General features: G+C 37.5%; 2 protein-coding genes across 2 annotated transcripts; one reads left to right on the top strand and one right to left on the bottom strand.

The window, feature by feature from the left end:
• Positions 1 to 36,313: 36,313 nt before the first annotated feature.
• Positions 36,314 to 43,230, top strand: LOC107823725 (respiratory burst oxidase homolog protein C-like). Its single transcript, NM_001326123.1, is given in 12 exon segments — positions 36,314 to 37,009; positions 37,137 to 37,299; positions 37,403 to 37,451; positions 37,600 to 37,713; positions 38,081 to 38,509; positions 38,936 to 39,319; positions 39,424 to 39,519; positions 39,826 to 39,941; positions 40,067 to 40,169; positions 40,941 to 41,014; positions 41,884 to 42,458; positions 42,979 to 43,230. Coding segments are annotated over 12 exon segments (2,817 nt in total). The 5' UTR covers positions 36,314 to 36,405; the 3' UTR covers positions 43,089 to 43,230.
• A 3,416-nt stretch (positions 43,231 to 46,646) lies between these two features.
• On the bottom strand, positions 46,647 to 49,283 carry LOC107823726 (multiple organellar RNA editing factor 1, mitochondrial). Its single transcript, XM_016650415.2, has 4 exons — positions 48,744 to 49,283; positions 47,813 to 47,910; positions 47,661 to 47,726; positions 46,647 to 47,543 (listed from the first exon to the last, which is right to left on the bottom strand). The coding sequence occupies exons 1-4, from the start codon at positions 49,112 to 49,114 to the stop codon at positions 46,813 to 46,815; spliced, it is 1,266 nt and encodes a 421-aa protein (XP_016505901.1). The 5' UTR covers positions 49,115 to 49,283; the 3' UTR covers positions 46,647 to 46,812.
• Positions 49,284 to 72,089: the final 22,806 nt, after the last annotated feature.

The following is a 72,089-nucleotide window of genomic DNA, read 5'->3' as shown; positions in this document are numbered from 1 at the left end:
ATCAAAACTAACACTATATATACAAAGGTCGAGCAGGAAACTATCATCGATGAATATGTAGGATGAAATTTTATGGATAATCACTCAATTGCGACTTTATAGCATCAAAATGACATTTTTATAGTACTTGGGCAAAGTGTTTCCGCTATAAAAAAAAAATACTAAACTTTAATAAAATAAAGTAAAAGTTGAATGATTATACGCAAATATATTGTGATTTGGGATATACAGTAAGACTTATCTACAACAACATTGTCATATAACAGTTATTCAATATAAAAGTCAAGTTTTTTCGGAATCGATTTTTATGTTGTGTTATAATATATGTTATATGTCATGTTTACAACACTTTACTATAACAGCTAAAAAATATCGGAACAAACAAGACTGTAATAAAGAAGTTTGACCGTAGTTGGACAGACACTATCTTTTAGGCATAGGATTCTCACAAGTTCCTTTAGTTCTAAGTTCTAACTTTAAAATTTCCCATATTTGGAATACAGACTTTTCAATAACAAAAAAGCCGCGTTTTAGCGAGTATTTTAGGCCTTGTAATGTGCAGCAGCCCAAAGTCAATGTCTGTCCGTTGACGACTCTATCTTTTCATACTTGGTCAACCTTTAAACCCAACAAAGGTAGAGGAAAAATGGTAAGGTATACAAGTAATTTTTCCTTTGGTTCTTTTATAGTTAAAGAAAGGGATCCTTGTTAAAATTTTATTTTCCCTGATACTTATTATTGCAAAGTCTTTTAATTGTTAGTAATTGTTAAGTTTTTAATTAATCTTTAAAAGAGTTTACAAAAAGCCATTTTTCATACGTTCAAAGTTGCACAACAAAATTATCCTTCCTGGTTATTTTAATAAATAGTGGCCGAGGATCAAGGTCAATATATAGCACCTTTATAATGTGATTTTTTTTTATAAAAAAAAGACTATAAAGTAAAGACAAATATAGAGAGAAACTGATATATTATTCGAATTTAAACTGATGCACATAATGAACTGAAATCTCTTCTATTTATAGAAGAAAAGAAGCTGTTGTGTAAGCTGCTACTATACCAGATATGGATAATCTTCTACTGAGAGCAATGTTTATCCATAACGGAGTACTGAAAGGATAAGCTTATTATACCCGGTATGGATAATTTTCTATCGGGGATAATATTTATCCATAACTGGGTACTGAAAGGATAAGCTTATTATACCCGGTATGGATAATCTTCTACCGGGGGTAATATTTATCCATAACTGGGAACTGAAAGGATAAGCTTATTATACCCGGTATGGATAATCTTCTACCGGGGGTAATGTTTATCCATAACCGAGTATCGAAGTGATAAGCTTCTTCAGGAAGCTTATTTCCAATAGAGTACTTAAATAGATAAACATATTTACGGTGGAGTCCCATATGGATAAGCTTCTTCAGGAAGCTTATTTACAACGGAGTACTAAATGAACATCCATAATATAATATATTTATAACACTCCCCCTTGGATGTTCATTAAAAAATAATGTGCCTCATTAAAACCTTACTAAGAAAAACCACGTGGGAAAAAATCCTAGTGAAAGAAAAAGAGTACACATATTTAGTAATACGCATTGCTCGCTACCTCATTAAAAACCTTATAAGGAAAACCCTGTGGGAAAAACCTTAGTAAGGGAAAAAGAGTACATCGCGCATTTTACTCCCCCTGAAGAAAATCTTATTTCAAATATTTGAGTCTCCGCATTCCAATCTTGTATACCATATTCTCAAAAATTGATGTTGGTAAAGACAATCTGTTGGATTGTCACTTGAACTAATTTGATGCACATCAATGTCACAATTTTCCTAAAGATCATGTATGTAGAATAATTCTGGTGAAATGTTCTTTGTTCTATCTCCTTTTATAAATCCTCCCTTTAATAGTGTTATGCATGAAACATTGTTTCCGTATAATATTGTGGGTCTTTTATCACATTCCAACCCACATGTTTCTCGAATGAATCACTGATCTCAATCATATGCACTCTCTGCTTGCCGGTTTAAAATCGAGCTTTATGGGTATCGGATAAATAACCTGCATCTGCATTACCAATACGATCTGCACCACTTTTGTTAGCATTAGCAAGATAAATAAGTGCACCATCTACACCGAGATAGAGTATTTCAGGACCAAGGAGCTCCTCATCCTCTTCAAGAGGTTGGAACGGATCCTTATTCACTTCAAGTGATTGAATATTCATTGGTGTACTTAATGGGTACACTTTGTCTATGTAAAAGTATTTTTAAGACCCTCTTGGAGCTCTTCCGGAGTTCCAATAAGATTTATGTCACCAACATAAACAGCAAGTGTAACAAATTTTGATGACATTTTCTTTATAAAAATACATGGACAAATAACATAATTTATGTAACTTTCTTTCAGCAAATATTTACTGAGGCGATTATACCACACGCGCACAGATTGCTTTAAACCGTACAAAGATCTTTATAATTTGATCGAGTACATTTCTCAAGACTTTAAATTATATTCTTCGGGCATTTTCAATCCTTCAAGGATCTTCATATAGATTTAGCCAAATAAGTCATATATAGGTTAAGACTTGTATCTAAATGGTATGACATCTTCAAGTGTCTGGACTGCTAGTCCGATCCTTACAATCTTTTACAATATTGCGCACTATATTGTATTAAATATATCGTCGACGATCATTTTGTGTCAGTTCCGAAGCGACATAACTTGTGGAGATCTCATCACTTTCTTTATTTTCAGGTACCTGAACTTTTTCGGGAATTTCATGAAATGTTATGTCGTGGGCTCTTCTAAAGCTTATTTATGATCATTTTGATCATTAGCTCCTACTATTTTTCAAGGATTGTTACCTTTGGAACCGATTGGTCTACCACGCTTCATGCGTACAGTAAACTCTATCCTTCAGGGACTTTAATTTTAATAGGAGCATTTGTAGCTGAAATATGATATTTAATTTTGGATCAGCAAATGCTTCTGGCATTCGACTTGAATTATCTTCTAAGTGAGGATCATAATAATTCGATTCATATAGCATATTTTTCAACTGTTTATTCCATCCCCCAAATGTTAGAAAAACTAACATATATCCCCAATCATCTTTGGGAAACATATCGTTGTGTATTATGGTAGAGAAATTAATCATATACCACGCAACAAAAGATAGTAAAAATATTTGGTTTCTGATCCTAAACCAATTGTGAAGGGAAGACTTATCATATATTGTTGATCTGATGCATACAAGTGCTGCTATATGCAATTTAGAAAATCTTAGACCAACACATGAAGCTTTGTTCTCATAAGCAATGGTTTAGCCATTAATATGAGGTATTCAATGCTAAACCAGCTTGGATATAAGCCAACATTATCAAGATGAACTGTCTTGATTTCATAATCTGAAAATTATGCTCTTAATCGAGAAAAGCAATTCCAAATGCCAAACTGCAGGTTGACAATAATTACACATGTAACCATCTCATATATGCACCTATAAGTGGTTCACATGATAGGTGAACGGGCCCATATTCACCTTTTATATATTTCAGAATCAGGGGTCTTAGTCCCAACTTTAGCTGGTATAATCAATTCATTATGAGAACAAGCAACACATGAGAATTCCTGAAGAATCTTCTAGTTCTTTAGTATATGCTTATCTGAATTTTCAAATAGCTCATTTAAAAATGGCAAATGAAAATTTCAAGTTTATCATGTCATGTGCTATCTCTTAGTAAACTTCTGATTTACTATGTCATAAACTTTTGCTTTAGTAAACTTCTGGTTTATTTTGATACATGATATAGTACAAATTAAAGAATAAGGCGGGTAACTTCTCACATACATATTATTTTACCTCCTATGATTGTGGAAACATGAAGATTATCAATCTTCCAATCATTTGTAGTCTCAGTATGATAGCCATTTGTATTAGTAAACTTCAGGTTTACTACAACATATGTTTTGACCATAATCATATAATATAAATGACATATTTGTATATAAGCTCTTCGAGAGCCTTCATTTATTATCCACAATCTAATATTTATCTGGCACTACTGGTGTCATGTATTCTTTAGGCAAACATTTAGCTCTTCAGGATTTGTTGATACATTTTGTACTATCAAATATTGCCCAGACACTGCTGGTGTCATGAGAGAAAATCACAATCAAATAAACAATGTAAAACAATTGTTTAAGCACACGAAAACTCCTCTTCATAATATTTTTCCACTTCAGGAGGCAATTTCAATTGTGTTACTTCTTCAGGAGCAAATTTAAAATACGAAATATTGAGTATATATTCTCTCAATTATATTAACTCTTCTGGAGGTGAATTGTAAAGTATTCACATCAAGAGCGCGTTCATATTTACCCGACTTATTAGTATTGTCACATTCACTTCAGGGAATGGATTAATATTATCAAAAGTTCTCATCCTTCAGGAAATCGAACATAATTATCTGAATGCGCATTAATCACATCAAATTGTGATGCCTCAACTTCTTTTAAAATATTTACTACTTCAGGAGCAAATCGAGGCGTGCATTTAATATAGAGAATATTTATGTAGCTTATCTTCAATTGTAACCATAGAAAGCCTAAATTATCACTTCTAGTGATCATAGGCATATATCACTTCTGGTAGTTAACAAAATATAATTACAATGAGATATACGAAATATAACCACTTCTTGTGGTTGTATATTTCTTGCAAACTCTGCTAGAGTTTAAGTTGATCTAATAATGTTATCCATATTCTTCAAAATGACATAAACAAAATATATTATAGTAAACATCATTATCAAATCATAATTTTTCTTTATGTACAACAATTACATAACCATACTATCTATTACAAATAACAAAAATTAAAATATTTACATTTCTACAGATTCACCACCGATTACATGACTTGTTTCTCCTTCTGTGAGTGCAAGGTAATCAGTTACATCCAAATGCATGAAGTCTAAATTATCTTCAGAAATAAAATTTGTTTTAGCATTTTTCTCTGTCTTCTTTAGGGAGGCTTAATAAAGCTCAACCAGGTGCTTTTGTTTCTTCCTTTTCCACTGCTGGTGGTGAGGAGTGTTCTTTGATGCATTATTATTACCATGATTAGAGTTTCTTTCCCGACCACGACCATGACCACGACTGGGGCCACGACCTTTTCCACGTTTAGCCTGGTGGAAGTTCGTCTCATTCACTTTAAGGAATGGACAAGAACCAGTAGGTCGGTTTTCATGATTTTTCATTAATAGCCCATTATATTGCTCGGCTATAAGAAGATGTGAGATAAGTTCGGAATACTTTTTAAATCCCATCTCTCGATATTGCTGCTACAGGAGCATATTCGAGGCATGAAAAGTGGTGAAAGTTTTCTCCAACATATCATGATCAGTAATATTATCACCATATAACTTCAATTGGGAAATAATTCTGAACATAGCAGAATTATACTCACTAATAGATTTAAAATCTTGTAGCCTTAGATGAGTCCAATCATATCGTGCCTGTGGAATAACGACCATCTTCAGGTGGTCACATCTATCTTTCAAATTATTCCACAGTATGACTGGATCTTTAACAGTAAGATATTCTATTTCAGGCCCTCATCAAGGTGATGGCGTAGGAATATCGTTGCTTTGGCACGGTCTTGGTTTGATGCCTGATTTTTGTCTTTGATGGTTGTCACACCTCCTTTTTCCGTCCCCGCAAGGGGTGAAGGAGTTTTTCCAATTAAAGGACAATCAAAATGGGATTTATTTATTTATTTCAGAGTCGCCACTTGGGAGATTTAGGGTGTCCCAAGTCACCAATTTAATCCCATTCCGATTTTCTTTTATATTCTTGCTCTCTTTTCTTTTACTTCCTAATTAATAAAAACTAAAATTCTAAATTAACTTATAAACTAAATTAACTTATAAAAAATACTAATTAATTCCAAATAACTATTATCGCACATTTAAATAGCAATTAACGATAAAATCGCACAATTTAGACGTTAAATGCTAAAAATGCAACGCACATTATTTTTTTCTGATTTTCTCATTTTTGTAAAACAAACTTAAATAAATACTAAATGAAAATGCGACATATTTTATATTTTTATTAATTTAAACAAATAAACATGCACAGACAAAAATACAAATAATTATACAAAATACCACAAAAATACAAACATTGTACACAAAGGGAAATTATTTTATTTTGAATTTTTGGGAGTGATTCTCATATAGGGCGAAAATCACGTGCTCACAATGGTGTCTGCCAGACCCATCACATCAAGATGAATTTCAGCATCAAGCACCCAAGACATGTAGCTTTTGCCCGATATACCTATGGCTACAAATTCAAGTTTAGAAAGATTTGACATTATTTATGAAAAGAAAGTTCTTACCTCAGATACTCTCAAAATATTTGCTCGAGATGGCAGAGTCTCGTGCTGATAACGTGTTATAAAATAAAGACTATAAAGTAAAGACAAGTATAGAGAGAAACTGATATATTATTCGAATTCAAATTGATGCACACAATGAACTAAAATATCTTCTATTTATAGAAGAAAGGAAGCTGCTGTGTAAGTTGCTACTATACCAGATATGGATAATCTTCTACTGAGAGCAATTTTTATCCATAACGGAGTACTGAAAGGATAAGCTTATTATACCCGGTATGGATAATCTTCTACCGGGAATAATATAAATCCATAACTGGTTACTGAAAGGATAATTTTATTATACCCGGTATGGATAATCTTCTACCGGGGTAATGTTTATCCATAACTGGGAACTGAAAGGATAAGCTTATTATACCCGGTATGGATAATCTTCTACCGGGGGTAATGTTTATTCATAACTGGGTATCGAAGTGATAAACTTCTTCAGGAAGCTTATTTCCAATAGAGTACTTAAATAGATAAACATATTTACGGTGGAGTCCCATATGAATAAGCTTCTTCAGGAAACTTATTTACAACGGAGTGCTAAATGAACATCCATAATATAATATATTTATAACAATTTTTAACTTTTAATAACTTTATCACTAAGTTACTACACGATTAGAAAAAAGTCACCACTCAATTCCCACTGCAATCTCTAGTAAAAGAACTGACTTTACACTTTTTGCTTTAAATTGTACTCCTAATGAACAACTTATTCTTGATTAATTCCTTTTCTTTCCGCTAAAACTCTACAAATGCTCACACATTATAATAGTTACTTCGGTCCATAATAAATGGTTTTTTAATCTATTTATTTTAGTCTACACCAAGTGATCTTTTATATAATCAAGAAGGAGTTAACTTTATTTTTTCAAACTTTGGCCTTGTTTACAAATCTCAATATGCCAAGTTAACAATATGTTAATTTTAATTAAGTGTAAATTAGTCAAAATATCTTTTTTTCCTTAGTGTAGTGGTCAAAATCTGACCGTCACGCCTGAGCTGACCAACGTCCCACCCAAGTGACACGGCAGTAATAGACGACATGGCCCACTCTATATCCGACACTCTCGACACCCGTCGAGTCAGAAGGAGCAATGTCTAAAGGATGACCAAGGCATACTTGGTGCGAGAGAGCGTCGGACCAAGTAAATGACAAAGGTGACTTGACTAAATATAGTAGGGGAAAACCCTCGATAGGAGGGGGTTCTCCTTCCCATTCTCTACCCTAAGCTCTCTTCTTGTAATCTTCATAGGAAAGAAGTAATCTGCAGAAAAGCATGTAAACTACCTCTCCCATCGATTTATGGGAGCCACAATAAAGAATTTCAATAAGATCGATTGTATCTATTTCATCTTATATACTATCTATTCTGTTAGCTCTTTGATCTGGAATTTATTATGTCTGACTAAGATTTACCCCTTCATTTTCTTTGATTGATTTATTCAAAAAGGTTCTGATATCTTTTGAGTCAAACAATTGGCGCCATCTGTGGGAATTTCTTAGTGAAATTTCCTAGTCTCTCCCCGATCAAAGACAAGAAACACGATTACCCATCGAAAAGAGAGATAAGGCAAAACCCAACCCACGCAGGACAAAGGCGCAACATAGAAAGGGAAGAAGAACCGAGTGGAGTCACCGAATTTAGAAATCCTCGTCCAATCAACTATCGAAATGCCAAACAAAACGAGCAATGTTACAAACCTTCTCTCCTTCACCGGATCATCGGATGGTGGTAAAGAAATTATCATTTTAACTCACCTTCTGCTCTTTCCTCAAGCAGGAACACAAACGCTGCGCAGGCGAGCAAGCAGTCAAACATCTTAATTAAAGAATGAGAAGCTACTACAAAACAACCGAAATACCGCCCGCCAGTGAAACCTCCAAGCCGGAAGGTAGAAGTCAGGCAAGGAAACTACAATGTATGCGTAGAATGAACCTAAGCAAAACAGCAACGCTTCGTACTCTCCGACATTGCACTCTATGATGCAAACAATGTCACACGAACTGGGACTCCCTTAGAGGATGTCTGATTCTCCAAAAACTGGAACGACGACGGGTTACTATTTCAATAAGTTCGAAATATCACCCTTTAAGGCCAAGGGCCTTCGCCAAAAAGAAGAGTTCGACCTCGATCGAATGACGACGGGTTATTATTTTGATAAATTCGAAATAACACCCTTTAAGGCCAAGAGCCTTCGCCAAAAAGAAGAGTTCGACCTCGATCGAACGACGACGGGTTACTATTTTGATAAGTTCGAAATAACACCCTTTAAGGCCAAGGGCCTTCGCCAAAAAGAAGAGTTCGACCACGATCGAATGACGACGGGTTACTATTTCAATAAGTTCGAAATAACACCCTTTAAGTCAAAGGGCCTTCGCTAAAAAGAAGAGTTTGACCTCGATCGAACGACTATAGGTTACTATTTCGATAAGTTCGAAATAACACCCTTTAAGGCCAAGGGCCTTCCCCAAAAAGAAGAGTTCGACCTCTATCGAATGATGATGGGTTACTATTTCGATAAGTTCGAAATAACACCCTTTAAGGCCAAAGGCCTTCTCCAAAAAGAAGAGTTCGACCTCGATCGAATGACGACGGATTACTATTTTGATAAGTTCGAAATAACACCCTTTAAGGCCAAGGGCCTTCGCCAAAAAAGAAGAGTTCGACCTCGATCGAACGACAATGAGTTACTATTTCGATATCGAAATAACATCCTTTAAGGCCAATGACCTTCGCCAAAAAGAAGAGTTCGACCTCGATCGAATGACAACAAGTTACTATTTCTATAAGTTAGAAATAACACCCTTTAAGGTTAAGGGCCTTCGCCAAAAAGAAGAGTTCGACCTTGATCAAACGACGACGGGTTACTATTTCAATAAGTTCGAAATAACACACTTTAAGGCTAAGGGCCTTCGCCAAAAAGAAGAGTTCGACCTCGATTAAACGACGACGGGTTACTATTTCGATAAGTTCGAAATAACATCCTTTAAGGACAAGGGCCTTTGCCAAAAAGAAGAGTTCAACCTCGATCGAATGACGATGGGTTACCATTTCGATAAGTTTGAAATAACACACTTTAAGGCCAAGGACCTTCGCCAAACAGAAAAGTTCGAACTCGATCGAACGACGACGGGTTACTATTTCGATAAGTTCAGAATAACACCCTTTAAGGCCAATGACCTTCACCAGAAAGAAGAATTCTACCTTAATCAAACAACGACGGGTCGGTTTTTCGACAAAAAATCGAAATCATACCCTTAAGGCCACAAGCCATTACCAAAGGGAAAAGTTCGAAATATATCTAAGGCCAAGGGCCGTCAATAAACAAAAAGGGAAGAAAAGACCGCGACTCGCCATATGGGAATCCATCCCGCGCCAAAGTCACAGAGAAGTGAAAAGAACAATAAAGCACGAGGTAGATAACAACGAAAAAATTCTTCTTTATACAAGGTCACTGCGCTAATGGTCGCAGATTACATACGGCCCAAGCCAACAATAAAAAAAGAGAAGAAAGGAACAACAACAATCGATGATGAATAAAAAAGAAAACAGAAAACAGACTAAGACACCATTCTTTCACTCGGCGTCATCACCGCCACCATCATCTCTAGGAAGCTCTCCCTCATCATCTGCACCCTCTTCGGCCTCCGAAGTCGCAGAATCATCAGTTGACATGGGCCTCCGGCGCCTTTGCTCGTGCTTCTTCATATGTGGCCTCAGTAATATTGCCCGCCTCCCACAGACCCTTGTATATATCCCGCTGAGCTTTAGCATGAACCCAATGCTCGTGTAGGCGGCAAGGAGCAACAGCGAAGGAAGACTTAATCTGAGCCAACAGTCGCTCCTTTTCAGCCTCAAGAACGGCGACCCGATCTCCTAAGGTCGAAACTTCCCGGTCGATCTCACCAATGCGCTCCTCAAGCCTTGCCTCCATCAGTGTTGTCGTCGCTCTCTCCGACTCCTGCTCAGATTGGAGGACGCAGATAGTGTTCTCCCGTGCCTCCACTCTCGCTGAAGCCGCAGACCAGGCACTCTCGATATTATATAGCCCGACAACCTTTCTCTTCAACTCGGCCATCTTTCCCATCCACTCTGCACTCATCGCCTCGACCTTGATAAGGTTCTGGTCCATTTCGGCCTGCATTGACCTCAGCCTCCCCTGCAGATAGACACACTCTGTAGCCACTCCCTTTCCCACCTCGAGCTTTTCATCCTTCGCATGAAGCTGCTCTTCGAGCATACTGTTCCTACGAATAGCCTCAATCAACTGTTGATATCTCTTCTCCAATTCCTCGCTGAGGGATCGAGCACCAGGATTCTCCCTCAGTCGCCATGCATCTCACGACACTTGTTGCAATATCGTCGATACTTTTCCAACATCTTTAAGAAAAGCTTGGCCCGAATGTCGGCCCTGCGCATACTCTCCACTTCCACCATGTACGTCTGAAAAATAAGAAGGTGGGTTAAAACCGTACCAGCAAGAAAAATGGGAGAAGTATAAAAGTAAAGGGCAACGTACCCTCAAACCCATTACAACCACCTCATTCATCAAATCGACATTAGGAACATTCTGGAGAGCCTCGTTCTCGGTAGCATAACACAGAAGGTCAAACTGTGGCACCAGGTCCTCCGTGTCCCCCAGGAGATTTACATTCGAAGAAATTTCAATAATACAGGCCGACCCTCCTACATGAACCACCGAGTGGGTAATACCCTCCTCAAACATCCTAACATCATCAGGATCGAGGTCCGACTCGGATTCACATTCATCGACCACAATGCCTTTTCCTCTTTCAGCAGTTGAGGACGAAGCACGATCAAGTACGGAGGATGAGGGTATGTCCAAAACTACAACGACAATCTCAGACATCTGCCCCCCCATCACAACATGCTACTGATCAACAATAGTAGCAGGATTTCCATCGACGGGGCAGATGCGACGGCTATCACCATCTCTACGGGTGGAGCGGTATCAACCCCGCCCCAGATTCCATCAAGGGAGAGTCGTCCAGGTGAATTACAGTCGGAGGGGCTGCCTCGAATTCCACTCACCGCCTCTTAGATGACCCTTCTTCTTCCTCAGTGCGGGGAGACTCACCCGTCTGACGAGCAACATGAGTTAAAACTTCAGCCCGAGAAGTGGCCTCCGCAGGAATAACGGCAGCCGCCAACTCGACCGAAGCATCCCTCGACGAAGGCCAAACGGCAAGTGCTGCAACAGGGGGAGCAAATAATGTCGACTAACAAAAAGCCAATGGAGGAGCCCTCGCTCTCCTCGCTCTCCCTAGCATCCACAAACAACATATAAGAAACTACGTAAAAAGAGAGGAAAAGTAACAAACAGAAATGACATCTCACCCGTAAGGGGCCTGCGTCCAAACTTTTCATAAAAAGGCCGACCAGGTGCGAACCCCTGCCGTATGGGGAAGGATGGCACTCACCCACTCGCGGATGGCTTCGACAAATGGAGGAGGTAATTTTTCGGCTGCAGAGACATAAAGGGTTTAGTACTCTAAATGAATACAATCGGATATATCTCCGACTAAAAGCATAAGACTTACGTGCAAAGTTCCATTTCTCAGGGAACCCCGTCGGATCCGCCACAATGTGCTCAGTCCGTACATAGAAATAATTCTCATAGAAATGATGGTTAGCCCTGTCATCCATTTTCACCACCAGACTCTACGACCCCCGAGGACGCATATGAAACATTGTGTCGCGGATAAGCTGAGGGACGAAGATATTGAGCATGTGATCCAAGGTGATCTTATGACTGGCGAGTTCCGCAAACTTGAGCAATATAAGGAACAACTTGTACAATTACGGTGAAAGTTGGGCGGGGCATACCTCATAAAAACGGCAGAAGTCTACCACCAGGAGAGAGAGAGAGGAAGTATGTATCCAATAAGAAAGAGGTAGGCGTAAAATACACAGTACCCAGGACGGCCAAAATAAACTATGTTGTTTCCTACCGCCGGTAGCATGGCGACGTAACCGGGGATCCCCCACCTGGCTTTCAACTCTGCAATGTCTTCTTCTTTTATAACAGAAGGGACAGGCTCCGGCTCCGCCCCGACGCGACTGCTGAAGTCGGTCAATTCTCTCATAGGGCGAGGCAAAATCTCAACTACCGATGGGACCTCCTTATCTTCCATCACTTCTGCCCTTCCAGTGGCCTGAGCAACATTTTTCGGTGCCGGAATAGTGATAGGGAGATCGGTACGAGAGGAATCACCAGCCATTTGTCCAGATGGTGCGGCAAAAAGACACAGAAAGAAAGGATGAAAATTTTCAGTTAACTAAGGGCAAACGAAAACTCGGAGTGCCAGGAAGAAAGTATATCTGCAAAATTCTTTCGAGTAAAAGGCAAAGAAGTGTGTCAATCGAATGATGAGTTCCTTTTATTTATAAGAGACATAAATCCCTCAAACATGAAACCCAAGAGTCGCCAATCGAATCTGATAGGGCACGCAATGTTTCAGTTCCCCAGGAACGTTGGTCATAATGGCGGCAACCACGAAATAATGCTTTGATGCCAAACGATGTTTCGGTTTCGAAACAGCTGCAACGGTCCAAGGATATCAAAAGAACGCCGCCATCTCACTTGAAACCCGAGTAACGTAACTAAGGATCAAAAAGTCAGATTTCGCTCGAATTCGTAGTAATCATGATCCGTCTTCCAGGCTCGACAGGGGACGACCCCGACAAACGGAGGGACTAACTGTATTGGTCAAAATCTGACCGTCATGGCCGAGCTGACCAACGTCCCGCCCAAGTGACAGGGAAGTATAGACGACATGGACCACTCTACATCCGACACTCTCAACACCCGTCGAGTTAGAAGGAGCAATGTCTAAACGACAACCAAGGTATACTTGGTGCGAGAGAGCATCGGACCAAGTACATGACAAATGTGCCTTCACTATATATAGTAGGGGAAAACCCTCGATAAGAGGGGGCTCTCCTTCCCATTCTCTCCCCTAAGCTCTTTTCTTGTAATCTTCATAGGAAAGAAGTAATCTGCAGAAAAAACATGTAAAACTACCTCTCCCATCGATTGATGGGAGCCATAATGAAGAATTTCAATAAGATCGATTGGATCTATTTCATCTTATATACTATCTATTTTGTTAGCTCTTTGATCTGGAATTTATTATGTCTGACTAAGATTTACCCCTTCATTTTCTTTGATTGATTTATTCAAAAAGGTTCCGATATCTTTTGAGTCAAACACTTAGAAGTTAGTATTTTCTTAAGGGGAGTACCAAAGTCCAAAAAGTCACTTATTATGAACAGGAAAGTAGTAAATTACATTTTTATTTACATTATAAAGAAAATGAGTCATCTTCTCAAGTAGCATTTAAAATCCATTTCATACATTATAGTTGTGAATAAGAAAAATCTCCATCTCCGCAGTTTGTTGACACATAAAATAACAGCTGCCTACGTCAACCTTGAGGTTGGTAGGATACTCTAGATTCGTTGCTAGCATTAAAGTTCAAACGTAATATCAGATTTGCATATCACATTGATTTATTTCTATTCGGTGTTTGATGTACAGATTGATGCCTGATTCACCCTAAATTTCACATTAGGGTAAAATATTTTTAACAAATATGATTTCATATTCAAGACTCGAACTAGATACTTCCGATTAAGGATGAAGGTTAAGAATATCGAGCTATCATGCCAAATGATACACTAGACTACTACTTCTCTTTAAGTGGTAACGACTTCTTTGAAAGAGTCCCAAACGCTTCTAATTCTAAGGTCAGCTTCTTCTGGTCAACCCAATAAAGTTTATACGTACGGTCAACTATTTGTTTCAGTTAGAAAATACAAAGGGTACATAAAAGTCAAGTGGAATTAATTGTTTAGGTGTTTTTGCAATAAGAGAATAGAAACAAAGTAAGTTTAGAACTTCTCTCTTTACTTCTTCTACTAATTCGAATATACACGAGTGGATCCATAGAGATTTCCTGGAAATTCACCAACCAGCACTTTTGACAATTGTGTCCAACCTTTTAAAAAATAGACAAGTCAATCTGTTGTAAGAACATTTGAATATTTTATCTTGTTTGTTATTAATTAGCTAAGGTGGTAGAAAAGTAGCACTACTAATCTAGATAATATTGTCATTGATGTATACAGTCTGGATTCTGGAAAATGACCACAGCTAGCTACTACTAAAGTTTGGGGGAGGAAAATGTTCTCAATAGTTACCGCACTAGCTATTAATTAACGTAGTAAATACTTGACCTCATGATGTAACTCGTGTTTCCTTTTTTAACTATATTCTGATTTATGGAAAGTCGTCATATGACATACTGGAAGAATGAAAAGAATTATTTATGATATCGTGAAAGAATTAAAAGAATTATTTATGATATCGTGGAAGAGAAAATTTTAGAGTCCACTATTCCTTATAATTCTCATTCTTGACCAAGAACGTACGTTATTCGTATAGGGTTTTAAATTATATACGTGAATAACGTAAAAGTTTTTAAATTAACAATTTATTTTAACTTGTCATATCATGTTAATACTCTATTATTTTTATCAGATTATTAATTAATGTTTATCAATTATCAATGATTTAGCCTGTAATTTACCTTATAAGAGAGTGATGTGTAATTTCTTAATTTTTTCACATTATTAGTGCATAAAAGTTAACTCAAATGAAAATAGATGGAATGTATGCGTAGGATGATCTAAGGCCAATCAAGCTGCAGCTTTTCGAATAATTTGACTTGAACTTTACAAGAAAATTTTAAATGAAAGATGGGTAGCCTTTTTGTTGATACTTGATACAATAGTACTTCTAATCTTACGTGTAGTGAAATTCAAAATACATGATAACGTACTGAAAAATTAAATTATTATCTGATAAAATCAACGGACAGGTGAAAAGATAAGAGTATTACCTCAAAATGTCCTTTCTCTCAACTTTTTCTTTTCACGTTTTTATCTTCCAATGAAGAACTGATAAAAATGAAGTAAAACAATAGCTAGTTTACTCGTGATAACGGAATAATGGGAAATACTCAACAGTCAAGAGAGGATCGAGGAGTGTATCAATATCTGAACATGGTTTAGGACTATCTAAGAATTCTTCTTAAATTTTGCTAAGAGTCCATTTAGGCCGTAATTGAGTGCATGATTTAAAACTACCAAAAATGTTTTTTTTTTGGTACACTACTCTGTAACACTGACATGAAGCATATTCACAATGACAAAGTTAGTACTAGATATCTATAGTATTTCTCAAGAACTTCGTGGAACTAATTTGAATTAGCTCCATTATCTTGGCTTATAGGGTGGCGGGCAGTGGCGAATTTAGCACCAAAAATTTGGGTTCCTTTGAACTTGTAAGTTTTAGACTAAATTAGGATTTATTTGTGTAAAATTTACTGGAATTGTTGAAATATTGAACAATAATTCATAACTCATACAAGGTGACAAGGTCATGAGTTCAGTAATCCGAACCTGAATTCTAAACCCACGTAATTAAAATTATAAATCCGCCTATACTAGCAGAAATAGGCTGCCAACTAACAAAATTGTTTACCCTTAAAACGGATAACAATTAATTTTGTGCATGGTTTTAAGGATGGATTGATTCAACACAAATAATCAAGAATATTAGATAAACGAGTTAAAGACAAAATAAATAATCAAACCAATTGTAATATTACGGCCCATCCCGAACCAAGATTGAACGGTAGTTTCGTCCTTGATTGGACCCTTGGTTCGAATCTAAATCAGATGAAGAATAAACAGTTATATAAGAACTTTTGCAAAAGTTAGAAAGTAGAAAAATAAATTTGTGTTGCCTTGGTTTGCGTGTTACAATGTGCCTATCAAAGGAAAAAACCTCCCCTTTACATAGTAGGAGAATTTAATCCCTACTACAAGTCTAAAAAGGGATAAAAATCTTCCTTTCCCGTTAATTACTGATCCCTAACCGACATCGAGCGAGATCCACGCCATGATATCCGGTCATATACGAATATCATCCCCCCTTTATCCGTTGTGTGTCATCGTTTACTATGTTTCCCTAGGTTTAGAATTCGTTCTGGGTCCGGGGAGCGTTTTTTGAAAAGCGTTAGAAATCGTGGTCAACATTTTTCCACTGCTTTAGCGGGCTTTGGCCTTTTTTTGTTATAGGTATTTAACCGGTTCGGAAGTATGTGTCGCTTTCCTAATCAAAAGATAGGAGAGCACCCCTTTTCCCGAAGTTACGGGGTCATTTTGCCGAGTTCCTTCGACATGGTTCTCTCAAGCGCCCTAGTATACTCTACTTGTTCACCTGTGTCGGTTTGGGGTATGGTTAGTTCACCGGGAGGATCGCTCTCCCAATTCGAAGTTTTTTTCCTGGAAGTTTCAACCTTATTGACTATGACAACAGACTCGTGACTATGGCAGGGGGGTACGCTCTGCTCTCTCGCGACTCCTACTCTAATCAAAAGACTAAAGGCCCCTACTGAAGATAGGTCGCCAAACTACGACCGAGAGTTTCGCCTTTTGAAGCGCCAGTCGCGTAGGGCGACCGGGCCAAGCCGAGTCAGAAAGGCTTTGATGACTCAAGGTTCATATTAGGGAAAGAAGAGTGAGGGGAAGAGGGGGTAGCCCTCGGCCCGATCATCCAATTCGCTCCAACAGACAGGCATGGTTCTGTAGTCAAAGCAACTTCGTCACTTTCGTGTACCCATCGGACGACAGCCCTTTCGGGGGTTCCTTAGGGACCGATTCACTCTGCGTAGATTGACTGAACGCAGAAAACCTTCCACTGGCAGGCGATCGTGTTTTTCACAGGATTTTTCGTTACTCATGTCAGCATTCTCACTTCTGATATCTCCAGGTCTTGTCACCAAAAACCTTCCCCGATTGACAGAACGTTCCGCTACTGACACTTGAAAAAGCAGCTTTCAATGTCTCGTCGCTTCGGTGAATCACTTGAGCCTGATACATTTTCGGTGCCATGGAGCTAGACCATTGAGCTATTACGCTTTCTTCAAAGGATGGCTGCTTCCAAGCCCACCTCCTGGTTGTCATTGCTCGATCACTTATTTTTCCACTAAGTGATTGCTTAGGGACTTTAGCGTACGATGTGGGCTGTTTCCCTCTCGACTTTGGATGCGAGATTGGATTGACGTATAGAAACTACAACTACAGATTCCGGCCTCGATTTTGGTCTCGTGCGTCTATGCCCTTTTTCTGTTTTCTTCACCGAAAAATCGAGATATACTCTATCCCTGATTTTACCCGTATACAAAAATCACGGGAGTTAGAAGACAAAAAAATGTCTGTTAAACAAATGCGTACACATTATTTGACTCTGTAAGCCAAGTTGCAATCTTGTCTCATCAATTGTGCCCCACTCCTCCACGGGTACGAAACTAACCAGGGTGCGGTCCTACTTGTAGGTAATTTCAACCTTCTAGAAGCATTTCTATTTTGGACGTATCACTTCTGGATATAAAATTTTCTGTTCAGCATATAAGTATTTTATGCTATCAGATTATTTAAAAATAAATTATAAATAATTTTTTTTTCTTTTACTTGATGAATAGATAACTTGTTGCGGCTTACTATTGATAAATTATAATGCCTCTGTAAAAACTTATATAATATGTACATGCTTGTAAATGTAAGTCCATTCTTCTAATTGACATTCTATTATTTTATTTAAATTTATCTCTTTACATTGTCAATGCATTTGAACCTGTTGTGATATATTATTTATCTAATTTTTCTAAGTTACTAATTCTACTTATTATCAATACAAAAAAATTGATTACATGATAGTATAAAATAATAATTTTAAACTATTAATGGATAGAAGCTACCCACAATTTATTTAGATAATTGAATGTTATGTATATGCTTTCCAGCTATGGATTTCTGTGATGAATTTGACTATAAGACCCTAGTTAGAAAAAGTAAAATTGGGTTGTTCAAGAATTTAAACACCCAGATTATGGAGTAAAATAGGTCACCTTCTAAAATAGGTCAAATTTATGATGACCAACAGTAAAAAGTAAAAAGGTTCATGGTAAATGGAGTGGGCGGATGAAATGGCGAGGCTGCTACTTTGACTGAATTAAACGGGGTTTTTGCACCTAGCTAGTTGTCCATAAATTAATAATATTTGGTTGAAACATTAACGAATCCATTTTTGTATTATTTGGTAGAAGATTATTAGATTACAAAAGAAAGAAGTTAGTTTTGTCGTTATTCGAATATAGGTCAAATCGATATTAAAAGTCCGATAAGGCAGTAAGAAAATTCTTAAAACTTATATGGAAGATGACAAAACCTTAAACCGTGTTCCCAATTAAGGCACGTGATATTTTTCTTTGTTCTCGATCATCGTTGTTGCCACTTGCACTTTTTTTTTTCTTTTTTTTCCTTCCTGTGCCATTTGCAAAGATATTTTTTTAAACGAATTTTAAGGAAAAAAAAATACTTTTTTAACTAGAGTAGTTTTTAAGTTTCTGTGAAAATTGAAAAAATATATTTATGGCGTTTGGTCAGTAGTTTTAAGAAAATAAAAAGTTTGTAATTTATAATTAATTTTGGAATAAATGCTACAGATCTGTCGCCGAAAAAAAAATAATATATCCTTGTTTTCACCTTCAAAACGAAAATTGACTTTGAATAGCTCGTCATTTTCCAAGTATTCTTCTTGAATTTGGTGCTCTGGTAATTGCTTCGGATCATCAAAATAGTGGCATCATTGAGTATTGAATTAGATTAGCCAGATGGGTCAATTCTCTCGTTTCAAATTAATTACATTTATTAACTACTCATTAGATTCGTGCTCTAATAATTTCTACCTTTTAGAAAAAAAATCAAAGAATTCAAATGTACAATACTATACAGAAATTATATGAAGACTACATCTAGTCTGCACACTGCATGCAATTTTTGTTTCTTATAGCGTTCTCTTTAAAAATTAGTCAAGATTCAAGAGACGGAAGAATAAACATATTCGATTTTGTTTGAACTAGTAATATATTCAATTTAAAAAAGAGGAAGGGGATTTCCCTCCATTTTTAATTGACAAGTTGACTTCTTCTTCTTAAATAATTCAAGTTAAATTGTCTTTGAGTTCGAAGAAGAGTTCTCCAACTACTTAACGGGTCGGATCTGCTTTGCTAGTTTATTTGTGAGGAAATAAGAATATAGTTTGTCTGGTTCAATAGGCAATTTTAAACCGGTAATTGTATGTTGAATAAGAGATATATTTCATCAACCAATGAGCAAAAGAGTCATAAATATGACCTCTACACTAATTCTTTTAAGCATACTTGCACAAATTCTTTGTTCTTTAATGACTTGGAGTAAATGAAGGCGGCTGCACACTTGAGAGTAAAATATATTTTATGATTTACAAGTGTGTGTAATTTATTGCATGTTGGTAATATATATATATATATATATATATATATATATATATATATATATATATATATATATATATATATATATATATGTGAGGATGATGCAAGCAAGTGTCCGGTACACACCATGCTTCAATAGTGACTGCTGCACTGTTGCGTGTATAGTGCAGCAGCTTTAACAACTGTAAAGAGTTGATTTGTACTGTGACCAGAAAAATTGATATCTATCTATTGACTCTGTTGTTCCCTTAGTTGATTTCATTGAAACTTGTGCCAGATATTTGACTTGTAATTCTGAGCACGGAAAGGCTTTGTATCACGTTCCCTATCTAGTTCTCATATGAAATTTGTTAAATCATCAAAACAAGAAGACACATAACTTATCAAGATCCATTTGTCATATAATTCCATCTCGATATTATAGAAAAAGGTAAAAAATTGCTTAAGGTTTAAAACGCACTTACTTGCATTGGATCCAAACTTACATGTATTCATATGTCCATGTATCGTCAGCACAAAAAAAAAAGGCAATCGTAGAATATACATTTGTCAATGAAAGGGAATGGTAATCAAGATTCGGCACAAGAAGTTGGGAAAGGAGACCAATATTACTTGTTTACGTAGACAAGAGGCAGTTGGCAGCTAAATCTTTGCCAAGAAATATTGATCCATTGCGTACAGTAACTGATATTCTAAGTGGGATTACACTAATAATAGCATCCACAATCCATATACGAGTCATAGACCGACCATAGTAATCACTTCAAATTCATTGTCACTTCAATCACGGCAGTAATAAAATCATGCGCATTTGCTGACGGAAGGTGAAGAAAACTAATCAAGGCAGGGAATTAATGTTTGGTTTAGTTAAATTTAACAAATCAAGCGATTTTGTGATTTAGACATTTATTGACGAATTGTGATTGCCACTTCCCTCGTATCGTTATCGTTATCTAGTACTTTCATCTCACCACAATTTCACAGCACAAAAGAAACACTACCATTTGTGCTTTGTTTATAATGTTTAGGAGGTCATTTGGTTTAAAACAATTGGGATTAATTAATATGTAGATATTAATAATGCAAGAATTGTAACATTCTTTTTGAATGTTTATTTTGACATGCTACAAACTAAAAATACAAAGTATAATTTAAGATTCGTGTTTGCTGTTTAGAAAAAAATAAAATTTTGTTACTATTATATATAGTAAAATCACGTGTCCCCAATTTTGTAGGCTCGAGGGGTCGCATCGAGAAACAAGTTCAATATGGACTAGGCTCGAGCCTGATGGCAGAATACTATACTCGAAGATCGGAGTGCTCGATGAACACCGAGGCCGAGTACGACCAACCTCGAAATAATACCATTATGTTTTTATAACAGAAAGAGCGAGATTCCCGCGGTGGCCCTAAGATCACGACGTAAATTCCGGAACGGATTTGTACTAGGTGGTTAGACAGCTGTATAATAAGATTCCCTAGTACAATTAGAATTTTATCTTATTTAGGATTCTTCTACTATATAAAGGGGACCCAAATCATTTGTAACGCATCATCAATCATTGAGAAGAGAATATACATTTTCACTTTCTTGCCTACTGTTCATCTGAATCGTCTTATTATTATTTTATTAATCTTGTTGTTCTTGTTCATTTACCTTGAGGTCGCCCTTGTTCGAGGTCAAGGTCTGCTTACACGACTAGTTTGATTTGCCTTACTCATAAACTTATACATTAGGTTTCTTGTTTATCAATTAGTATTGGATTAAATCACATATCTTTAAAACAAGAAAATAAGTTTAATTGTTACTCGGATTTAGGGTAAACAGTTTGGCGCCCACCGTGGGGCTAAAGATAATAGTGATTACTTAAGTACTGATTTCGATAACACGCGTTATTTTCACACTTGTTCTTGTCAAGAATTTTTATTCTCAGGTTAAAACATGTCAAACTCACAAAACGCACCCGTACATGGCGATGATGGTCTTGGATTTCACGGGAAAACAACAATGTAGTTGCTCCGGGAGCCGGTGTACCACCGATTAACCCTGGGGAGGTGCCGAATGTAGAACCAGTCGACGTTAGTTCACACATTGATTTGAATGCAGACTCAGTCGCCGACCCCGGAGGAAGTGTACGCAGGGAAGTCCGATCTGATGGCCAAGGAACATAGGGTATAACATATGGGGGAGTTAGCCTCCAAGTAATATTCGAGATGCTACAAGCTCAACAGGTTGCTATCGCTCAACTTCAAAGTCAGCATAAAACTCCAAGTGTGGTCGAACCAGAAATCATTCGCTGTACTGAGCCGGTGCCAGAAAGATTGAGCAGTAATGGATCGGGGACTGATCCTGCGATCATGAAGATGCTCGAGGAGCTCACCAAAAGAATCGAGTCGGGAGTAAACAGATTGAAGATAATGACAAGAAAATGGATACATATAACTCCCGTGTTGATTAAATACCGGGGGGCACTTCTGGTCTTAAAAGGTTTGGATGCCAAAAATTTCGTACAGAAGCTAGTTACTCATAGTGCGGCTACGAAGCCCATTCTTAAAAAGTTCCATATGGCCGATATACCTAAATACAACGGGACGAACAATCCTAATGAACACATCACCTCGTACACTTGCGAGATTAAAGGAAACGACTTAAATGATGATGAGATCGAGTTGGTTTTGTTGAAAAAAATTGGGGAAACTTTGTCAAAGGGAGCAATGATTTGGTATCACAACTTACCAGTGAATTCTATCGATTTGTTTGCTATGATAGCATACGCCTTCATGAAGGCACATGCCAAGTCCATAAAGGTTGCGAAAAGGAAATCAGACATTTTTAAGATAAGACAGATGCGTGATAAAGTGCTAAGGGAGTTCGTATCCCAATTTCAAATAGAGCGAATGGAATTACCACCAGTCTTAGATGATTAGGTCGTGCAAGCTTTTACACATGGGTTGAACGAGCGGAGTTCGATCACGTCACGACAGTTGAAGCAAAATCTGATCGAGTATCCAACTGTAACTTGGGCAGATGTACATAATCGTTACCAATCGAAGATCAGGGTCGAGGACGACCAGATGGGAGCCCCCTCAAGATCAGTTCATCCAAATAGATTGACAGTTAAGGCCCCGAGGGATACTAACAGGGAACCAAGATCAAATAGGGAACGATATCAGCCATATGTCACAGATCGAAGAAACAACAGTTCGGGATGCAACACTTCTCGGAATGATCAAAGAAATGATCGAGGACAAAGTTCTCGGGGACTTATGAGTAAGAATGGTTTTGATAAACATACCGATCCCGCAGAAGCACCTCGGTTATCGGAGTATAATTTCAGTGTTGATACATCGGGGATCGCATCGGCTATCGGAAGGATCAAAGACATTAGGTGGCCCATACCTATACAAACCGATCCTTCTCAAATAAATCCAAACTTGATGTGTGAATATCATGGCACGCATGGCCATAGGACCGAAGATTGCAGATAGCTTAGGGAGAAGGTAACTCGATTGTTCAACGAGTGTCATATTCGAGAGTTTCTCAGTAATCGAGCTAAGAATCACTTCAGAGAAAGAAACGCCAACAGAAAGAATGACCAGGAAGAGCCGCAACATGTAATTCTTATGATCGTTGGTGGGGTCGATGTTCCACAAGGGCCTATATTCAAACGTACCAAGGTGTCGATTACCAGAGAAAAATGGACTCAGAGTATGTGCCCGAGGGCATCCTATCGTTCAATAACGAGGAAACGGAAGGCATTTCTCAGCCACACAATAATGCCTTGGTAATTTCTATTTTGTCAAATAAAATTCAAGTTAAAAGTGTTCTAGTGGATCTAGGTTGCTCGACAAACATAATCATATCAAAGGTCGTAGAGCAGCTCGACCTGCAGGACCAAATTGTACCTGTATCTCGAGTCCTAAACGACTTCAACATGGCAAGTGAAACAACGAATGGGGGAGATAATCCTGCCAGTGAACGTGGCTGGGACCGTCTAAGATACAAAACTCCATGTCATCTAAGGCAACATGAGATATAATACATTACTTGGGAGTCCAGGGATCCACAACATGAGGGCAGTACCGGCGACCCTTCATCAAATGATGAAATTACCAGAAATGGATGATGTGAAAATAGTTTACAGAGAACAATACGCAGCAAAGGAAATGTTTCCAGTCGATGAGGTGACGCCGGTATCAACACTTTTGACCTCGAAAAAATTGAGCATCAAAGATAAGCAGGCGGCCAAATAGAAATCACCGTCCCCAGCATCGTCCGAATCGGAGAAAAGGTAATCGAAGAAGAAGAAGAGGACTTCCTTACTCCTCGAACTTTCGTTATTCCCGAAGAGTCAGATGCAACCAAGTCAACGGTCGAGGAGCTGGAATAGGTCATACTGATCGAGTATATGCCCGAGCGAAAGGTATACCTTGGAACGGGGCTAACCCTCGAACTCAGAAAAAAACTCATTTAATTTCTTATCTATAACATGTATTGTTTTGCATGGTCTCATTTATACATTACAAGGATCCCACCGGAAATAATAACTCACCGGCTAAGCCTAGACCCCAGATTCAAACTGGTAAAGCAAAAGAGAAGGCCCAGTCCGAGGTGAAGCATACATTCATAAAGGATGAGGTTACTAAACTTCTTAAAATAGGGTCCATTCGGGAGATCAAATACCCCGAGTGATTATCAAATGTAGTTGTAGTCCCTAAAAAGGGGAACAAACTTAGAATGTACGTAAATTACAAAGATTTCAACAAGGCATGCCCTAACGACTCTTTTCCACTGCCTATCATCGATCGTATGTTCGATGCCACGACTAGCCACGAGATCCTTACCTTTCTCAACGCCTACTCCGGGTACAATCAAATTTAGATGAACCCAGAGGACCTGGAGAAGACCCCGTTTATCACTATGTTTGGAACATACCGTTACAATGTAATGCCCTTCGGGCTAAAAAACGCAGGAGCTACTTACCAACGCCTAGTAAATAATATGTTCGAAGAACAAATAGGTAAGTCAATGGAAGTTTATATTTATGACATGCTATTTAAGTCCGTGTGCACAGAGGACCATTTGACTCATTTGTTGGAGACATTCGAAATCTTGAGGAAGTACAACATAAAACTTAACCCTAAAAAATGTGCCTTCAGGGTCGACTTGGACAAATTTCTCGGCTTCATGGTATCAAATAGGGGAATCGAAATCAAATTCGATAAGATTAAGGCCATCGAGGACATAACTGTCGTAGATAGTGTGAAAGCCGTGCAAAGGCTAACCGAACGGATAATTGCCTTGGGGCAATTCATCTCGAGGTCATCAGATAGAAGCCACAAGTTCTTTTCTTTACTCAAAAAGAAAAATGATTTCGCATGGACCCCGGAATGTCAGCAAGCACTAGAGGAATTGAAACGATACATATCGAGCCTGCCTCTTCTCTACACTCCGAAGGCAGAAGAGAAGTTGTACTTATACTTGGTTGTATCCAAAATAGCGGTAAATGGTTTGATAGTTCAAGAAGAGCGATGTACGCAATTTCATGTTTATTACGTAAGTCGAACCTTAGGAGATGCTGAAACTATGTACCCACACTTAGAGAAATTGGCACTTACATTAATAAGCGAATCTAGAAAGGTAAAGCCATATTTCCAGTGTCACTCTATATGTGTGTTAACCACTTATCCTCTTCAAAATATTTTGCACAAACCCGAGTTATTGGGCCGATTGGCTAAATGGGTCGTCAAACTTGGTGGGTAGATATCGAATATCAACCTCGAACGACCATTAAGTCTCAAATCTTAGCTGACTTCATGGCCGATTTTACACCAACCCTCGTACCCGAAGTAGAGAAGAAACTTCCACTAAAATCGGGTACATCATCAGGGTATGGACCCTCTTCACAAACGGTGCCTCGAATATGAAAAGGTCCGGGCTTGGCATTGTTTTGAAGCTACCAATAAGTAACTATAAGACAATCTATCAAAACTTCTAGGTTGATTAATAATAAGGCCGAGTATGAGGCCATAATTGTAGGTCTCGAGCTAGCTAAAAGCTTGGGGGCAGAAGTCATTGAAGCCAAGTGCGATTCTCTATTGGTGGTAAACTAAGTAAACAAAAGCTTCAAAGTTTGAGAGGATAGAATGCAAAGATATTTGGACAAGCTACAGGTAACCTTGCACCGCTTTGAGGAATGGACTCTAGACCATGCATGTACCTCGAGATCAAAATAGTGAGGTAGATGCACTTTCAAACTTGGGGTCATCAGTTGAGGAAGATGATATTATCCCGTGGACTGTCGTCCAATTATGGAGATCTGTGGTCAAGGAGGGCCATGCCGAGATAAATTCTACAAGTTTGACTTGGAATTGGAGGAACAAGTATATCAAATATTTGAAAAATGGAAAGCTCCCATCGGATCATAAAGAGTCGAGGGCTCTACGAACCAAGGCTGCTACGTTCACATTGGATGAAGATGGAACATTATACAAAAGGACGTTCGATGGATCGTTGGTGATATTTTTAGGGTCGGGGGACACCGATTATGTTCTACGAGAGATCCACGAAGGTGCTTATGGAAGCCACTCCGGCGTCGAGTCTTTGATTCGCAAAATTATTAGAGCGGGGTATTACTGGGATAACATGGAAAAAGACACTACGGAGTTTGTTAGAAAATGTGATAAATGTCAAAGGCTTGCACCAATGATTCATCAGCCCAGAGAGAAACTTTACTCAGTCCTGTCCCCATGGCCTTTCATGAAATAGGGAATGGATATCGTCGGTCCTCTACCAATGGTCCCAGGTAAAGCTAAAATCATTTTGTTTATGAGTGACTACTTTTCTAAATGGGTGGAAGCACGGGCCTTCGAGAAGGTCAGAGATTAAGAAGTTATTGACTTCACCTAGGATTACATCGCGTGTCAATTCGGGATACCTGCCAAAATCGTATACGACAACAGCAAGCAATTCATCGACAACAAGGTAACAAAGTTCCTCGAAGCACACAAAATAAAAAGGATTTTATCAACAACATATCATCCGAGCGGAAACGAACAGGCCGAATTGACAAACAAGAATATCATTCAAAACTTGAAGAAATGGTTGAATGACGCTAAAGGGAAATGAAAAGTTCTACCCAAAGTTCTTTGGGCATATCGAACAACAACGACGTCCAGCACGGGGGCAACCCCATTCTCTTTAGTATATGGCTCCGACGCCATGATTCTAGTCGAGGTCAGGGAACCCCGCGCCAGTTTTTGACATATATCGGAGGAATCAAATCGCGAGGCTATGAATACTAGCCTCGAGCTATTAATAGAAGCAAATAATCGAGAGATATTATAATAGAAGGACCAACCTTCGGCACTTCGGAATCAGGGACTTAGTTCAAAGTAAAGTCACCCTCAATACTCGAAACCCAAATGAAGGGAAACTGGGCCCGAATTGGGAAGGACCATATCGAGTCATCGGAGTTATCAGAAAAGGATCCAACAAACTAGGCACGATGGGAGGCAAACAATTTCCAAACAATTGAAATGTATCACTACTCAAACGATATTATTGCTAAGGTACGACCATTCTCCCCTTTTTCTCTTTGTGTTTAATACTAACTTATTGCACGTTTCGATCAAACACATTGAAGAGAACCTTTCTACACAAAGACCTTAGGTTTAAAAGCATGTGTTGCATTCTTTTTCCTTTAGGTCGGGTTTTATCCCAAATGGATTTTTCCTGTGAGGTTTTTAACTAGGCAACAACTATATGCTACCTAAGGAGAATTCAACAGTATCCAAGGCTTCTTTTCAATCAACCTCGAATATTAGGGGGCATCACCCTTGGATGTCATATTTTCGAGAAAAATACTTCACGCCAAAGAGGGCCTCGATAGAAAAACATTATAATGGGCCAAACGGTCAGATGAACCGTATCCATGTAGAATAGTCGAGCCCCGATGGCAAAACATGTACGGATGTATGAATTATTTAAAGAAGTATTCTTTCTATATCAAACACTTCGTGTCTCAAAGTAATTTGCTACGATACGAGCTCCATATTTGTGATTATGTGAGAATTGGCTCAAGGGCCAAAACGCAAAAACACCTTGAATACTCGGGGACTGTCATCGACAATTAACATATTTGAGCTGTCTAAACTTGAATTTATAAAACCTCAACGAGGCATACCTCGACGCAAAGGCCAAGTCCATCATACTCGGGGACTAACATTTCGAACAAGTTCGAAATGTTATCGGGATATAAGTCTAAAACACACACCCGAAGGCTACGACCATATTAAAGGCTACGGCTGAAATAATGCGACTCGGATATGTCCGAATTCCATAATAAAAATAGGCCTTCGAATTCTATGAAAATCGGTTAGTAAAGGCTACCCTCGGCAAAATAATCGAAGGGCTTCGATAAAATCAGCCCTCGAAAAAACTTAAGAGGTATCGAATTTTTCACATACAAACTTGTGCTAAGGCGCTAAAAATAAAAGATTTTCGATCGACACTAAACCCTCAAAAAAATCCAACGGGTAAAAGATGCATGCCAAGGCATAAACATAAAGAAATTTTTACTAAGTCTTTTAAGCCGAAAAGGAAAAATCATAGCCATCTCTTAAAGGCCATATTGGCCCAGTCTAAAAGAACCTAAGGGTCAAAACATTCAGAGTTCGAGACCTTTGTTCTAACTCAACTCGGACCTAAGGGTCCCACCATCCCGAGCTCGCACAAAATCGACTTAAGCATATCTCGAGGATTCACCAAAAAACTTTAAGAGGTATTCTATTATAAGATAGCCCATCGATTACTAAAAACAACTAAGGGTTTGTTTTATTTTGAGTCTGAGCCGATGCTCACTCAATCATTAAAGTTATGACATCAAAAACTAATTCTTCACGAAACGAAAATGGAGTAAACTTCACAGCAAATTGGAGACGAAGCGGAAAGAAAGGAATTCTTTATATACATGAAGAATATATACAATGGCCACACGGAGCCACACATAAAATAAAAAGGAAAAAATCCTAAAGGCCTAATCTACTTTAGGAGTTGCATCTTCGGGAGACACATCTTCAAGAACCTCCTCCTCAGGGGCTTCATCCCCATATCCTCCGCTCTCGAAACCACTAGCAGAGTCTAAAACATCAATATTTCTTAAACTTTTTCATAATATATAAATATATTATAAAGCCACGAGGCTTTATAATAGCCAATATTGAAAAGCCAATTTTAGATATATTTAATATATAAATATACTAATTGTGATGTAATTTATAAATATTTCTTAAACTTTTTCATAATTTTATCTTCTAAAATATTATTTCAAGGTTGAACTTAGAACGTTTGAATGTTCCAATAAGTTTTATAGCCATTAACAATGCTAAGAGAAGCCCAAACCAAAATTAAATCACTACTAATGCTAACAAAGACATTCAATTCAATACTACGAACGACAATGTATTGAATATATATTTTTAGTTTTGCAATAATTTAAATAAAAATGCATAACTTATTTTTATTTTTCTTTAGCGTTTAATCATGTAATTAATACTCCCTTATTAGTCTACTTATTTTAGCATGACTTAGTACCTTTAGATCATGTTTATTGTTATTATGGATTTTTATTTAGCAAGATTTATATTACATAATTTAATTATTTTTATTGTTGAATATTTTAGGATAATGCCATGACATCTCATATTTTGTATTATTTTCTTGGGAAATACCTTATATAGTTGTATCTTACTAGGATTAAAGAAATATTTTGAGGACAAGTTATATGTTTTGTGCTACGAAGATTTTAACGGAAAAAAACCCGGAAAAAAACCCGAATAACCAGAAAATCCGAGAAAAATCGAAATTGAAAAACCCGAGTTTTATTGATTTGGTTTGGTCTTTAGATTTAATAACCCGACACAATTAATTTGGTTTGGTAATTGCAAAATCCGAACCAACCCGACCTATGTACACCCCTAGAACACATGCACATTCATACACTGCGTTGGAGTATGTCGAATTTAACTTATATAACTGACCGTGTGAATATGTTTTTACATTATGTATAAAGTATAATATAACATATTTAATAGATTGTTTATAGTATTTTGTAAGTAGTTAATTCCACTGATTGTATATGTAAAGTTATATATTATTATTTTTAAGTAATTTGATAGCACGCATAAAAATTCTTATATTATTAGCATATATAAGTAAAACTCATCTATGCCGGAACTACGTGGTTGCTTGAGTGTTTTTGAAGTCTTAGTCGTCGCTAAGTTAACCTATCTTCTGGACTTCGACAATATTCTGCATCAAATTAGAATATTAGCGATGCAATTCAAAAGCAAAACTTGAACAGTAATGATCATTTATGAAGAAAATTTTAAAAATAGCTAATTAACTGTCTCGGCCTTTAAATTAAATATGAAGACTTTCAGCCAATTAAAACAAGCATATACTACTGATAAATGGTGTAAATCAATCTGATTAATACATAGCGTAAGTAAAATCTTGTCTTATCTCCTAAATATGTTGACTCTGCTCACATGCATTTCCGCGTGCCAATATTTAGTATAATCTACTGATCAATTATTGCAACTTGAAAATCTTGTCTTATTTTTTTGTTATGATGACACACAACGAGAAAGGATATCAGTATATGCTTTTTGTGTGTGCATGTATACATGGGCGGATGTAGCATGGGAGTACTAAGTTCAGTTTTTTTTAGGCGTAATACATATGGAGACACCTAAAGTTGGCATGATCTTTCACTTAGACATTTAAAGTAGGCCTCTTTCCAATTAGACACGTTTCTTAGGCAATTCTCATACCAATTAGACACGTTTTTTGCTGGTGGCATATAACGTGACTTCAAACCTATTTAGGCGTGTGAAGGATTCCAATAAGTGATTTTTCCTTTCCCATTTAGACACATAACGGTAACATGGATTGTCAATTATTATTTAAACCCTAATCCCTTTCCCAATTCTTAAATAACGTATTTGTTCGCTTCTCTTCTTCTCAGATTTTTTCAGGCAATTCTCCTTCTATTCTTGTCAATTCTTTTCTTTTCTTATCTTCTTTCTCTCGTTTCTGTTCTCTTCTTGGTATCAATTAATTTCTTCTCTTCTCTTCTTCCTCTCATTTCTGTTGTTGCTGTGTTTATTAATGTCGAACTTCTCGGAATCAACGAACTCATCAATGTCACCTTGCGCTGCTGCTCGAATTTGTAAGTGTGGTGTTTCTACAAAGTTGAATACTTCTTGGACCCAATTAAACCCAGGTCGTAGGTTTTTTGCTTGCAAAATCGGAAAGGTAAATTGTTTGTTCATAATTTGTAAATTCTGTTTTATGAATTATTTTCTTTGATAAAAATTGATTAAAAGTGTTTTGTGATATTTGTAGAAAAAGGGTGGATGTGATTATTTCTGTTGGTATGACGATGAGATGCCTACTCAAGCGAAGAATATAATTTGGGGTTTATTAAATAGAGTCAAAGCTTTTGAAGAGGAGAAAGTTCGAGCAAAAAGAAGACGGGTCATTTTGACGATTGTTGTTGTATTGTTGGTCGTTTTATGGAAACTGTATGACTGATGTACTTTGGTTGTTTTAGGTGTTGTTGATTAATATGTAATGTTGGTGATGTTGCGCTTTAAACTTCTGTTTTGAAACTGTTGTTGTAATATTTAGCTGTTGCTGCTATAAACTTTTATACAACTGAATTTTGTTATAAACTTCTGAATTTTGAAACCGCTGTTGTAATATACAGCTGCTGAATTTTGAAAGTGTTGTAATACACAACTTCTGTACAAGACATAGAACCATAAGATGCTGTTTCAAAATGCAGAACATATAGACTGAAGTTGCTGCTCTATAGACTAATTATTCAGAACATAGAGTAACTATTCTGCCAAAACAAACAAAATAAGGCTGAAGTTGCTGCTGCATAACATATATCCAAAACAGAACAGTAAGATTACACGAGTGAATACAGCCATTAAAGTTTAGTTATTTCAAAAACTAGATTCCAAAATATAATAGTTGCTGCTACATAACATATAGACAAAATAAGTTCCTAAGATACTACTTCTTGCTGAAGTTTGCCTTCATCTGCTGCAACTGGGAAGTTGTAACAACATCTTGACCCTTCCACCTCAAGCCTCTAGCCTTAAAACCAATGTCAATTCCTGTTGGAGCTGCACTCTTATAAGTTGAACCATTTGCCATAACTCGTTGGCTTGATATTCCGGGCTGCAGTTCGCCAAAATAATGAACCTCAATCAGTAAGTTATTTCCAAGTCATATTATAGATGAAATATGTATGAATATATACATTTAGTATTTGAGTTCCACTTGCAGCTGTGTAGATGCCAAAACCAACATTTTTGGACCTTTTTTGTGCTCCTTTTTCAGCATCTTCTTTACTTGCACCCCTTCCTCTCTTTTGGCGGGTAGTTGCTTTACCCATTGGAGGAAGTTGACTACCTAATCCTCTTCTAGCAGACCTGCTCGAATTTGCTGAACTTGGTGTTGGTTGGCTTGAGCTTCTAGCTTCATTAACCCTTCTAACCCTTGTTGTATCAAAACACACATAGTTTGTAGGTTGGCTTGAGCTTCCAGCTGCATCAGGTTGGCTAGCACCTTGTGAGCTTTGGCTACCTTGCTGTGAAGGCATCCAATTTTTAGCCTACATAACATTGAGCAACATATTACATAACAGTGATGGAAACAGATTACTAGATTCATATGAACAACAGGAAACATGTGATGGCAACGGAAAATATTTGACAAGAAACATTTACCTTACAATATCTTTTGTTATGTCCTAGTTGATGGCATTTGGAACATGTCATTTTCACTCCACACTTGGACAACTTTCCATATTTCTTTTTTGGTTCATCTTTGCCTTTTCTTCTGTTCCTCTGAGGTCTTCCAGGCATGAGTTTAGGTTTGGGAGGCTCTATCTTAGGATTGTTGGTTTCAGGTCACATCTTCATATTTGTCATATGCTGGATGAAATACTTGTATGCTTTTAAGAAGGTATCCCTCTTATACCAATGCTTCACTGCCTGTTCAGGTTCTTCGTTTATGTGATAGTATGCAAGAACAACATGTTGACATGGAATACCCCTCAACTGCCAAGCTCTACAAGTGCAAACCTTAACAGTCAGATTAACTACATGCTTATGCAATCCTTCTCCAATCTCAAATCCAACATCAGCATTCCAAAGAACGGTACATTTTCTAGCAAGCTCTTTGCTATCCTCTAACAATAGCCTTGCCATAGGTAATATATCAGATATCCAAGTATCAACAAATTTCAACACCAGGAATAGCTCTTTGTACTTCTCCTTTTTGCTGGTATATCAACACCAGGAATAGCTTCAGGATCTAACTCTTCTGTGCTATCTTCACTATCAGCCTCTGAACTATCAATAAACTACTCATCACCACCTAATTTACCTACATATCTTGAAGTCTTTTTTCTTCCAATATCCTCAAATCCTCTGTCAATGACTGCTTCTCCTAATGGTATCTCATTTGTTGCAATTGGTTTTTTCCTCTGCTTACCCTGCCTCTTGCTCCTCCTTTCAGCCCTTAGAGATCTCAATTCATCATCAACATCTTAATCATCTTCTTCAGGAAGAACATCTTCTTCTAATTCACTACTCTCAACATCTGATTGCACTCCATCTTCATTAACATTATGGTCTGGTGGTTGATCTCCATCAGCAGCATTTACAGTTGGTTCAAAAGAATTGTGAGTTGGTTCAACATCATTCAAAGTTGGTTCAATAGGAGGCTCAATAGGTGGTTCAACAACATTGTGAGTTGGTTCAGTAGGCAGCTCAATAGGTTCTTCAGTATTTGTATCACTCCTAGGTGTTGTCCTAGCTTTAAATTGGTCATTACCACCCCCACCTACTTCTGCCCCACATAAAAGACCAATATTTTCTTCGACTACTTCAGGCTGACTCACCCTATGACGCAAATAAACATCCAAAATATCACCATGTTTTAAATCTTTCACAAATTCATATAACTGAAAATCAGAAAATACTTTGATAAAATCACCATCTTTTTCCTTTTGACAATAAAACCCTTCGACAACTGCATACCCAAGGTCTTTAGCATAAGCAGACAACTCGACAACACTAAAATGGTCTTTATCGATAGCAACAGCAAAAACATCTAATTCCCCTTTGTATATTGGGACATGTTGCTCGATAAATGTACCCCCGTGGTGAAAGCGAGTTAAAATATAGTCATCCTCCATAATATTCCCTTACATAAGACGACAAGGGACCAACACAAAGGAAAACCCCCCCAAAAAAACTAGCTTTATCAATAACTTACAAATAAAAAGCCCTAGCTGTAGCAATAGAAAATAAGGAGAGATTGGACCTTGAAGCGTTGTAAATACGATGAGAAATCAGTGGAAATACTAGATTCCAACACCATTGACCAAAAGAAGAAGAAGCTTAACCGTGGTAGGACCTTTCTTCGGTTTCATCAATGGTAAAAGGAACAATGGTAATATGTTTAGATCGTTTATTTAGGGCAAGTTATTTGTATTTTAGTGGAAATAACACTATATAACTGAGGTGGACAAAAAAAATGATGTGACACGATTTATAATGGTTACTTTTGTCACGTAGACGGAGATTGCAGAACACGCGCTTGGTTAATTAATAAGCCAGCAAAAAACGTGTCTAATTGGTATGAGAATTGCCTAAAAAACATGTCTAATTGGAAAGAGGCCTAGTTTAAGTGTCTAAGTGAAAGATCGTGCCAACTTTAGGTGTCTCCGTATGTATTACGCCTTTTTTTTATATGGAGTAACTATAAATTTTTGTGTAATATCTATTAAAATTATACAAAATAGCAAGTATTAATCCATAACTTTAAAAATATAATAAGTTCAATGTTAAGAACCTTAAAATTTTTAATCCAGAAAATTTAAATTCTAGATTTGTCTGTGCATATATATTAAGTAACATAACTACCCAAATTTAAGTTATTTAAAAGATGCAGTTTTATAAACTATATAAATAAAAGTGATAGAAGCGTCAAACTATAATGGATTAAACATACGAGACAGATAAAGAAGATGTTTAACCTTTTCTTTTGATTTCATCTCTTTGAACTAAAATATAAGTAAAATAGGTTCTTATTTTTTCCTTTTTAATTAACTAGACTAGGTATAGATTAATTCGCATTTTCCCCGCTTTTATTTTTTTCTTCCTTTTTTTGACGTAGAAATTTCTCTGATCTAGTGGGCTAGTGGCTTTGCCATCTTATTATACAAGGGAATTGCCTATGGGCTATGTGTGAATAGTTACAAATACAAAACAAAACGGACCAATTCAATTATACATGCTAAAAATAAAGATTTCTTGAAATTTCAATTTCGACCATATGCACTAAATTTAAAGGATTAGTAGGTACAGTCAAACCTCTCTATAACAACCTCGTTTGTTCCGAATATTTTTGGATGTTATAGCGAAGTGTTGTTATAGAGAATATATATTATAATATAACATGAAATTTGATTCCAATTTTTTTTAGCTTTTATAGTGAAGTGTTGTTATATAGGGGTGCTGTTATAGAGAGATCTACTCATGAAATGTGGTATTTTCTCTAAAAAAAAATTGTTTCGCAGGACAAGTGGACAAGTCTTACATTGAATCATATATCAAATAAATAAGGTGGAAAATTAGGTCCTTTTTTTAATAAGGTAAATATAATCATATCATACCCATATTTTTTTCTCCTCTTCATACAAAAAATAAATAAATGAATATTGTACACTTTTATCTCCATCATAAATATTTGATCGGATGCACATTATAAATTTCCCCGGATTGCGACGTTAGATTATAACCACTTTCTTCAGAAAAATCTTCGGTGAGTAGTTGTCTACGTCGTTGCGGCAACTGTGGAGTATAAATTATTGAGATAACATTAGTCTTAAAATAAATTTATTTGAAGAAAAATAAGAATAAGGGCGTGTAATAACAACGGCATGGGCATGCATGTATCGGTAAAATAATGCATATGACATAAACAAAAATATTCTTTGGTCAAACAAAGACCTACCCCCTTCATTTCCTAGCTCTCGCCCTTTTTCTTTTTTCTTTTTCAACAGAATGCGGCTTCTTCCCACCATTATATAACTAAAGTTGAAGGCCGAAGGAACGACCACTTCTGTATTCTGCTTGGAACAAGAAAAATCCCCAATCTTTTATTTGTTTATTAAAATTAGTACGCCAAGAAAGAAAGAAAGAAAGACAGAAAGACTCGGTCTTCTTTCTTCTCTTGGTCTGAAACTCCAAAATAGAATACCAATTATTAATCTTTTGTCATCTTTTTCCTTCTCGCGTTCATATATACTGGAATATACATCTTTTTTTCAACCTATCTTCTTTCATTTTCAAGAATTCGGGTTCCATAAATAGTAGGTTCACTACTTTTATTTCAACCTCCTTAAAGTTTATTCATTCATATTTTTTCTCAAAGAAAAAACTATAGAAATGCAAAATTCGGAAAATCATCATCCGCACCACCAGCACCACCATTCGGACACAGAGATAATTGGAAATGATAGAGCGTCGTACAGTGGTCCGTTAAGCGGACCGTTAAACAAACGAGGCGGCAAAAAGAGTGCGAGATTTAACATTCCTGAATCTACCGACATCGGAACCAGTGTCGGAACCGGCGGCAAGTCCAATGATGATGCGTACGTTGAAATCACTCTCGATGTCCGCGAAGATTCCGTCGCTGTCCACAGTGTCAAAACTGCCGGCGGTGATGACGTGGAAGATCCCGAGCTGGCTTTATTGGCTAAAGGCTTAGAGAAGAAGTCCACTTTAGGATCTTCACTTGTTCGAAATGCTTCGTCTAGAATTCGGCAAGTGTCACAAGAGCTCAGGCGTTTGGCTTCCTTAAATAAACGCCCAATTCCTACTGGAAGGTTCGACAGGAATAAATCAGCTGCTGCTCATGCTCTTAAAGGTCTCAAGTTTATTAGTAAGACCGACGGCGGCGCTGGTTGGGCCGCCGTCGAGAAGCGGTTCGATGAGATTACTGCTTCTACTACTGGTTTGCTTCCTCGTGCCAAATTTGGAGAATGTATAGGTAAATTTAAATGAATTTTAGTCACAACTAATAATTATTTCGTGCTGAATACTTTGTCTTATCTTATAGTTTTGATTTCTTCAGCTTGTTAAACTGAAAAATGAAAATCTAAATTTTCCAATGTTAGGTATGAATAAGGAGTCTAAGGAATTTGCTGTTGAGCTATATGATGCGCTAGCTCGGAGGAGAAACATTACAACTGATTCCATTAACAAAGCACAGCTCAAAGAGTTCTGGGACCAAGTGGCTGACCAAAGTTTTGATTCTCGCCTTCAAACATTTTTTGACATGTAAGGATTAATTACAGTTCTATACATTTTATCGGTAAATTAATTAAGCATCTCAGATTCAATTTTTGAGATCTGAATTGTGTGATGAATTTAATTAATGCAGGGTTGATAAAGATGCTGATGGTAGAATTACAGAAGAAGAAGTCAGAGAGGTGCCTTTTAAATTCTGATTTATTGCTATTAAATTGTACTCCATCTACTAGATTTTATCTTGATTCTAATTTATATAAAAAACACGGAATGGCATTGACAAAATCAGTTCTATATTATTTTCCCCTTAAAATTTGTTTGCATTTGCAGATTATAGGCCTTAGCGCGTCGGCCAACAGGCTGTCAACAATCCAGAAACAAGCTGATGAATACGCAGCAATGATCATGGAAGAGTTGGATCCTAACAACCTCGGATACATTATGGTAATTTACTAATTTAGTGAAATTAATTAAACTGAAGGGGACAGTGGCGAAGCCCGAAATTTCATTTAGGGTGTTCAAACTTTGAAAAAAGTAAAAAAATTCCAGATAAAGGGTGTTCAATATATGTTACTCCTATATACCATTAAAATCTAATATTTTACCTATATATATATGGTAAAAGTTGCACCCGTATGACCAGGAGGTCATGGGATCGAGCCATGGTAACAGGCTCTTACAAAAATACAGTTTAAGGTTGCCTATGATAGACCTTATGGTTCGACCCTTCCGCGGACAGCTTAGTACACTAGGCTGCCACTTATAGTTCTAACTTAAAATAACTGTTAATTAATGCTATGAAATTCAACAGATTGAGAACTTGGAAATGCTTTTACTGCAAGCACCAAATCAATCAGTGCAAAGAGGAGGCGAAAGTCGGAACTTGAGTCAAATGCTAAGTCAAAAACTAAAGCATACACAAGAGAGAAATCCAATAGTAAGATGGTACAAGAGTTTCATGTACTTTTTGCTGGATAATTGGCAAAGAGTTTGGGTATTGTTACTGTGGATTGGAATTATGGCTGGTCTATTTACATGGAAATATATACAGTATAAAGAAAAAGCTGCATATAAAGTCATGGGTCCCTGTGTGTGTTTTGCCAAAGGTGCTGCTGAAACACTCAAGCTCAACATGGCAATTATTTTATTTCCGGTTTGCAGAAACACGATCACATGGCTTCGAAATAAGACCAGATTAGGTGCTGCTGTTCCTTTTGATGATAACCTTAATTTTCACAAAGTAAGTTGATTATTCCTTTATTTTTCCGAAATTTTAGCAGTTTTTTTTTCTAGGGATTGTTACACAAATAGTCGGCCAGATTCCAATTTACTTTTTCTAGTCTATATACATAGATTATACACAGTTATAAATATATTATATATTTGCTAGCTATTTTCAATTTAAGAGATTTTGTGGGTGGCTATTTGTGTTAGTTCTTCTTTCTTATATAACCAAAGAACATTGCATAGAACTGTTACGTCTCAGGTCAACTCCAAGGTATTGCCTCTTGAGCTTTAACTTAGAAGGCGCCTTGCCAGTTGAATTCTTGAGCCTAATTTTCTTCTTCCATTCTTATTTGGAAGTTACCTAATATATAAGCTTTACATTGGCGATCCATCGGCTGTTTACACAACTAATCGGATTCGTTTTTCCCCATTTATTTAGGTGATAGCAGTGGCAATTGCTCTTGGGGTTGGAATACACGGACTATCTCACTTGACATGTGATTTTCCTCGGCTTTTAAATGCTAGTGAAGAAGAATATGAACCAATGAAGTACTATTTTGGAGATCAGCCAGAAAGCTATTGGTGGTTTATAAAAGGAGTAGAAGGGGTAACTGGAATTATAATGGTGGTTTTAATGGCAATAGCATTTACTCTAGCAACCCCATGGTTTAGAAGGAATAGAGTTAGTTTGCCAAAACCATTTCACAAACTCACTGGATTTAATGCCTTTTGGTACTCTCACCATCTCTTTGTTATTGTCTACACTCTGTTCATTGTGCATGGTGAAAAGCTATACATTACCAAAGATTGGTACAAGAGAACGGTTAGTAAATATATTCAAATCTATAGCATTATAATTTTTCTTTTCATTTAAGTTTCTTTGTTGAAAAGTTGCTGAAATTTGGACTAAATTTTGATAATGTGCAGACATGGATGTACTTAACTATCCCAATCATACTCTATGCTAGTGAAAGGTTGATTAGGGCATTCAGGTCAAGCATTAAAGCTGTTAAGATTTTGAAGGTAAGTCGCATTCGACAAATTGTCGTGCCCGTAATGATTTCAATGGGAATTTGCATTTTAGTCCTTTAGTTATTGACAATATTTAATTTTAGTCCTTGTTATATTTGCCTAAGCATATTTAATGTAAAATGAATCTCTAGAATGAGAACTACAGCTAAACCATTTAACTACACATGCATTATACATGCTCAGTGAAATATTACGAGGACCAAAATTAAAAATTACCAATAATCTAGGGACTAAAAGTGCAATTATCCATATAGTCATGAATGTAAAATTGAATTGATGGGTGTGTGGAAAATGTAGGTGGCAGTATATCCAGGAAATGTGTTGGCACTTCACATGTCAAAACCACAGGGCTACAAATACAAAAGTGGGCAATACATGTTTGTCAACTGTGCTGCAGTTTCTCCATTTGAGTGGTAGGTGAAGCTTTTTAAATTAAATAGATATTACCCATTATTATTAAGTCACAAGGGTCACTGTTAATTACTACGTCTCTCTACGCTGTATTTGCTGACTTTAATTACATTATTATCGATTTCAGGCATCCATTTTCAATTACTTCGGCCCCAGGAGATGACTATCTCAGTGTCCATATTCGAACTCTTGGTGATTGGACCAGACAACTTAAAACTGTTTTCTCCGAGGTAATTTGTAGTAGTTTATTTATTCATTATACTAAAAATAAATATTTGAGTTCAATTTGGAAAATCTCGTGATAATTTATCATTTTACCCTCCTTATTAAGTACCCTTTCAATTTGGAAAATGTCCATATCATTTGGTTGTTTTTACCTATTAAGTAATTCACTTTTTAGCATTAATTAATAATATAATTAATCATATTAACCTTAATTTATTCATTGAAAATACAACAAAATACTTCAGACTCTTTACTCCAAGGTAACTTTGGAAAAAAAAAGTTAATTCTTTCTTGATATTTGAAAAATTAAAATATTGTGGATTACAAAGAAAAAAAAATTAAAAAATTACTTAAAGTGGACCAGAGGGTGTACCACTTATTTCGAATTTATTTTCCAATATATAGTAAATATGGTGATATAAATGATTTATTATTTCTTTTAAGGGGGTGTCAAATCAATAATAGACCTATAAACTTGGACGGAGGGAGCATAATTGCTTATAACCAACCTCAATACTTGAGATTTTCTGAATTTTGTAGTAACAATCTAGCTAGCTCTATACCTAGGCGATGATGTCCTCATTATATGCAACATTGTTTTGGGGATATGCATCAAAATAGTAGTGTGTGATATTCCACTTTGGATGACAGCTTTAAAAGCCGCCCCTTATACTTTTGCTTTTGTCGTTTTTATCCAAAAGTACATGTTAATTTCATTGTGTTAATGTTATCATTGATCTTAATGAATTAATTATAGTATATTTGGTCTTTGGTAGGTTTGCCAGCCACCACCTAATGGAAAAAGTGGACTCCTCAGAGCTGACTACTTGCAAGGAGAGAATAATCCTAAGTAAGTCTATTTCCATTCTATAATCACGTCAAAATGCAGAATTAATTTTTTTTTTAAAAACCCCACCTTAATATCCGGGAGATACTATTTTAATACTACCAACTTTTTCAATAATTTAATAATTTATTACTGCGAATGTAATTGCAATTTTCCATTATTTAAAAACTTATGATGGTCGTGATTTGTAATGGATACTAGGTCACAATCTGGACTGGTTGGTACATATAACAAACTTATGATCTTTTTTTATCCTAACGAATCTGTACAAGATTTGGATGGACCATACCTTAAACTACTGCAGGCTTGTTGTTTTGTAAAATTATTGGGATGGGAACAAGGACGGATAAAACAAATAGTATCAACTATTGGTTGATATTTATGGAAATGGAATCTTTACTGGCAAGATATTATAGAGTGAATGGACTTGATATATATCTACTAGCAACGTAAATAATTTTTGTAGCAATTTTACATGCTATAGCAGGTTACTTGTAACTATATTTTAAGTAATTTAATAGTGTAAAAATTCATAGACAGTGTTCGCTAAGAGGTTAAACTTTTAAGTAAATTTTTTTTTCTTTTTTTCGAAATCAGTGTTTGACCATGAATATTTTAAATCCAACTTGAAGTTGAATTTTGGAAATTTTAGGAATTCAAAAACACGAAAAAGCTATTTTTTCACTCCAAAGTCACTTACAAAAATTCAAGAACAACCCCAACTTGTATTTATGTCCAAACAACTGCAATTTTCCAAATACTATTTTCAACATGATTTTTTTTCCCCTCGAAATTTTACTATTCTTATGTCCAAACGCCTAGTAATTATAGAGCATGGCTAATGGAAAATTTCCAATGTGTGATGATTGCAGTTTCCCAAGGGTGTTAATAGATGGACCATATGGAGCACCAGCACAAGACTACAAGAAATATGAGGTGGTTTTGTTGGTAGGTCTTGGAATTGGAGCTACACCAATGATCAGTATTGTTAAAGACATTGTCAACAACATGAAGGCAATGGACGAAGAAGAAAATTCCTTGGAAGATGGACACAATAATAATATGGCACCAAATTCTAGCCCCAATATTGCAAAAAATAAGGGTAATAAATCAGGTTCAGCAAGTGGAGGAAATAATTTCAATACAAGGAGAGCATATTTCTATTGGGTTACTAGAGAACAAGGTTCATTTGATTGGTTCAAAGGTATAATGAATGAAGCTGCTGAAATGGACCATAAGGGAGTAATTGAAATGCATAATTATTGTACTAGTGTTTATGAAGAAGGTGATGCTCGTTCTGCTCTTATTACTATGCTTCAGTCTCTTCACCATGCCAAAAATGGTGTTGACATTGTCTCTGGCACCAGAGTTAAGTCACATTTTGCTAAACCTAATTGGCGTAATGTCTACAAACGCATTGCTCTCAACCACCCTGAGGCTAAAGTTGGTAAGTTTTTTATCTTTTTCTTTTGATCTCAATTTTTTATGCTTTGTTTTCTATGAGAGCTTTGGCGTAACTTGGAAAAGTTATCTCCATATGACCGGGAGGTCACGGGTTCGAGCCGTGGAAATATCCTCTTGTAGAAATGCAGGGTAAAACTGTATACAATAGACCGTTGTGGTCTGGTCTTTCTCCGTATTCCGTGTATAGCGGGAGCTTAGTTCCCTTAAAAGCAGCTTAGTGCAAATTTCATAACGAATTTCTTTCAAATTTAGCCGTTAGTGATCCATGAGCTGTTATGCTTATTGAGATAGATATATCTCCCACAAAAATATCAACTTCTACGTGTTAAAAAAACCTTTAGACTTTTGGTATCTAAGTCGTTATTAAAGTTGAAAAGCATGTTCAATTGATCTAGTATTTCATTGTGAAAGCAATTGGCACTTAGGTCACTTTCAAGTTCCTGTCAAGACATCAATTGTCGATGGCTAATTACTCGTTTTTTCCCTTTTTTGACAATTTGCAGGGGTCTTCTATTGTGGGGCACCAGCACTGACCAAAGAACTAAGACAACACGCCTTGGATTTTTCACACAAGACATCTACCAAGTTTGATTTCCATAAAGAAAATTTTTGAGCAAAGAATAGACCATTAAGCAGAGCATTAAAATTTCATCAAAACAGCTAAGGACACAGGTTGTTTTATAGAAGTCTACCAACTCTCCCTATTGTGTACAGATAATGTTGCACTTCAAGTTGATATATAGTTGTGGTTGTGATGCTAGTATATTACAAAATAATAAGATTATTTTTATTTGTAGTATATAGATACCAAAGGAATTAAGAATGTTCGTCTTCCATAAATTGAGAGGTAAATAGTAAGGCAGGCAGAAGATAGTGGAGTTGAACCTGTTTTCATGGGTGCCACCCACCACTAAAATTGGATTTTCTATTATACTTGGATAGAGGAAGGTGGCTGTCATCATTTTTGTTTTTATTTTTTTAATTTTTTGTACTCTTTTACGTGGTGGAATAGAAAGCCAACGAGCCACCACCTTAGTAATTATTGACCATGATATGTAGTACTATGTTTAATTTAATAGTTTCTAGTAATAATTGTTACTAGGCCTTATTGTATAAAAGAGCTAAATAATTTGGAGATCATAAGTGGATGCTATAGAACTATTGTTTATAGTGGATGACACTGTAAACATGTAAAATTTATTGGATTTGAATCCAATAAATAACTTGGATTATATTTTAAATGTACTAGTCCAAGTAAATATATGGGCTAATATAATTGGATTAATTATATGTCAATCACGCTTTCTCTCCCTCAAAACAATGCTCTGAACACGAAAGTGTGCAGTTCCGCCCCCTTCTCCCATGCTGAGTCACAGGCAGCGCCTCGAAAGCAGCACAGACACACTTCCCTATACTTCTCCTAAGTGACATCAAAATACTCTTTCAGCCGATTCGAAAGCAGCAATAGATGAGATTGAATCAGACATTTGCTGGGAATTCCGGATCGAAGAAGAGGCAGATCAAAATATGGTGCGGAAAAACCCAAATCGATATGAATGGAAGATGCCTCTGGAACTCGTTTTTCTCGGTAAGGATAGGTACGAAGTCACTCGACTTAAAGGAGAGGGAACAACCACAACGTTACACACCAAAACTATACGGAGCCTAAGTTCAATATATATGGATTAAATAAATAAGTCTTAATCCATTGGGCTAGCCCATTTAATTGGGCTAAAGTGATGAGCCCACTTCATTAAGCCCAAGATGTCATCTTCCTAGAGGCCCAGTTTGGTGCCACGTGTCAAATGACGTGGCGCGCCAAGTCAAGCGGAAGAGCCAATAGGACCATGCCACGTGTCAAAATGACAAGGCATGTCCAGTCACGCTAAAAGGCTAATGAAATCGCGCCACGTGTGCTAGTGACATGTTCTGGCCAATCAAATGCAGCCATGTCATACTTCAATTTGATTGGTCGGAAAGAGTTTGTTCTTATCACAACTCTTCCCTTCCACAACTATAAATAGGGTTCTTCATAACTCAGAAAAGACACCAGAAGTTGCAACAAGAAGCAAGAAAGAGCTCGTGGATCAAACGCTGCAAATTCCTCCACAAGTTTTAAGCTTCAAGTTCAAGTTCAAGAAATCAAGTGCAAGTTCAAGAACGAAGAACAAATCAAGGTCAAGTTCAAGCAATCAAGCTCAAACTCAAGAACAAGATCATCGTTCGTAGCAACAAACATAGATTCAAGATCAAGCTCAAAGGCCCTTGATTTATTTACTATTGAAAAGAAGAATCAGAGGATTCATAGAGATTGTACACTCAAATATTCAAAATAAAATACTATTATTGTTGCGATATTTTCGGTCTTGATTTTATTTTTTCGACGCAAAATTATTGTCTACAGACACAATGTTATTATCATTAGTGCCAAAAGAAAAAAGAAAAAAGAAATAAAAAACATTGATAGTATTAAATTTTCGTTTTACTTACGGATGTCTTCACCTACGAAGAAGATACACTTTTCCAAGGCTTTACCCTCAAAGTCCTTAAAAATTCAAAGGTTGAAATTGAAAACAAAGGTTTATTCCAACTTATCAAGTGTCTATAGCAAGCACATATTTCATATTATCCCCTTATATCTCATTTTTAGTCCAATGAACCAAATATTTACTTATAAAAATATATCTACTAAATAATTCAATCACTATTTAGTCCACATATTATATTTTTTTTTTTTGGTAATTAAAATTTTCATTACCAGGGAAAATATTTCTATACAAAACAAATAACCCCTAAGAGTTTGCGAAACAACAAACCTTTCGTAAGAACAAAACCAAAAATCACTACTGTCCCGAGATCTACAGCCACCTAAACTGCTCCTGGTTGGAGAAGAAGGAATCAAAGCTATGGATAGTAATTCATTCTCCTCAGGCACCCTGCCACTTTTACTTTACAGCTACCTCTACCATGGATCTCCTGGGCAACCAACTTCACTAGTTGGTCTTCTGTTCTTTTGCTATTTTAAAATATCTTGTTGTTGCTCTCTTGCCAGATGAAGTAAGTGCAGCATGCCACGCTGATTCTATATACTTCTGCTTCCGCCCCTTTCCCTGTAGCATGCTTTTCAGCCCAAACCTACTCTCCAGGCCATCTGTCAGCTTTCGTATCTATCCTCTACCAATGTAACAATCTTTCCCAAATTGCAACAGAGTATTTGCAATGAAAGAACATGTGAGCTATGGTTTCATTCTCAATATCACACAAAAAACATACAATATCTTTGGTGATGCCCCACTTGGCCAGTCTATCTCTTGTAAGCAATTTTCCATGAGCCACCAATCTCTAAGTTAAAGATTTATTTTGGGCAGCCTAAATTGTTGCAAATTAGTCCACGTATTATAATCCCAAGATAACTTGATCCCAACCAAACGATCCCCAAGAGTACAAAACTAGGATCCTCCTACACTAATATTTAGACTTTGAAGCTAAACATTTTTTGACGTTCTACCTGAATTCCTGCTAATATCTAATGCAAAATTAAGAAGTACAGGTTCTTGCCAATGGTTCTCTACGGCTAACTAGTGGCTGTTCTCAATCTGTTTGCCATTCAAATTGATATTTATGAAAATTATAAGGCTATTGTGAATCAATCAGTTGCTGGCTCCATACAATGGCCTTACCGTTGGTATTGCCTTGCCCAAAGGGGATTAGAGGCTTCTTTGCCGAAGAGCATGGCCCACGAGGTACAGTGCCAGGCACTATGGGGGAAGCTGCTTTGGTACCTCCAGCCTATCAAGAATTTGTGTTGTTCTATCATCAAAATTTCCAGTACTTCGACTGCATTTAGAGCCAAGTTATAGCATGGGAAGAACACTTGATGTGCAGTCTCCTGAATGACAAAATTAGGAAGCATTTGCTATGCAGGCCAGTTAAGATTGATCTAATCCCATGAGAAAAGTACGATGCCATATACTAAAGAGGGAAACAACAACTTCTAAAAACAATCATGACACGCATAGATAAAAGTTCCATTCCTTCAATTTTCTTTCATCCCAATTCTTTACCTAAAGAAACTATCCAAGAAAAGCAAACACGCAAATCAATGCCTAAAGTGACTGATAACCACATCATCAATTAGCAACTGACAGCCATTAGTCACTTAACATATGATGTACTAACGGAAAGAGCAAAGTGCTGTGCATAATGTCAAGCCACATTAAACAGTGCATAATGTCAAGCCACATTAAACAGTGCATAACTGGTTTTCCTGTATGATGCTACTTGACCATCCTTGGGAGAACATTAAACAGAAGGACAAACATCAACTAAATACTCATTTAACGTTGATTATCTCCTCTGAACCCTCTTTGTTCTGGAGGGGCATAATGTTGATTATCTCCTCTGAAGCCTCTTTCCTCTGGAGGTGCATAACCTCTCTGGTCTCTTTGAGGAGAATAATTTCCTTGCTCTCCTTGATTGTAATTAACCTGATATTGAGGTCTTGAATCTTGTCTGCCACCCTGGGAATTATCCCATCCACCTGGGCTGTTACCTAGAGGTGTTTGATGCCTAGGATCCCCAGCTCCTTGAGGCCCATAATTCTGTTGAGGTGAAAAGCTTTGCTGAGGGCCATGATTCCATTGAGAAGGAACATTCTGAGGTGCACTGTAACTCTGCTGAGGCAGTGGATTTTGTGGCCGCCCATAGTTTTGCTGTGGAGGACTCTGTGGTGCGCTGTAAATCTGTTGAGGTGGCGGAGGATACTGTTGCGAACCATAGTTCTGCTGGGGTGGAGGATATCTTGGTTGGCCATAGTTCTGTTGGGGAGGAGGACCTTGTGCTGCACCATAGTTCTGCTGGGGCGGAGGACCTTGTGCTGCACCATAGTTCTGCTGGGCTGGTGCACCTTGCGGTGGCCCAAAGTTCTGCTGAGGTGGACTCTGCGGTGGGCCATAATTGCCTTGTTGAAACTGTGGGCCTCTTCGAGGCCTGTTAGTAGGCCGTGATGGTCTTTGAAACTGTGGAGGAGGAGGTCTCTCGATTATTTCCCCATTGATATATTTGTCACCTGATTTTAATAGCACGACAGAAGCAAACCCACAAGGGAAACCACAATAAAATTCAAGATAATACTTATAAAGCATAATCATGATTTTGAAATGCTAATAAAAAATAACATTCAAACCTCCATATTCCTTGTTTACTGGATCAATATAGGAATCAGGGAGTACAAACACAACACCTGGCAGGCCTGATTGCAGACAGAAGCTCTATATTAAAACCAAAAATAAATTTATCGTTGCTCAGAAGGAAAGATACAACATCATATACACTCACCTTCAAACTTCTTTGACGTTTCCTCTGAACACAAGACCTGAAAACCATTGTAAGTTGTTGTGCTCAAGGCATATATCTTTTTCTTAGCCTCTTCCACACTGCATTATTTAAACAATACGAAGCCAAAAAGCAACAAAGTCTTAGGTCAATGATAGGAAGTTCCACCTGATTCGATATCACATTCAACCAAATATTTACTTAAAGGCAATTAAGTTGGAAAAAACAAGAGATAATTTATTCTATTAATAGGTGTCACAAATCACACCAATTAGTGATATACAAGAGAACAAAACATCTTCCAAACACAATAATGCTAAGACTACTATGCAGGCAATAATAGGAACAATCAAAAGACTGCAGCAGAATCAATTATATACCAACTAACTTAGAGCTATCTGATAGGACCCTTATCCATGGTAAGTTGATAACTCAAAGCTTCCAAGTTCCAGTATAGATTGCATTCAATATATGTTTTCGGGTAATACTTCTTCGGCTTTCTTATTGACTGCATATTAACAACTGACATCATAACCAACACCAACAAAGTATCAGAGGGAAGTGATCATCATTATTAATTCAAATACATATCTTTCTACTTTGAAGCCAACTTGAGCTATCTAAACAGCAAGCTCGGCTCACCAAAGATCTTATAACTACATCATTCAATAATTAAAGCTCTTCAATGAATATATTAATATCCGGCAGAAATTAAAAGTGTTCAGCCAGAAGATATGACAACAATCTTATTTAACTCAATAGCTTTCAAGCTTATCGAATCATCTTGTACCTACAACATCAAATAATTGCACCTACTTAACGGATATATATCAAGCCTGTAAATACAGAGCCTAAAATTAAATTTGACCAAACAGAAGCCACAACTTCCGAAAATAGTAACATATAAAATACACAATAATAGAAATTTGCTGACCTTCCAAAGACTTTAGCAGCAGTCTGCACATAAGTCTCAATCATCTCTTCCCTGGTGAGTTGAGTATCTTTAGGAAAATCGATTGTAATAAGCCAATGTTCATAATCACATCCTTCGAAGAGGATCGTATCCGGACCAATTTCTTCATCAGCGGGGTTCCGGTTCCGGTCAAACCTTGAGGACTGTGAAATTGTAGATGACCTAAATAGCCTCGACGATTGGTACGGAAATGGAAGAAGCTTAGTAGACGAATTGTTTTGGGAGAGTGACGGAGGAATTGAAGAAAGAGGATTTGGTTGATGGAATGTTTGAGTGAAAATGGAAGAGGAAAGAGAGAGAGCTCGCCGGAGACGGAGAGCGTACAGCGCCATCGAAGTGAGGGGTAGGTTCTGAACTTGGGTTTAGGGTTTTAGAAATTGAAATAAAAATGGAGAAGTGAGAAAAGCTTAGGATGTCAATTGGGAATTTTGAGACCCGGTACTGAAATTCGAGTTATTTCCATTTCGAACCCCTAATGTAATGCATCAGTTACTAAGCTGTGGACAGCCGATGAAGGACTAATAGTTTTAAGAGCTTTTATGAAGGCTCTTTAAGATCAATAATGAGTAATAAATGAAGAACAATTAATGAAATACAATAAATATTAGCAATAAATGTAAGTAATAGAATCAAGGGAGAATGTGTTTGAGTTAGAGAGCAGAGAATGTTCTTGTTCTTATATTGAATATTGTATCTTGTGTCATCCCTCTATAAATGACAAGAGTCCCCTTTATATATGAGGGGAATCCCAACATAGTACAAATGCATTTATTACAAAGATATATGGCTGGTACAACCATTTATGCCATGGTACGAGCTTGTGCTAGGCTAATAGACTGGGTCAGCCTTAATCACGTGCCTTGGAAACTTCCCGCTTTTCCATCATAACTGCCGATTTGTATTGCCCCGCGGTCGAACGTTGAGAACCCTTCGGGGTTGAACCTCGACCCTTGCCTCGAGCCTTTAGAGACGTGTTTGTGAAGCGCCACAATGACCATGAAATCAGACCCTCTGATTTTTACAGTATACACTATTATGTATAATCAAAATTAGACTTTTCGAAACCGTCCCAATCATGTCGGTTTCTCTTCGGTATTGATATGGTTCGATTAATTTCCAGCATTTTTTTAAATGTCACGTAAAAGTCACAAGTATAAGTAGCATACAATAACATATATATTTTTATAGGATTTAATAAAACTCTTTAGACATTTTTACAGTTTAAAGGGTGATGAATTAAAAAAATATGAAAGATGACCAGAGTATAAATCCATCAACTATTCTACAGCAACGTAAAAGAAATTAAAAAAAATACAAAGAAAATATAAATTACACGAGTGGAAAGATATTAACCAGGTTGAGACTCGAGAACAAATTTTATAGTAGCTTAAATATTCAAAAAAGTAAATCTAAAACATACAAAGGAAACTATATTCGATACATTGTAGTTTGCTACTCATAACCGCTATAATACCTTGTTCTTTGCTAGTGAATACGCCGGAAATAATTTAATTTTAATAGGAGTAGCATAATAGGTTTGGGAACTAGAATTTTGAGTTTATTTACTTTTGTCTTGTAACTATTTTCATAATTCCAAGGACCACGAAAAAATGTAATGCTTTATTATTTTTTAACTTAATATATAATTTTTTCACATGTAAATTTATTCGGTATGGTTCAATATTTTTTCGGTTTATATTCGTAAAATAAAAAACCTACCCTAATTATTAGTACGGTTATAGATTTATGTAAGAACCTACGGTTTTATTAAGAGAAACCTAAAAATTCATTCGGTACGGTAAGGTTCGATTGATTTAGTCAATTTTTAAATATCCATTGACACATCCCTAGCCTTTGATTCCTTTTTTATTTATTTTTATTTTATGAATTGTACTACTACCTTTTACCTATGCATCACATTTTTTAGTTGTACCCAATTTATGCCACTTCCCTTTGTACCATCTCTTGCAAAATTATAAGACTTTGAAATAATATAGTTTAAGGCGCTATAGAGTAGCATTAGCTATCGATTGTTTCATGACAATTAGTAGAATTTCTCACATTCGAGTTCCATGCTTGGTACTAGTTTTAAAAGTAAGATTTTCAGAGTTTATTTTGATTAAGAAATATTCAAGTTCTTCCAATAGGAATAATAGACATAAGAATCCAGTTTCATCATTTTTATTCTATACATATTATTGTAACTAATCTATGTTGTTATTATAAATCACGAATTCCAAAGTGAAATGTTGATCGACTGAAAAAAGATTCACAATTTCAATAGGTGAAAAATATGTGTGATGTGTTGAACTTTTTATACCCTTGAAGAACCAAATTATTCCTTCAAATAGATAATTTTCATGTCAAACAAAACTGTAACCCCAATTAATCTAATGGGATCCTGTTAAGAGCTTCAGCAATCCACATTAATGGGGCTTCAGAGATGCTACAATGGTAGTATTTGGAGATGTATAAGGGGAACTGTTTGAGAGAGAAAGACCAAAGTGAATAGAAATGAAAAAATGTCTTCTCCGATATAATCTGTGTGACTTTACATGTGTGTATATATACTCTTATACAACTGTCAACATCTAAGCTATTAATTACAAACAGCCGTCTGCGACTAACAACTAAACTAACTATTAACTAATCAGCCTAAGCACTAACTATTAATCTTTATACATCAGCTTCCTTCAACACTCCCCCTTAAGCTGTGTAGTGTGAACAAATTGAAAACTCCTAGCTTAGACAATAAAAATTCATGTTATGTGTGACCAAGTCATTTTGTTAGTATGTCTGTTAGCTGCAAATTTGTGCTTACATGAGAGGTTTCAATTGTGCCTTCTTGTATTTTTTTCCCCAGATGAAATGAAAATCTATTTCTATATACTTAGTCCTTTCATGGTAGATTGGGTTTGCTGCAATTTGAAGTGCAACTCTGCTATCACAGAACAACTTGACTGGTAACTGCAGCTTTAAGTTCAACTCTCCAAACAGTCCAACTAGTCGTACTACTTCTATTGTCCATGCACTTCTACTCTACTTCTGATGAGCTTCTGGAGATGGTGTTTTGTTTTTTTGATTTTCATGAAATCAAAAAATCTCCTAACTTCACTATAAAGCCACTCACTAATTTTCTTATCATGGGGTAAGCGGCCCAGTCTGCATCACAGTACACTTTCAATTCCTCTCAGATTCTAGAAGACAACAAGATTCCCATGCCTGGTTTATTCTTTAGATACCTGACTACCCTTAAGACTGCCTCCATATGGGAATGCTTGGCTGGTGCATGAATTGGCTCAGATTTTGTACTACAATGCTATGTCAGGTCTGCTCATGGTAATATACAGTAGTTTTTCCACTAACTTTTGATAGTCGGAAGGATTATCCAAAGTATCATCTACATGTACTCATTGTGCATATTCTTTATCAAAATCTACACTAGTTAACCTGTGATTGACTTCTATGGTGTGCTTGCAGGTTTTGAACCTGCTAGACCAAGCTCTGTTATTAAGTCCAATGTGAACTTCCTTTGACATACTGAAATGCCATATTTGCTTCTAGCTATTTCAAGACCAAGGAAGTACTCCATCTTCCCAGGTCTTTGATCTAGAAATAATGGCTGAGAAGGGACTTAGTCTCCTGAACGAGGGTTGGTGAAGAGCCTATGATCAGGAGATCATCGACATATACCAAGAGTATCACAGAATGGCCATCGACTTTCCTGATAAAAAGGGAATAGTTATGGTGGCTCTAAGAAAAACCTGAAGCCAAAAGTGCCTCTGAGAGCTTGAGGTTCCATTGCCGTGAAGCTTGCTTTAGTCCATAAAAGGGACTTTTGCAGCTTACACACTTTTGATTGCTCCCCCTCGCTAGTGAAACCAGGAGGTTGTACCATGTACACATCTTCGACCAAGTCTCCTTGTAAAAATGCATTAAACATGTCCATTTGGTGTAGTTTCCAACCATGCATGGCTGCCGTAGCAAGAATAGCTCTCACAGTCACCATTTTCACTACCGGAGAGAAGGACTCTTGAGAATCTAAACCTTCTTATTGAGTATAGCCTTTAGCCTTGCCTTATATCTCTCCACTTTCCCTTTGGCATTGTACTTCACCTTAAATACTCACTTACAACCGATTAGCCTCTTTCTAGGTGGTAAGTCAACCAAAGTCTAAGTCTTGTTATCTGTAAGAGATTGAAACTCCACGTTCATAGCTGCCAACCACTCTTCATATTGCATAGCTTCTGAATAGGATTCAACCTCTTTTACAACTAAATAGTTGCAAAGTGAGGCAATATATGAAGCTGATAAGGAAGCATATGACGTGTAATTAGATAGTGGGTACATACAGGCAGCAGTTGAAGACCCTGGTAAAGGGCCATGAACATAAGCATACAACCAACCTGATGGTTTAGAAGTTCTACTCGACATTCTGAGGGCTGGTGGAGAGCCAACAGCTTGCGGAGGATCAACTGATCCAAGTGGAACACCTGTTGCATGATCTTCAGGGTTTGGATCAGGTGTGAGAGGGGTCCCTATGGTAGGAGTGAGACTAGCAAGTGGACCAGTCCAAGACCGCAACCCATGTGGGTAGTGGGCCTAAACAGGCTGAACCGTGTAAGACCGGGACCGGGGGAGGTGGGCCTGGCAAGTGGGACCCTTAGCTTGACGCCCGCGAGACCGGGACCGGACCGATCCTAGCGGGCTTAAACGGTCCTAACGACCATAATTTTAAAAAAAAAATTGCCCGTTTGGGCATTTAAAATCTAGTCCTTTCCTCTGCCAAAATAGCCGTTGGCTATTTACAAAATAGCCATTTAACCCCCCCTCCCCCCAACTTTGTTTTAACTCCAAAATTTTTATAATTACACTTTTTCCCTATTTTCAACTTTAAATACCCCCTCATTCTTTCATTTTTCTCACAAAATCATCAATCTCTCTCTAATTTTCTTCTATAATTGCTTACTTTATTGTTACAATTTGTGAAAAATTGTGATGTTGGTGAATTGAAGTCTTCAAGTCTTCAACGATAATTAATTTTCAACAAGTTTTTCATCAATTCGGTAAACTCGTTCCAACTCTTAAGTTTTAATATTATAGTTTTATTTGTTTTATTTACTTTGTATTGCTTGATTAGTTAAGATGAATTATTTCTTAAAAAATATTTAGTAAAAATAAGAAAAAATTCAATAGTAGTGAATCTAGTGGCCAATCTGTTCCTCTTCCACTTCCCCCGGCTCCCCGACCCAAACATGTTACCCGTCCTACACATGCTATTCTTGATAGCGATAATAATTTATTACAATTTACCGAGAGTCAATTTTGCCATAATATTGCACCCGGTGAACAATTAAACCATGAATATATGAATGCTCTTTGTGGTAATCCAACTATTGATGAATATGATGATGAAGAAATAGATTGTGATGAAACGCAACCGGATGACGATACACCCACTAGTCCTGCTCCTGAAGTTAACCCAACTAATAATAATCAAAATGATGCCCGTCTGACCCTCCTGTTACTGCCCCTACTTTTTCTAGGCAACCTTTTAAACGGACAGAAACATCTATAGTTTGACCATTTTTCACTCAACTAAGAGAAAAAAATAGAGCTAAGTGTAAAACTTGTGGCAAGGAGTTAGCTTTTAAATATGTTGGAGGTCCGGGGGAGGGGGGAGGGACGAGAAGTTTGACTAGACACATATTGCTACAACCTCAAGATAAAGTTAGATATCTTCGTATGAAAGCTTTGGCCGAGGGACAAATGTCCCTATTCAGGCTGACCTTAGTACCAGATCAAATCAATTTTAGTCGGAAATTAACACTGTTACCGGTGGTATTTTTAAAAAAGATTTGGAAGAATTGGCAAAAATGGTTATTGTTATGTGTTTACCATATAGTTTTCCTTCTAACCCTCACTTTGTGCATTATATTAGAAAAACTTTTAATCCTACTTATAAAGGTTTTCCTCACACAACCGTAAAGAGCGATATTATAAATATAAACTTGAATATGAACAATATTTGCGCTATTTATTTACTCATATAAATTGTCGTGTTGCTATTACAACTAATATTGGTAGAAGTGGTAATGACTATGATTACCTTACTGTTACCAGTCATTGGATTGATGAGGATTGGATAATGCAAAAGTGCATTATTGCTTATAGAATAATTAACTCACGTCGCACAAGACAATTTATTTCTAGCACAGTTACTGATATTTGTAGATATTTTTGCATTAGTGATAAAATAATATCAGTTTCAATGGATAATGCTACTAGTAACATAAATGTTATAGTCTTCCTTACCACTACACTAAGTCCTGTATTTAGTAACATTTTTCATGTTAGATGTATTTGTCATATTTACCATTTAATTATGGGTGATAGTATGGGAATTTTAAATGTTGAAATTCAAAAGGTTAAAATGGCTTAACTGCTTTTTTATTCAAACCGTAGAAGTAGACTTAGAATATTTTAAAAGATGCGATGAATTTGGCCTAAGAGAAAGAAAGGTTCCTAAACCTCGTCCAACTAGATGGAATTACATGTATGAAAGTTTAGTTGTTGCATATGAATATAGAAACTCCATAAACTCAACGTTTAATGCTCATGTAAGTGATGATGGTTAACACCTTACAAATGCGGATTGAACTAATGTTAAAATGCTTGTAGATTTTTTAGAAAAATTTCATATTGCTACAAATAAATTTTCTGGGCAATATTATCACACTATTTCTAACTGTTTAGTTTATATTGCAGAACTTGCAAATTTGTTTGATCATTTTTCAGAGTGTGGGGAATTGAGGAAGTGAATCCCGACGGCTCCTTTAGTATTTTGGAATGGCGGAAGGACAAAGAAAAATGCTTTCCGATTCTTTCAAGGATGGCCCAAGACATTTTAACTATTCAAGCTTCAACAGTGGCATCAGAGAGCACTTTCAATCAAGCAAGACTTCAAATCGATGATTATAGAGCGTCTATGAGGGAGAGCTTGGAAAAATCAGTACTTTTCCGAGACTAGATCCGTTCGAAAAGAATAAATTTTGGATTTGCTGAATCACAACCAAAGGTAGACGAAGCTTATGAAGAAATGCTAATTGAACTTGCGGAGGATGCTGTTTCGCCCAGAAGCGGTGATGACCAAGCTTCTTTTCTGCCACCACCAACGAAAATTCCTCCGGACCTTGAAGGATTTATGAAATTTGTAAGAGATACCATGTAACTTGTATGAACTCCGTTCCAGTTTACGAGAACCTATTTTCTTTTTGGTTCGTTCCAAAAAGAATGATCCCTTTCTAAATTTGATAACAATTTAGCTTAAACTTACGATTCTACCCTTAATGAGAAGCTTTTATAACCACACAAATACTCTGGGCCCCTTTTTAACTTGTTTAGGACCACAAATTCTAAAAGTCTTTATTTTTTCTTAAACTTTGTGCCAAGTCAAACAAGTTCACATAAATTGGAACGTATGGAGTATGTAACTTGTATTTTGGAACATCTTGATTAGTTTCTTTTTCTTCTCAATGGTGGTATTAGCACCTTGTTGTGCTCATTCCATAGGGGAGAGGAAAACTAAGAAATATATTGCCATATTTTTTTAATGCTATAATAAAATTATAATGTATTGCTTTGAATATCTCTTTACAATATTTTTCTCTTTAAATTTGAATAAAAAAATTTAGATCACAATTCTATAATATAATTTACAAGGAATTTCCTTAGATATTTTTATTACCATTTTTTTCTCTAACTTCTATAAAAAAAATTTAAAAAAGTAAGTATCTGTTGGGCCCACTTGGGCCTACTTAGCCCGGGACCATTAGTTCGTGGTCCCAGTCCCGAGCTGGTTCCTACAAATAGCCCGCGAAGCTCGGGCCCGCAAAGCCCATTTAAGTTGGGACCGACCCACGAAGCCCACTTAGTCTCGGGGCCGGCCCACATGCCAGCCTTAGGTAGGAGGATGTAGATTTGCTATAGGAGGTTCATGAGCAGACACTTCATGCTTTGTTGTCTCAGGTGGTGGCTAATCTAGATCCTCCTCTGTATAATCTGAAGAAGTGGAATGGCACATCCTAGAAACTGAGTTTGGCAAAAATACTTAAAAGACAAAACATCCTCTTTGAACTGGACATCTCTACTAAAAAAAAATTGCCTGCGAGTAAGACTATACAATCTATACCCCTTTTGGGTGCTATAATAGCATGTGAACTGATGTCTCCGCTCTGGGAGCAAACTTATTTGATTTGTCCCCAACAATAGTAGTGTAACGACCCGACCAGTCGTTTTGAGCTTTTGCACTTTGCTCGTCATTTCTTGGACATGACTAGCCCCGTGTGATGTATTATGACTTATTTAAATTGTTGGTTTTGGTTTTCAGGAAAATCTGAATGAATTTGGAAGAACAGTTCCTACTTTGAAGCTTGAAATTCGAAAGGTTTGACCAATATTTGACTTGCTTGTATATGATCTTGGATCAGAATTTTTATGATTTGGTTAGCTCCGTTAGGTGATTTGGGACTTAGGAGCGTGACCAGAATGCATTTTGGAAGTCCGTGGAAGGTATAGGCTTGAATTGGCGAAAGTGAGATTTTGTCGTTTTCCGGTGGATAGGTGATATTTTTATATAGAGGTCGGAATGGAATTCCGAGAGTTTCTGTAGCTTTATTATATCATTTGAGATGTGTGTGCAAAATTTCAGGTCATTCGGACGTGGTTTAGTTGGGTTTTTGATCAAAAACGTATTTTAGATGTTTTTAGAAAATTTAGGCTTGAATTCGATGTGAATTGGTGGGTTTGGTGTTGTTCGAGGTGTTTTGATGATTGGAACAAGTTTGAACGAGGTTTTAGGATGTGTTAGTACTTTTGGTTGAGGTCCCGGGGGTCTCGGGTAAGTTTCGGGTGGTCAATCGGGCTATTTTTGGAGTTGGAATGTTGCAGAAAAACTATTCAGGTGTTGCAGACATTTAAGCCTTCGCGATCGCGTGGGGCATATCGCGATCGCGTAGAAGGAATTTAGAAGTCCAGAATTTAGACCTTCGCGTTTGCATAGGTGGCCTTGCGTTCGCGGAAGGCAGGGGGCTAGTTCTTCGCGTTCGCATGAGGCTGTTCGCGTTCGCATATAAGAAATAGGGTCCAAGAGGAATTTCCCTTCGAGTTCGCACTAGAGGGCTCGCGTTCGCATAGGTATGGTAAGCTGAAGTATCGCGTTCGCATGGTATTTGTCGCGTTCGCGTAGTGTACTACTAAGGTCTTGAAGATTTGCTCTTCGCGATCGCGAGGCTTGTGCCACGATCGCGTAGAAGGAAAGTCAGACCTGGGCAGAAAGTTTATAAGTTATTTCATCCGCAATTTTGAGTCATTTTTCCTCCATAGTTGAGCATTTTGAGAGCTTTTTGAGGGTGAATAAAGAAGGATTCAAGGAGAATTGATTGGAGGTAAGATATTTGAACCTAAAACGTGATTCTATTGTGAAATCAACCTAGAAATTCTTGGAACTTAAGCTAAAAATGGAAGACCTAGGGCTTGAGATTTTGAACTTTGAATTGGGATTTGAAAGACCATTTAGGGTCGGATTTGAGAACTTTTGGTATGTATGAACTCTTAGGAGGATAAGGAACCCGTTGAGGTAAAAATTTCTGAGTTTTGAGAAGTGGGCCCGGGGCTTGAGTTTTGGTAATTTCGAGATTTGTGCCCAATATTGATTGTGTTCACTTGGGCTTTGTTCTCTTAGCATATTGTGATGCATTCGTTCTGATTTTGGATAGATTTGACACGCGTGGAGGCTAATTTGAGGGGCAAAGGCATGCGAGCTAGAGATTTCGCCGGTTCGAGGTAAGTAATGATTGTAAATGCTGTTATGAGGGTTTGAAACCCCGGATTACACATCGTTGTGTTAGTTTGAGGTGACACACACGCTAGATGACCAGCGTGGAGTTGTGCACCGTTGCGGATTGTGACTTGGTCCTCCCCGTACGACTGTTAAGTCGCGTATTTGATTTGAACTCTTATGATGTTCCATGTTCTAGAGATTGATATTATATGTTTGGGCTGTATGCCATGCTTGGGGCCTTGTGCCGACCTGCTGAGACCCTTAGGGGCACTTTCACTATTTTTCCTCACTCTATTTGTTTTGAAAGCATATCCTTAGTCATGTTTTACTTGTTTATTGTTTAAATCTGGTTTGTCACTTTATTTCTTAAAAATATGAAAACTGTTTGGGCTGAGTTCCCTGTTTTACTGATGGTCCAAGTGATCGTGAGGTTAATGACTGAGAGAGGCCGAGGGCCTGGTTGTGAGGATTATATAGTTATGGATCGGGCTGCACGTCGCAACAATATATATATATATATATATATATATATATATATATATGTATGTATGTATGTATATGGGAATGGGCTACATGCCGCAATGATACTTATATGGATCGGGCTGCACGTCGCAGTGATATATATATTGGATCGGGCCGAGCGCCGCAACGATATAACGCTTGGGCTGTAGGAGCCCCTTTGGAGTCTGCACATCCCCAGTGAGTGCCGTCGACGAGATATATGGATCGGGCTACACGCCGCAGCGATATATGGATCGGGCTGCGTGCCGCAGCGGTTACTATTTGGTACCTATTGAGTGTGAGTACTAAGTGTGAGCGCTGATTAATAAGAGTTGAGTCACGAGTGACTGAGAGGCTTGTCCGAGGGGCGATAGATATATACATGCATATGAGTGATGCTTTGCCTGAGGGGCATGTTTATGAACTTATTGATTTTTCACTCCTCTTTAAAAATGAGTTTCTATCGAATATGTTGATTATTGACTGTTTACACTCATCTTTATATTGAGCCTCTATCGAAAGTGTTGAACAAATGTTTTAAAAGAACTTTGATTTAAGCTGGGGTTTATGAGATGTTCAGAATTTAATCACGGATTTGGCTTTGTTATTTCCACTGAGATTTTCATGTTATGAGGAGTTTATGATTCCTGTTTTTTGCCCGAGGGGCTGTTTACGAACTATGTTTTGCCCGAGGGGCTGATTATGGTTTTCATCTCTTTTATTATAAATGGTATTGAACCCCTACTGAAACTGTCGGAAAGCATTTTCACTTGTTTAAATGATTTTTACCAAAAGGCTGGATTTTAAATAAGACGATCGACTCGTATTCTGAATTAGCAGCTTGTGTGCTTATTGAGTTATCATGAATGTGGATTCATTGTTTCCTACTGCTCAGTCTTTATTTACTCTTATTACTTACTGTGTTGGAGTACTCACATTACTCCCTACACCTCGTGTGCAGATTCAGGTATTTCAGAACTCGGTAGCGGGTATTGATTGCTCGAATCTGAGTCATCAGAGTTAGCAAGGTGGCTGCACGACGTTCGCAGCACTGGTTCTTCATCTCATTTCCATTTCTATACTTAGTACACTTGACTGTTTTTGTTGTATTCAGACCTTGGTAGATGCTCATGACTAGTGACACCCCGATGTCGGGCTTGTGTAATTATTCTGTATTTTTCTTTTAAATGTTCATTATGAGATTAATGGTTTATAAATGGTATAAAAAACACTTTTACATAGAAAATGGTTGATTAGGGAATTGTGTCGGTTGGCCTTGTCTTCATGAGAGGCGCCATCACGACCGGGTCTGGTTTAGGGTCGTGGCAAGTTGGTATCAGAGCCTAGGTTACATAGGTCTCACGAGTCATGAGCAGGTTTAGTAAAGTCTCGCAGATCGGTACGAAGACGTCTGTATTTATTCTCGAGAGGCTGCAGAACCTTTAGGAAAACATCACATTCTTGAATCCTTATTGTGCGTCCTTGATTCAGCTTGAAATGTAACTCTTTGAATTCCTTCCACGCGTTCGTATGCGCGCATGAACGCTCAGTATTAGATTTGCAATGATGGCTTGTGAGTCCCCGATTGGGGGGCGAGATGTGATCTCTGTGAGTTGATGTTGGGCCAGTATGGAGGACTTGAGGCCGGATCTTTGCCTATGGCTTGAGCACCGAGGTGTTGATTGTGTGAGCAAGTGTTTTTGAACTTATATGTTCGGTATTGTCCCTATTAGTGGGAGCGACGGCTGGATGGCTATGTGATGAGTATGTTAGTATTACGAGACGTATCCATATGATTTAGAAGCGACGAGAAAGGCCCGCTGGAGGATAGAAGAACTATTGGGTGTTTGAATTCCATCTTGGTTCGAGGTATAGCCCGAGTTGTGGGCGTGTGAAGAATCTTTTCATGTTTCCTAGTTGGGAGTGAAGTAAATATCATGTTGCGGTATAAGTTTAGACTCAGGAAGACTAAGTGACTGCGTAAAGTTTACGACGGTGGAAGGTATGCGGGAATGTTAGTTTGAGGCAAATCAGGTGGGTTATCTCCTGCGAAGTGTTCGGAAGTTGTGCGATCCTTATGTTGTCTGTTAGCAGATCTCATCTGCAAGTGAAAGATATGTGTCGTAATTTAAATGGGTCGCTTAGGAGAGGGGGCCTAACTGTTGTGAGAGTGAATGTGAGATTTGCAGAAGAGTTAAAGTACTAGATGATCTGTGTTTTTGCAAGCTTACAAAGGATTTGAGTTTAATCTCACTATGGTATTACGACATCAATAGAGTATATGTGTTACGAGATATTGAGTGTGTTTTGATCTATGGCTTTGAGCCAAGTGAGGGAGTTTGCTGTTGATTTGTTTATTGCACGGTTATGTGCTATGTTGGTTCCAATTTGAGGCACACTGGTGAATCAATTATGGCTTACGGAGACTGAGATCGAGGATGTCTCGAGTAAAGGAAGATTTTTGACAGAGGTTATGTCATGCTTCATAGGTGTATGGGAATCTCAGAGTGTCTTGAGCTGTTGTGGTAATGGATGCTCGGTGCATAGAGCAGGAAGTGGATTGGTTATTCGAGGATGAGGTTACACCCTGCGGTGTCGGAGTGCTATTGAGGCATGGGTGGTTCGTTCATTTGATCAGGCTAATTGCAGTTTGAATAGAGTGAATGACTCTCAAGAATGGTTCTAATGTGTTCAAGATTTTACATATAACAATTGGGTATTTTAAAGTTGTATATGTGGTTAGAAACTGAGTTTTCATTGGAAGATGTCGAGACTTGTGGTATTATCTTTATAAATTATGAAATTCTATGTATCCGTACCAATAAGGTAAAGGTAACAGATTTAGATTCGCAGGAAGTCTCTTCAGAGCAAAGTACTTTGATCGTGGTGCTCGTGGGAATATCTGAGAAAGTATTCAACGGCTTATGAGCCTTAGACGGTGTGGCTTTATGCTTGGGTCCCGTGTGGTAAGTCTGGGTTGAGGAGTTGTGATGTTATAGCAAGAATGAGTATCAAGTTGAAGGTAAATCAGAAGAAAATTCGAATAGATGGGATAGCTTGGTAGTAGGCCGAGTTGGTATGGTAAGGATACGATTAGTTCTTTGGATGCTTGCGAGATTATGAGTTTTTACAAGTGTTTCTCGGCAATTCTCTTGGATTTTAGTGATCCGCGTAGCTCGATTGAGTTAGAAGGATTCAGTCCTGGCATGTCTGGTTTGTGCAAGGGGAACCCGGAGAGTTCTTGATGGTTTCGACCTCGGTTGGAAATGTATATTTTCTATGGGCATGAGGAGCATGGTATGTATAGTGATTTTCTTCTAGATGGGAAAAATGGAAGTTCTTGGTTGGTTGAGTACATAGTTGCTTGTGACTCGAAAGAGATACAAGGTTCTTGTGGTTATCCTAGAATGGTACGGTTTATGCGGTATGTTGTGTAGGAGTGAGATTGGCATGTGTAAGGTCACGGTTCAGATTTGAAAGGAATGTCATAAATTCTTAGGCAGCACGGGCAGTTCAGATAAATTGAAGAAATGAGCTTCAGATGATTTGAGAAATAATCTTTAGATGATTAAGGAAATGGTAATGCTAATTGAGGTGATTGGACGAGGGTATATGATTCAGAAAGAGGCAATGTGATTAAGTTGATGGTACTCCGATAGTATTGCAGCACTTCTTGTCAGATCGGCTGCTGATATTCGAGTTTGCTTGGCAACACAGAAGAATCTTAGAGTATCTCTCGTGGAATGATTGAGTACTAGAGGTGAGTTATATATGCGAGTGGCGGAATTGGGATCAGATATGGTACTTTGTGTGTTTTATGGACTTGGAGACTGGAAATTCTCATATGCAGGTTAGCTCGTGGTTGTGGATGGCAAAATGTGGGTAAGTTAGTCAGATGTTAGTATGTGCTATAATTCAGTCATTGTGAACCTTCGAAGGATTATTTATCTATTGTGGTAACTAGAGTTGATGTGTGGTCCATTGGTAGACCTATATGGATATGTGTCCAGCATCGAGACGACCTTGTTGACTTTGAGTTGTTGTAGGCGAGAGATGTGTTGATTCGGTTGTTATTGAGCTTATTGGTAATCTGGGGAGATCTAGGAGTTACATTTGTGTGTTGCGAGACGTTATGATCTGTTGATTATAGGCACCTATGGTGCGGTTCTATCGGAGTTTCATAGTGGAAGTCGAGCGGGAAGAGTGATTGGGTGTTGCTCGGTGCATGGCGTATCTGTTATGTCCTTTCGGGTTTGCATGGTGTATGTTATTTGTTTTGCCGTGGGTGTAATGATTTGCTTTGGCTCCAGACATTAAATTGTGCGTGGTTGTCGATTTCGAGCATAGTGACTCGAGGAGTTTCGTGTGGAGCAGTGTTTGGATAGGATCGCGCATTGCAGCGAAGCTATGTGGAGTTATGACCTTGCGGGTTAGATTCGTGTGTTCTATTTTCATGATGAGAGATGGGTTCTTAGCCTTGTGTTGTGATGGTACTGGTGAGCTTGAGGGGCAGCTCTTTCGTTAGAGTCATTTTCATGATTCGAGTATGTTCGGACCGTTGCTTATTGGTGCGTGTATTATGCAAGTTGTGGCTTAAGTCTGTATTGATGTGTCATGTCACCAGAGTAGTGTGTTGGATCAAAGGAGATCGTTGGGATCATTAATGAATACGAACGGATTCGATTTCAGCATGTTGGAAGGATAATATCGAGGTTCGGCTAAAAAAAATTGCTATGATCTTTGTCAAAGGAGAAGGGGCTTCAAGAATGGTTGATCTGAGAAATGGTTATGTCCTTTCATTGGTAGTATATGAAAGTGTTGGAATGAAACTTTAGTGGATAAAAGATTTTCTACCGGTATTCAGTTGTTGTGTGCAGCTGCTGTGAATGGGAGTTATCGCTACATCTGCTTGAGTTATGTGGTATATTATATAATTGCACCTGAGGTTGCAAGCATGGGTTATTACAGCTGGTTCGGTCCTATTCAGAGTATAGATGTGGGGTTGTGATCGTATTGATGGTTTCAGAAGTGGAAATGTGGTTCTATGGTTTATAGGCTGGATTGGGATTGTGTAGTTTCAGTTACAAGGTGTTATCGAACCTATGTGAGATAGGGTGATGTGGGATCACCCCTGGGTATGTGCATGGTAAGGTTATTCAGCGATTGGTTGGCTTTTGGAACAGCTCTGGGCACGTTCGAGGACGAACGTATGTTTAAGTGGGAGAGGATGTAACGACCCGATCGGTCGTTTTGAGCTTTTGCACTTTGCTCGCCAGTTCTTGGGCATGACTAGCCCCGTTTGATGTATTATGACTTATTTAAATCGTTGGTTTTGGTTTTCAGGAAAATCTAAATGAATTTGGAAGAACAGTTCCCAGTTTGAAACTTGAAATTCGAAAGGTTTGACCAATATTTGACTTGCTTGTATATGATCTCGGATTGGAATTTTTATGATTTGGTTAGCTCTGTTAGGTGATTTGGGACTTAGGAGCGTGATTGGAATGTATTTTGGAAGTCCGTGGAAGGTTTAGGCTTGAATTCGCGAAAGTGAGATTTCGGCGTTTTCCGATGGATAGGCGAGATTTTGATATAGAGGTCGGAATGGAATTCTGAGAGTTTCTGTAGCTTCGTTATGTCATTTGGGATGTGTGTGCAAAATTTTAGGTCATTCGGACGTGGTTTGGTTGGGTTTTTGATCAAAAGAATATTTCAGAAGTTTTTAGAAAATTTAGGCTTGAATTCGATGTGAATTAGTGGATTTGGTGTTGTTCGAGGTGTTTTGATGATTGAAACAAGTTTGAACGAGGTATTAGGATGTGTTGGTGCTTTTGGTTGAGGTCCCAGGGGCCTCGAGTGAGTTTCGGGTGGTTAATCGGGCTATTTTTGGAGTTGGAATGTTGCAGAAAAACTGTTCAAGTATTGCAGACATTTAAGCCTTCGCAATCGCGTGGGGTATATTGCAATCGCGTAGAAGGAATTTGGAAGGCCAGAATTTAGACCTTCTCGTTCGCATAGGTGGCCTCGCGTTCGCGGAAGACTGGGAGCTGGTGCTTCGCATTTGCATGGGGCTGTCCACGTTCGCGTATAAGAAATGGGGTCCAAGAGGAATTTCTCTTTGTGTTCGCACTAGAGGGCTCGCATTCACATAGGTATGGTAAGCTGAAGCATCGCGTTCACATGGTATTTGTCGCGTTCGCGTAGTGTACTGCTAGGGTCTTGAAGATTTGCTCTTCGCAATCGTGAGGCTTGTGCCACGATCGCGTAGAAGGAAAGTCAGACCTAGGCAGAAAGTTTATAAGTTATTTCATCCGCAATTTTGAGTCATTTTTCCTCCGTAGTTGAGCATTTTGAGAGCTTTTTGAGGGTGATTAAAGAAGGATTCAAGGAGAATTGATTGGAGGTAATATTTTTGAACCTAAAACGTGATTCTATTGTGAAATCAACCTAGAAATTCTTGGAACTTAAGCTAAAAATGGAAGAACTAGGGCTTGGGATTTTGAACTTTGAATTGGGATTTGAAAGACCATTTGAGGTCATATTTGAGAACTTTTGGTATGTATGAACTCGTGGAAGGATAAGGAACCCGTTGATGTAAAACATTTTGAGTTTCGAGAAGTGGGTTCGGGGCTCGGGTTTTGGTAATTTCGAGATTTGTGCCCAATATTGATTGTTTTCGCTTGGGTTTTATTCTTTTAGCATATTATGATGCATTCGTTCTAATTTTGGATAGATTCGACGCGCGTGGAGGCCAATTTGAGGGACAAAGGCATTGCGAGCTAGAGATTTCGCCGGTTCGAGGTAAATAATGATTGTAAATGCTGTTCTGAGGGTTTGAAACCCCGGATTACACATCGTTGTGTTACTTTGAGGTGACGCACACGCTAGATGACCAGCGTGGAGTTGTGCACCGTTGGGGATTGTGACTTGGCCCGCCCCGTACGACTGTTAAGTCGCGTATTTGATTTGAACTCTTATGATGTTCCATGTTCTAGAGATTTATATTATATGTTTGGGTTGTATGCCATGCTTGGGGCCTTGTGCCGACCTGCTGACACCCTTAGGGGCACTTTCACTATTTTTCCTCACTCTATTTGTTTTGAAAGCGTATCCTCAGTCATGTTTTACTTGTTTATTGTTTAAATCTGGTTTATCACTTTATTTCTTAAAAATATGAAAACTGTTTGGGCTGAGTTCCCTGTTTTACTGATGGTCCGATCGTGAGGTTAATGACTGAGAGAGGCCGAGGGCCTGGTTGTGGGTATTTTATAGTTATGGATTGGGCTGCACGATGCAGCAATATATATATATATGTATATGGATCGGGCTGCACGCCGCAGCGATACTTATATGGATCGGGTTGCACGTCGCAGCGATATATATATTGGATCGGGCTGAGCGCCGCAACGATATAACGCTTGGGCTGTAGGAGCCCCTCCGGAGTCTGCACATCCCTAGTGAGCGCTGTCGACGAGATATATGGATCGGGCTGCACGCCGCAACGATATATGGATTGGGCTGCGTGCTGCAGTGGTTACTATATGGTACCTATTGAGTGTGAGTACTAAGTGTGAGCACTGATTAGTAAGAGTTGATTCACGAGTGACTGAGAGGCTTGCCCGAGGGGCGATAGATATATACATGCATATGTGTGATGCTTTGCCTGAGAGGCCTGTTTATGAAATTATTGATTTTTCACTCCTCTTTAAAAATGAGTTTCTATAGAATATGTTGATTATTGACTGTTTACACTCATCTCTATATTGAGCCTCTGTCGAAAGTGTTGATCAAATGTTTTAAAACAACTTTCATTTAAGCTGGGGTTTATGAGATGTTCAGAATTTAATTATTAATTTGGCTTTGTTATTTCCACTGAGATTTTCATGTTATGAGGAGTTTATGATTCCTGTTTTTTGCCCGTGGGGCTGTTTACGAAGTGTGTTTTGCCCGAGGGGCCGATTATGGTTTTCATCTCTTTTATTATAAATGGTATTGAACCCCTACTGAAACTGTCGGAAAGCATTTTCACCTGTTTAAATGATTTTTACCAAAAGGCTGGATTTTAAATAACACGATCGACTCGTATTCTGAATTAGCAGCCTGTGTGCTTATTGAGTTATCATGAATGTGGATTCATTGTTTCCTACTGCTCAATTTTTATTTACTCTTATTACTTACTAGGTTGGAGTACTCATATTACTCCATGCACCTTGTGTGCATATTCAGGTATTTCAGAACCCGCTAGCAGGTATTGATTGCTCAGACGCGGAGTCATCAGAGTTAGCAAGGTGGCTACACGACATTTGGAGCACTGCTTCTTCATCTCATTTCCATTTTTGTACTTAGTACACTTGACTGTTTTTGTTGTATTCAGACCTTGGTAGATGCTCATGACTAGTGACACCCCGATGTCGGGCTTGTGTAATTATTCCGTATTTTTCTTTTAAATATTCATTATGAGATTAATGGTTTATAAATGGTATAAAAACCACTTTTAAATGGAAAATGAATGATTTGGGAATTGTGTCGGCTGACCTTATCTTCATGAGAGGCGCCATCACGACCGGGTCCGGTTTGGGGTCGTGACAAGTAGCATAGCAAAGACTCCCAATGATCCTTAGGTTATGCAAGGTTTGTTTTCTCCCGTAGAAGACCTCAATGGAGACTGGCCTTTCAGAGCTGAAGAAGGCACTCTGTTAATCAGATAGACATCATTTTAAACACAAAAATCCCAAATCTTAAAGGTATACCACCTTGGAACCTCAGTGCCCTGACCACTTCTAATATTTATCTATGTTTTCTTTCAACTACCCTATTTTGTTGGGATGTATACACACATGAACTTTGATGTATAATTCCTGCAGAACTAAACAATTTATGGCAATGAGAGTTGAAGAATTCAGTCCCATTATCACTTCCAAGCACTTTGACATTGCTATTAAATTGTGTCTTTACAAGCAATAGAAAATCCTTAAGCACAGTGCTAACATCACTCTTCAACTTTAAGAGAAACAACCATACCAGTCTGATACAGTCATCAACCAATGTAAGAAGAAAACGATTTTCATCGTGAGTGGGAACTCTGTAAGGGCCCCAAACATCACTATGCACTAGGTCAAATGGTTTATTTGCTCTATTATGATTTGTAGGGAATGGAACTCTGGTTTTCTTAGCTAAAGAAAAAATTGGACAAGAAACACAACTACGAACACTAGACTGAAAAGTAAATATTTGTAGTAAAATTTTGGCAGACATATGTCCGAGCCTTCTTTGCCACAAGACTTCTTCATCTTTTCCTTTTAAAGTCATAGCTGCTAAATATGTATAATGTAGTACATTTTTAAATATTACTCTAAGTAATACTCCACGAACAAAAGCAGAGCTCACCAGTAGCACTGGAAGAGAAGGAAATCCTAACCCATAGTCTGCTTGCCTACAAAATCGGTTCCTACGTTGTACTGTAGACCAATATAGGTTCCCAAAAAAGAATGCATGTACCATCCATTGTACTCAGTGAGTCTCAACAATAGGGGGCGAAAATTTAATAACATATACATTACGAGCAAAGGTTCTAAATGCATGTAAAACATAAAGCTTATAAGAATAATTCTAAAATAATTGCATAATAGCGGTTTATGAATATTCTAAAAGAAATTCTTTTCTTTTTCTTTCTTATATAAAAAAATACTTCACTTTATACTTTGGGAGTTCCAACTATCCTGACTTAATTTTGTCTCAGTCACCGTGTAATCGGCACGGGTTCGATCCCAACCTGATCGAATAGTCCCAATCCACGAGGTGCCACTCGCTTCATGGTTCTCAACGCTCATGTATCATACCTTAGCATGACTAAGTAAATTCTCAGCAATGAAACCCTCAGCTCGTGTGCTCCCTACTTTGGCACAAGTAGTTTTAGGAAGTCAACGCCTTGGTCAGGACCCTCGGCTTGGACGATGACCCATTCTCAGAATAAAGGATACTCCCAAAAATCTTTTCTTTCTAAAACTTCTTTTTGTGACTTTTCAAGTCTAAATCTTTTCTTTTTAGAACATTATGTACATGCTCATGTTGGTATCCTTAAATGTAAAGCATGACATAAGAATGAAATAAACATGTAAAAGTGTTTCTAAAGATTCTTGCTTCTTCATAAATTTTTAATATGAAAATAGCATATAAGAATAACACAAAAATTTGAAAATTTATGCACATATATCATAATAAATCATCTAAACTTTTGCTAAAATAATTCTAAGTTTATAGGCACTCACTCGCTTCAATTAAGTAAATATAAACTCTCTTAAGCAATTCATCAAACACCTTGTATGCATGTTTTTGTAAGTTAAACCACTTTAGTAAAGGGTTATATCAACTCACCTCAAAATTTCTCGAGTCAATACGTAGGCCCCAGTCCAATTTATACCCGTCAGACAATTAATTCTACAACAACCAGTGCATTTTAATAAATTTCAAAGTTTCACACCTAAACATTAAACTTATTGTTGATACAGAGGAAGAAGGGAATTAACTATCCAATTCTTATATTGTAGGATAATTGAGAATAGGAAATTGTATATACCTGAGTTCAAGAATTAGTGATTTGTAAAGAAACCTAGAATTTTTCGTTGCTTGCGTGAGTATTTTCGTTGGGACGTGCTTCTGTTTCTTATACGTAGAAGTCTGCTTGGAATTTTCCCCTAACCCCCCCCCTCGCTCGAAGGCTTAAGGCTTTAAGCTTGCCTTACGCTTTTCAACCATCCTTTTATGGGCTTAAGGTCTTTAGGATTGTTCCCCACCCTTTTTGGTTATTTTGTCCTTTTTTTTGTTTTGTTTTGATTTTTTTAACTTAACTCATAATTAATGATATCCACTTTTAATAATTAATAACATTAAAATTATTAATATTCCCTAATTGTATATCCACTTATTTATAAATATAGAAGTAACTCAAAATCACTCACAAGGGTTTAAATCCGTAATAGAATTATAATTTAAGAAAAAAAAAATACTATATTTAGTCTGTCTTGAAACTTTTATAGATTTGAGGAGTGTTACAATCTCCCCTCCTTAAAAACATTCTTCCTCGAATGTTGCTAGGGCCTTATTCTTAAGCTAATAATCCTTCCTTAAGTCCTTTAACTTCTTAAGTTTTCTTAGTACTACTAACTTTCCCAAGGGCTCAAAATTTTGGCTAACTCCTTAAATTTTCAAAAATTTCGGCAAAGTTTTCCTTGTAAATTGGACTATCCAAAAAAATATCCCTATCACAAATACCACAACTACACAAACAACAACCAAATATACCATAACAGGCCATTCTTAGGCACCATACACAGCTCATAAATTAATTACTCATACTCTGGCAGGGAGGTACCATAATAACCAACAAGAATTTAAAGCACAACACTTTAGCAAAAGTAAATCACTTTAAGGAGTTAAATGTACTCTGGCATGGCACTAAATTATTAAATAACTAAATATACTCTGACAAAAATTAAATTACTTCAACAACTAAGTATAATCTAGCAAGGACATAAACACATGCTAACTTGCATTTAACAAAAAAAACATAAGTGACAATCCAAACCTAGGTCCACATACCTTTTTCCTCAAATAAATATGGATATTTCTTCCTCATATCTTCCTCGACCTCCCACGTAGCCTCTTTTGAATCATGATTACTCCACAAAGCTCTTACCGATGCTATATCTTTTGTTCTCAATTTCCTTACTTGCCTATCAAGAATTTCTATAGGTACCTCTTCATAAGTCAAGCCTTCTTTAATTTCTATGGTATCAACAGGTATTATATGCGACTCATCATGGATGTACTTTCTAAGCATAGACACATGAAAGACATGATGAACAGAGGACAACTCAACGGGCAACGCTAGCTCATAAGCCACGTTTCCCTTCTTTTCTATAATCTCATAAGGTCCAATAAATCTAGGACTAAGTTTCCCCTTCTTACCAAATCTCATAACTCCTTTCATTGGTGAAACTTTCAAAAATACCCTGTCACTAACCATGAACTCTATGTCACGATACCTCTTGTCAGAATAGGACTTTTGACGACTCTGAGCCGCTTTCAGTCTTTCTCTGATTAGCTGAACTTTCTCTAAGGCCTCACAAATAAACTCTGGACCAATCAATTGCACCTCTACTGGTTCAAACCAATCCACTGGAGACCTACATCTTCGCCCATACAACGCTTCATAAGGAGCCATACCAATGTTGGCCTGATAGCTGTTATTGTAAGCAAATTCTATAAGTGGCAAGTGATCATCCCAATTACCTCCAAAATCTATAACACATGCTCGCAGCATATCTTCGAGAGTCTGAATGGTTCTTTCTGCCTGACCATCAGTCTGTGGATGGAAAGCGGTGCTCAAATTGACCTTGGTACTTAATCTTTTCTGAAATGCCTGCCAAAAATGCGTTGTGAACTGAGGACCTCTGTCAGATATGATTGAAATTGGAGTACCATGCAATCGGACTATTTATTTGATATACAACTGTGTATACTGCTCTGCAGAATCTGTCATCTTTACTGGTAGGAAATGTGCGGACTTTGTTAGTCGGTCTACAATAACCTAGATTGAATCATGCTTACGATATGTGCGAGGTAGACCTACTACGAAATCCATATTAATCATGTCCCATTTCCACTGTGGTATCTCTATATCTTGATCTAGGCCACCAGGCCTCTGATGCTTGGCTTTGACTTGCTGGCAATTCAAACATCTAGCCACATGATCTGCTACTTGTTTCTTCATGCCTTTCCACCAGTACAACTCTTTCAAGTCCAGATACATTTTGGTAGCACCTGGGTGGATAGAGTACCTCGAACTGTGAGCTTATTCCAATATGGCCTTTCTAAGACTATCTACATCAGGTATACATAATCGATCATTCACTTCAAACTCCGTCACTTCCTAGAGTGAAAGCAGTGATTTCTTTGTTTCTAACTCC

This window comes from Nicotiana tabacum, chromosome 6 (genome assembly GCF_000715075.1).
Source record: "Nicotiana tabacum cultivar K326 chromosome 6, ASM71507v2, whole genome shotgun sequence".
NCBI lineage: Eukaryota > Viridiplantae > Streptophyta > Magnoliopsida > Solanales > Solanaceae > Nicotiana > Nicotiana tabacum.
This window is presented reverse-complemented; position numbering and strand designations above follow the sequence as displayed.

Coding starts and splice junctions, on each gene's coding strand:
- LOC107823726 (XM_016650415.2), bottom strand. CDS start 49,114: ATGGCGCTGTACGCTCTCCGTCTCCGGCGAGCTCTCTCTCTTTCCTCT. Junction 47,727..47,812: donor AACGTCAAAGAAGTTTGAAG/GTGAGTGTATAT, acceptor GTCTGCAATCAG/GCCTGCCAGGTGTTGTGTTT. Junction 47,544..47,660: donor AGTAAACAAGGAATATGGAG/GTTTGAATGTTA, acceptor TATTAAAATCAG/GTGACAAATATATCAATGGG.